The sequence below is a fragment of the Salmo salar genome, unplaced genomic scaffold (genome assembly GCF_965601325.2).
Source record: "Salmo salar unplaced genomic scaffold, fSalSal1 ptg001230l, whole genome shotgun sequence".
NCBI classification, from domain to species: Eukaryota; Metazoa; Chordata; class Actinopteri; order Salmoniformes; family Salmonidae; genus Salmo; species Salmo salar.
Genome location: NW_027675658.1, coordinates 172248 through 233655, shown reverse-complemented (window position 1 = coordinate 233655; position 61408 = coordinate 172248). Strand labels below are relative to the sequence as shown.

Genomic DNA, 61408 nt, shown 5'->3' with positions numbered 1-61408 from the left:
TAGGACTCCTCCCCCTAAACACCATGTTCCTATTGGTTAGGACTCCTCCCCCTAAACACCATGTTCCTATTGGTTAGGACTCCTCACCACACCATGTTCCTATTGGTTAGGACTCCTCCCCCTAAACACCATGTTCCTATTGGTTAGGACTCCTCACCACACCATGTTCCTATTGGTTAGGACTCCTCCCCCTAAACACCATGTTCCTATTGGTTAGGACTCCTCACCACACCATGTTCCTATTGGTTAGGACTCCTCCCCCTAAACACCATGTTTCTATTGGTTAGGACTCCTCCCCCTAAACACCATGTTCCTATTGGTTAGGACTCCTCCCCCTAAACACCATGTTCCTATTGGTTAGGACTCCTCCCCTAAACATCATGTTCCTATTGGTTAGGACTCCTCACCACACCATGTTCCTATTGGTTAGGACTCCTCACCACACCAAGTTCCTATTGGTTAGGACTCCTCCCCCTAAACACCATGTTCCTATTGGTTAGGACTCCTCCCCCTAAACACCATGTTCCTATTGGTTAGGACTCCTCCCCCTAAACACCATGTTCCTATTGGTTAGGACTCCTCACCACACCATGTTCCTATTGGTTAGGACTCCTCCCCCTAAACACCATGTTCCTATTGGTTAGGACTCCTCCCCCTAAACACCATGTTCCTATTGGTTAGGACTCCTCACCACACCATGTTCCTATTGGTTAGGACTCCTCCCCTAAACACCATGTTCCTATTGGTTAGGACTCCTCACCACACCATGTTCCTATTGGTTAGGACTCCTCCCCCTAAAAACCATGTTTCTATTGGTTAGGACTCCTCACCCTAAACACCATGTTCCTATTGGTTAGGACTCCTCCCCCTAAACACCATGTTCCTATTGGTTAGGACTCCTCCCCCTAAACACCATGTTCCTATTGGTTAGGACTCCTCCCCCTAAACACCATGTTCCTATTGGTTAGGACTCCTCCCCCTAAAACACCATGTTCCTATTGGTTAGGACTCCTCCCCTAAACACCATGTTCCTATTGGTTAGGACTCCTCCCCCTAAACACCATGTTCCTATTGGTTAGGACTCCTCACCACACCAAGTTCCTATTGGTTAGGACTCCTCCCCCTAAACACCATGTTCCTATTGGTTAGGACTCCTCCCCCTAAACACCATGTTCCTATTGGTTAGGACTCCTCCCCCTAAACACCATGTTCCTATTGGTTAGGACTCCTCCCCCTAAACACCATGTTTCTATTGGTTAGGACTCCTCCCCCTAAACACCATGTTCCTATTGGTTAGGACTCCTCACCACACCATGTTCCTATTGGTTAGGACTCCTCCCCCTAAACACCATGTTCCTATTGGTTAGGACTCCTCACCACACCATGTTTCTATTGGTTAGGACTCCTCCCCCTAAACACCATGTTCCTATTGGTTAGGACTCCTCCCTAAACACCATGTTCCTATTGGCTTAGGACTCCTCCCCCTAAACACCATGTTCCTATTGGTTAGGACTCCTCCCCCTAAACACCATGTTCCTATTGGTTAGGACTCCTCCCCCTAAACACCATGTTCCTATTGGTTAGGACTCCTCCCCCTAAACACCATGTTCCTATTGGTTAGGACTCCTCCCCCTAAACACCATGTTCCTATTGGTTAGGACTCCTCCCCCTAAACACCATGTTCCTATTGGTTAGGACTCCTCCCCCTAAACACCATGTTTCTATTGGTTAGGACTCCTCCCCCTAAACACCATGTTCCTATTGGTTAGGACTCCTCCCCCTAAACACCATGTTCCTATTGGTTAGGACTCCTCCCCCTAAACACCATGTTCCTATTGGTTAGGACTCCTCCCCCTAAACACCATGTTCCTATTGGTTAGGACTCCTCCCCCTAAACACCATGTTCCTATTGGTTAGGACTCCTCCCCCTAAACACCATGTTCCTATTGGTTAGGACTCCTCCCCCTAAACACCATGTTCCTATTGGTTAGGACTCCTCCCCCTAAACACCATGTTCCTATTGGTTAGGACTCCTCCCCCTAAACACCATGTTTCTATTGGTTAGGACTCCTCCCCCTAAACACCATGTTCCTATTGGTTAGGACTCCTCCCCCTAAACACCATGTTCCTATTGGTTAGGACTCCTCCCCCTAAACACCATGTTCCTATTGGTTAGGACTCCTCCCCCTAAACACCATGTTCCTATTGGTTAGGACTCCTCCCCCTAAACACCATGTTCCTATTGGTTAGGACTCCTCCCCCTAAACACCATGTTCCTATTGGTTAGGACTCCTCCCCCTCAACACCATGTTCCTATTGGTTAGGACTCCTCCCCCTAAACACCATGTTCCTATTGGTTAGGACTCCTCACCACACCAAGTTCCTATTGGTTAGGACTCCTCCCCCTAAACACCATGTTCCTATTGGTTAGGACTCCTCCCCCTAAACACCATGTTCCTATTGGTTAGGACTCCTCCCCCTACACACACCATGTTCCTATTGGTTAGGACTCCTCACCACATCATGTTCCTATTGGTTAGGACTCCTCCCCCTAAACACCATGTTCCTATTGGTTAGGACTCCTCACCACACCAAGTTCCTATTGGTTAGGACTCCTCCCCCTAAACACCATGTTCCTATTGGTTAGGACTCCTCCCCCTACACACACCATGTTCCTATTGGTTAGGACTCCTCACCCCATCATGTTCCTATTGGTTAGGACTCTTCCCCCTAAACACCATGTTCCTATTGGTTAGGACTCCTCCCCCTAAACACCATGTTCCTATTGGTTAGGACTCCTCACCACACCATGTTCCTATTGGTTAGGACTCCTCCCCCTAAACACCATGTTCCTATTGGTTAGGACTCCTCCCCCTAAACATCATGTTCCTATTGGTTAGGACTCCTCCCCCTAAACACCATGTTCCTATTGGTTAGGACTCCTCCCCCTAAACACCATGTTCCTATTGGTTAGGACTCCTCCCCCTAAACACCATGTTCCTATTGGTTAGGACTCCTCCCCCTAAACACCATGTTCCTATTGGTTAGGACTCCTCCCCCTAAACACCATGTTCCTATTGGTTAGGACTCCTCCCCCTAAACACCATGTTCCTATTGGTTAGGACTCCTCACCACACCATGTTCCTATTGGTTAGGACTCCTCCCCCTAAACACCATGTTCCTATTGGTTAGGACTCCTCCCCCTAAACATCATGTTCCTATTGGTTAGGACTCCTCACCACACCAAGTTCCTATTGGTTAGGACTCCTCCCCCTAAACACCATGTTCCTATTGGTTAGGACTCCTCCCCCTAAACACCATGTTCCTATTGGTTAGGACTCCTCACCACACCATGTTCCTATTGGTTAGGACTCCTCCCCCTAAACACCATGTTCCTATTGGTTAGGACTCCTCCCCCTACACACACCATGTTCCTATTGGTTAGGACTCCTCACCACATCATGTTCCTATTGGTTAGGACTCCTCCCCCTAAACACCATGTTCCTATTGGTTAGGACTCCTCACCACACCAAGTTCCTATTGGTTAGGACTCCTCCCCCTAAACACCATGTTCCTATTGGTTAGGACTCCTCCCCCTAAACACCATGTTCCTATTGGTTAGGACTCCTCCCCCTAAACACCATGTTCCTATTGGTTAGGACTCCTCCCCCTAAACACCATGTTCCTATTGGTTAGGACTCCTCCCCCTAAACACCATGTTTCTATTGGTTAGGACTCCTCACCACACCATGTTCCTATTGGTTAGGACTCCTCCCCCTAAACACCATGTTCCTATTGGTTAGGACTCCTCCCCCTAAACACCATGTTCCTATTGGTTAGGACTCCTCACCACACCATGTTTCTATTGGTTAGGACTCCTCCCCCTAAACACCATGTTCCTATTGGTTAGGACTCCTCCCCCTAAACACCATGTTCCTATTGGTTAGGACTCCTCCCCCTAAACACCATGTTCCTATTGGTTAGGACTCCTCCCCCTAAACACCATGTTCCTATTGGTTAGGACTCCTCCCCCTAAACACCATGTTCCTATTGGTTAGGACTCCTCCCCCTAAACACCATGTTCCTATTGGTTAGGACTCCTCCCCCTAAACACCATGTTCCTATTGGTTAGGACTCCTCCCCCTAAACACCATGTTCCTATTGGTTAGGACTCCTCCCCCTAAACACCATGTTTCTATTGGTTAGGACTCCTCCCCCTAAACACCATGTTCCTATTGGTTAGGACTCCTCCCCCTAAACACCATGTTCCTATTGGTTAGGACTCCTCCCCCTAAACACCATGTTCCTATTGGTTAGGACTCCTCCCCCTAAACACCATGTTCCTATTGGTTAGGACTCCTCCCCCTAAACACCATGTTCCTATTGGTTAGGACTCCTCCCCCTAAACACCATGTTCCTATTGGTTAGGACTCCTCCCCCTAAACACCATGTTCCTATTGGTTAGGACTCCTCCCCCTAAACACCATGTTCCTATTGGTTAGGACTCCTCCCCCTAAACACCATGTTTCTATTGGTTAGGACTCCTCCCCCTAAACACCATGTTCCTATTGGTTAGGACTCCTCCCCCTAAACACCATGTTCCTATTGGTTAGGACTCCTCCCCCTAAACACCATGTTCCTATTGGTTAGGACTCCTCCCCCTAAACACCATGTTCCTATTGGTTAGGACTCCTCCCCCTCAACACCATGTTCCTATTGGTTAGGACTCCTCCCCCTCAACACCATGTTCCTATTGGTTAGGACTCCTCCCCCTAAACACCATGTTCCTATTGGTTAGGACTCCTCACCACACCAAGTTCCTATTGGTTAGGACTCCTCCCCCTAAACACCATGTTCCTATTGGTTAGGACTCCTCCCCCTAAACACCATGTTCCTATTGGTTAGGACTCCTCCCCCTACACACACCATGTTCCTATTGGTTAGGACTCCTCACCACATCATGTTCCTATTGGTTAGGACTCCTCCCCCTAAACACCATGTTCCTATTGGTTAGGACTCCTCACCACACCAAGTTCCTATTGGTTAGGACTCCTCCCCCTAAACACCATGTTCCTATTGGTTAGGACTCCTCCCCCTACACACACCATGTTCCTATTGGTTAGGACTCCTCACCCCATCATGTTCCTATTGGTTAGGACTCTTCCCCCTAAACACCATGTTCCTATTGGTTAGGACTCCTCCCCCTAAACACCATGTTCCTATTGGTTAGGACTCCTCACCACACCATGTTCCTATTGGTTAGGACTCCTCCCCCTAAACACCATGTTCCTATTGGTTAGGACTCCTCCCCCTAAACATCATGTTCCTATTGGTTAGGACTCCTCCCCCTAAACACCATGTTCCTATTGGTTAGGACTCCTCCCCCTAAACACCATGTTCCTATTGGTTAGGACTCCTCCCCCTAAACACCATGTTCCTATTGGTTAGGACTCCTCCCCCTAAACACCATGTTCCTATTGGTTAGGACTCCTCCCCCTAAACACCATGTTCCTATTGGTTAGGACTCCTCCCCCTAAACACCATGTTCCTATTGGTTAGGACTCCTCACCACACCATGTTCCTATTGGTTAGGACTCCTCCCCCTAAACACCATGTTCCTATTGGTTAGGACTCCTCCCCCTAAACATCATGTTCCTATTGGTTAGGACTCCTCACCACACCAAGTTCCTATTGGTTAGGACTCCTCCCCCTAAACACCATGTTCCTATTGGTTAGGACTCCTCCCCCTAAACACCATGTTCCTATTGGTTAGGACTCCTCACCACACCATGTTCCTATTGGTTAGGACTCCTCCCCCTAAACACCATGTTCCTATTGGTTAGGACTCCTCCCCCTACACACACCATGTTCCTATTGGTTAGGACTCCTCACCACATCATGTTCCTATTGGTTAGGACTCCTCCCCCTAAACACCATGTTCCTATTGGTTAGGACTCCTCACCACACCAAGTTCCTATTGGTTAGGACTCCTCCCCCTAAACACCATGTTCCTATTGGTTAGGACTCCTCCCCCTAAACACCATGTTCCTATTGGTTAGGACTCCTCCCCCTAAACACCATGTTCCTATTGGTTAGGACTCCTCCCCCTAAACACCATGTTCCTATTGGTTAGGACTCCTCCCCCTAAACACCATGTTTCTATTGGTTAGGACTCCTCACCACACCATGTTCCTATTGGTTAGGACTCCTCCCCCTAAACACCATGTTCCTATTGGTTAGGACTCCTCCCCCTAAACACCATGTTTCTATTGGTTAGGACTCCTCACCACACCATGTTCCTATTGGTTAGGACTCCTCCCCCTAAACACCATGTTCCTATTGGTTAGGACTCCTCCCCCTAAACACCATGTTCCTATTGGTTAGGACTCCTCCCCCTAAACACCATGTTCCTATTGGTTAGGAGTCCTCACCACACCATGTTCCTATTGGTTAGGACTCCTCACCACACCATGTTCCTATTGGTTAGGACTCCTCCCCCTAAACACCATGTTCCTATTGGTTAGGACTCCTCCCCCTAAACACCATGTTTCTATTGGTTAGGACTCCTCCCCCTAAACACCATGTTCCTATTGGTTAGGACTCCTCCCCCTACACACACCATGTTCCTATTGGTTAGGATTCCTCCCCCTAAACACCATGTTCCTATTGGTTAGGACTCCTCCCCCTAAACACCATGTTCCTATTGGTTAGGACTCCTCCCCCTAAACACACCATGTTTCTATTGGTTAGGACTCCTCCCCCTACACACCATGTTTCTATTGGTTAGGACTCCTCCCCCTAAACACCATGTTTCTATTGGTTAGGACTCCTCCCCCTACACACCATGTTCCTATTGGTTAGGACTCCTCACCACACCATGTTCCTATTGGTTAGGGGTTGCTAAGAGAAAGTGGGCGTGTAGCAGCGTTACCTTGGGGTGACGGCAGGCATGGATCTGAGTGGCTCGATCCGTGGTCACATGACTCAGAATCTCTGGCATCTTCTTAAACATGTCCAGGTTGTTGACATGAATCTACAACACACCATGTGGCATTATTTCTCCTGCTTAACAAAGTGTGTGTTTAAAACTTCATCGGGATCGGTGTCCCATCCACGGGTCGGTTAAGCTAACGTAGGCTAATGGGATTAGCATGAGGTTGTAAGTAACAGGAACATTTCCCAGGACATAGACATATCTGATATTGGCAGAAAGCTTAAATTCTTGTTAATCTAACTGCACTGTCCAATGACCAGTAGCTATTACAGTGAAAGAATACCATGCTATTGTTTGAGGAGAGTGCACAGTTATGAACTTAAAGTTATTAATAAACCAATTGGGCAGTCTTGATACATTTTGAACAAAATGCAATGGTTCATTGGATCAGTCTAAAACGTTGTACTGCTGCCATCTAGTGGCCAAAAAAATCTAAATTGCACCTGGGCTGGAATAATACATTATGGCCTTTCTCTTGCATTTCAAAGATGACGGAACAAAAAAACGGTTCGTTTTATCATTTACCAGATCTAATGTGTTATATTCTCCTACATTCCTTTCACATTTCCACAAACTTCAAAGTGTTTCCTTTCAAATGGTACCAATAATATGCATATCCTCGCTTCAGGCAGTTAGATTTGGATTTGTCATTTTAGGCAGAAATGGAAAAAAAGGGTCCGATCCTTATTAAGTGTTGGTCACCGACCTGTGTGTGAAACTCGTTCGCCAGGTTAGTGAAGAGGTATTCATATCCATACGCAGCCTTACAGTTCAGCCACACTGTGTGGCGCACACTCCTACTGATCCAGTCCTGTACCAGGTCCTGGATAGCATGTAGACAGGTCTCCTACACACACACACACACACACACACACACACACACACACACACACACACACACACACACACACACACACACACACACACACACACACACACACACACCTAATGACTCAGTCCTGTACCAGGCCCTGGATAGCATGTAGACACGTCTCCTACACACACACTCTCTCTCTCTCTCTCTAGCTCTCTCTCCCCCCCCCTCTCTCTCTCTCTCTGTAGCTCTCTCTCAAGCTCTCCCCCCTCCCCCTCTCTCTCTCTAGCTCTCGCTCTGTCTCTCTGTAGCTCTCTCTCTCTCTCCCCCCCCTCTCCTCTCTCTCTCCCCCCCTCTCTCTCTCTGTAGCTCTCTCTCCTCCCCTCTCTCTAGCTCTCCCCCCTCTCTCTCTCTCTCGCTGTAGCTCTCTCTCCCCCCTCTCTCTCTCTCTCGCTGTAGCTCTCTCTCCCCCCTCTCTCTCTCTCTCTCTCTCTCTCTCTCTGTAGCTCTCTCAGAATCCCACACACTCACCCTGCTGGGGATCTGGTAGAAGCGAGGGTCGTAAAAGGTGGAGTCCAGATACACACTCTTGATGTCTTTCACCCTGAAACAACACAGCACAGGGTTACTATAGTGTTATTATAGGGTTACTATAGGGTTATTATAGGGTTACTATAGGGTTATTATAGGGTTACTATAGGGTTACTATAGGGGTTACTACAGGGTTACTACAGGGTTATTATAGGGTTACTATAGGGTTATTATAGGGTTACTACAGGGTTATTATAGGGTTACTATAGGGTTATTATAGGGTTACTATAGGGTTATTATAGGGTTACTACAGGGTTATTATAGGGTTACTATAGGGTTACTATAGGGTTACTACAGGGTTATTATAGGGTTACTATAGGGTTACTATAGGGGTTACTATAGGGTTACTATAGGGTTACTATAGGGTTACTATAGGGTTACTATAGGGGTTACTATAGGGGTTACTATAGGGTTACTATAGGGTTACTACAGGGTTACTATAGGGTTACTACAGGGTTATTATAGGGTTACTATAGGGTTACTATAGGGGTTACTATAGGGGTTACTATAGGGTTACTATAGGGTTACTATAGGGTTACTACAGGGTTACTATAGGGTTATTATAGGGTTACTATAGGGTTACTATAGGGGTTATTATAGGGTTACTATAGGGTTATTATAGGGTTATTATAGGGTTACTATAGGGTTACTATAGGGTTACTATAGGGTTACTATAGGGTTATTATAGGGTTACTATAGGGTTATTATAGGGTTACTATAGGGTTATTATAGGGTTACTATAGGGTTATTATAGGGGTTACTACAGGGTTATTATAGGGTTACTATGTTAGGTTAGGGTGACTGTATATTGTCCAGGTTTTACCTGGTGTGTGCTGGTTAGGGTGACTGTATATTGTCCAGGTTTTACCTGGTGTGTGCTGGTTAGGGTGACTGTATATTGTCCAGGTTTTACCTGGTGTGTTCTGGTTAGGGTGACTGTATATTGTCCAGGTTTTACCTGGTGTGTGCTGGTTAGGGTGACTGTATATTGTCCAGGTTTTACCTGGTGTGTGCTGGTTAGGGTGACTGTATATTGTCCAGGTTTTACCTGGTGTGTGCTGGTTAGGGTGACTGTATATTGTCCAGGTTTTACCTGGTGTGTTCTGGTTAGGGTGACTGTATATTGTCCAGGTTTTACCTGGTGTGTGCTGGTTAGGGTGACTGTATATTGTCCAGGTTTTACCTGGTGTGTGCTGGTTAGGGTGACTGTATATTGTCCAGGTTTTACCTGGTGTGTGCTGGTTAGGGTGACTGTATATTGTCCAGGTTTTACCAAGACAGTTTTTTAGGGTCGAGGAGGTTTAATGATGCTGATTCACAATATGGGCACAGAACATCACAGTGGATTATGGTCAACTTTTCTAAATGTAGATGCTCCAATCCCATCTGGGCCCGTACTGGGAATCTCCGGCCCGTACTGGGAATCTCCGGCCCGTACTGGGAACCTCCGGCCCGTACTGGGAACCTCCGGCCCGTACTGGGAACCTCCGGCCCGTACTGGGAATCTCCGGCCCGTACTGGGAACCTCCGGCCCGTACTGGGAACCTCCGGCCCGTACTGGGAATCTCCGGCCCGTACTGGGAACCTCCGGCCCGTACTAGGAATCTCCAGCATCATTAAACCATCTCGACCATAATACACTAAACTATTCAGAATCAAATACAAATTCACTATAATTGTAGTCTAAATCTGCATTTGTTTAATTTAGACTATTACCAGTTATGTACCAAAAACATCTTAAATCTGTTTGTTTTTCTGCCATGTGTAATATGTGGTTGGCTGTGTATTGTATAACAGCTCCATCATTAATGTTTTTCCTGGTTTGAGCTCCTACAGTGCGTTCAGAGTATTCAGACCCCTTGAATTTGACATTTTGTTTTGTTACAGCCTCATTCTAAAATTGAGGAAGTTGTTTTTTCCCCTCATCAGTCTACACACAATACCCCATAATGACATCACAATACCCCATAATGACATCACAATACCATCACAATACCCCATAATGACATCACAATACCCCATAATGACATCACAATACCCCATAATGACAAATCAAAAACATTTTTTACTTTTTAAAAATATGTTTACATAAGAATTCAGACCCTTTACTTAGTACTTTGTTGAAGCACCTTTGTCAGAGATTACAGCCTTGAGTCTTCTTAGATATGAGGCTAAAAGCTTGGCACACCTGTATTTGGGAAGGATCTCCCATTCTTCTCTGCAGATCCTCTCAAGCTCTGTCAGGGTGGATGGGGAGCGTTGCTGCACAGCTATTTTCAGGTCTCTCCAGAGATGTTCAATCGGGTTAAATTCCCGTGCTCTGCCTGGGCCGCTCGAGGACATCCAGAGACTTGTCCCGAAGCCACTCCTGGGTTGTCTTGGCTCTGTGCTTAGGGTCGTTGGCCTGTTGGAAGGTGAACCTTCGCCCCAGTCTGAGGTCCTGAGCGCTCTGGAGCAGGTTTTCATCAAGGATCTCTGTCTTTGCTCCGTTCATCTTTACCTTGATCCTGACTCCCTGCTACTGAAAAACATCCCCACAGCATGATGCTGCCACCACCATGCTTCACCGTAGGGATGGTGGCAGGTTTCCTCCAGACGTGACGCTGCCACCACCAAGCCTCACCGTAGGGATGGTGGCAGGTCTCCTCCAGACGTGACGCTGCCACCACCAAGCCTCACCGTAGGGATGGTGGCAGGTTTCCTCCAGACGTGACGCTGCCACCACCATGCCTCACCGTAGGGATGGTGGCAGGTTTCCTCCAGACGTGACGCTGCCACCACCATGCATCACCGTAGGGATGGTGGCAGGTCTCCTCCAGACGTGACGCTGCCACCACCATGCCTCACCGTAGGGATGGTGGCAGGTCTCCTCCAGACGTGACGCTGCCACCACCAAGCCTCACCGTAGGGATGGTGGCAGGTCTCCTCCAGACGTGACGCTGCCACCACCAAGCCTCACCGTAGGGATGGTGGCAGGTCTCCTCCAGACGTGACGCTGCCACCACCAAGCCTCACCGTAGGGATGGTGGCAGGTCTCCTCCAGACGTGACGCTGCCACCACCATGCCTCACCGTAGGGATGGTGGCAGGTCTCCTCCAGACGTGACGCTGCCACCACCATGCCTCACCGTAGGGATGGTGGCAGGTCTCCTCCAGACGTGACGCTGCCACCACCATGCCTCACCTCCAGACGTAACGCTACCACCACCATGCCTCACCGTAGGGATGGTGGCAGGTCTCCTCCAGACGTGACGCTGCCACCACCATGCCTCACCGTAGGGAAGGTGGCAGGTTTCCTCCAGACGTGACGCTGCCACCACCATGCCTCACCGTAGGGATGGTGGCAGGTCTCCTCCAGACGTGACGCTGCCACCACCATGCCTCACCGTAGGGATGGTGGCAGGTTTCCTCCAGACTTGACGCTGCCACCACCATGCCTCACCGTAGGGAAGGTGGCAGGTTTCCTCCAGACGTGACGCTGCCACCACCATGCCTCACCGTAGGGATGGTGGCAGGTCTCCTCCAGACGTGACGCTGCCACCACCATGCCTCACCGTAGGGATGGTGGCAGGTTTCCTCCAGACTTGACGCTGCCACCACCATGCCTCACCGTAGGGATGGTGACAGGTTTCCTCCAGACGTGACGCCGCCACCATGCTTCACCGTAGGGATGGTGGCAGGTTTCCTCCAGACGTAACGCTTGGCATTCAGGCCAAAGAGATCAATCTTGTTTCTCATGGTCTGAGAGTCCTTTAGGTAAACTCCAAGCGGGCTGTCATGTGCCTTTTACTGAGGAGTGGCTTCCGTCTGGCCACTCTACCATAAAGGCCTGATTGGTGGAGTGCTGCAGAGATGGTTGTCCTTCTGAAAGGTTCTCCCATCTCCACAGAGGAACTCTGGAGCTCTGTTAGAGTGACCATCGGGTTCTTGGTCACCTCTCTGACCAAGGCCCTTCTCCCCCGATTGCTCAGTTTGGCCGGGCGGCCAGCTCTAGGCAGAGACTTAGTGGTTCCAAACTTCTTCTATTGGAGAATGATTGAGACCACTGTGTTCTTGGGGATCTTCAATACTGCAGAAATGTTTTGGTACCCTTCCCCAGATCTGTGCCTTGACACAATCCTGTCTCGGAGCTCTACGGAGGATTCCTTCGACCTCATGGCTTGGTTTCTGCTCTACCTGTCAACTGTGGGACCTTATATAAACAGGTGTGTGCCTTTCCAAATCATGTCCTATCAATTGAATTTACCACCGGTGGACTCCAATCAAGTTGTATAAACATCAAGGATGATCAATGGAAACAGGATGCACCTGAGCTCTACAGTATTTTGAGTCTCAGAGCAAAGCGTCTGAATACTTACGTAAATAAGGTATTTCTTTACTTTTAATACATTTGCTATAATTAACAAAACTTTTCGCTTTGTCGTTACGGGGTATTGTGATGTCGTTACGGGGTATTGTGATGTCGTCATGGGGTATTGTGATGTCGTTACGGGGTATTGTGATGTCGTCACGGGGTATTGTTACGGGGTATTGTGATGTCGTTATGGGGTATTGTGATGTCGTCACGGGGTATTGTGATGTCGTCACGGGGTATTGTTACGGGGTATTGTGATGTCGTTATGGGGTATTGTGATGTCGTTATGGGGTATTGTGATGTCGTCACGGGGTATTGTGATGTCGTCATGGGGTATTGTTACGGGGTATTGTGATGTCGTTATGGGGTATTGTGATGTCGTTATGGGGTATTGTGATGTCGTCACGGGGTATTGTGATGTCGTCACGGGGTATTGTGATGTCGTCACGGGGTATTGTGATGTCGTCACGGGGTATTGTGTATCGATTAATGAGAGGAAAAATGTATCTAATCCATTTTAGAATAATGTAACAAAATGTGGAAAAAGTGAAGAGGTCTGAATACTTTCCTCAGGCACTGTGTTGGTCCATGCCAAGGTAGTAGTGAACAAGTCCTTTATTTAACCAGGTAGGCTAGTTGAGAACAAGTCCTTTATTTAACCAGGTTAGGCTAGTTGAGAACAAGTCCTTTATTTAACCAGGTAGGCTAGTTGAGAACAAGTCCTTTATTTAACCAGGTTAGGCTAGTTGAGAACAAGTCCTTTATTTAACCAGGTTAGGCTAGTTGAGAACAAGTCCTTTATTTAACCAGGTAGGCTAGTTGAGAACAAGTTCTCATTTACAACTGTGACCTGGCCAAGATAAAGCAAAGCAGTTCGACAACATACAACAACACAGAGTTACACATGGAATAAACAAACATACAGTCAATAACACAATAGAAAAAAAATCTATATACAGTGTGTGCAAATGAGGTAAGATTAGGGAGGTAAGGCAATAAATAGGCCATAGTGGCGAAGTAATTACAATTTAGCAATTAAACACTGGAGTGATAGATGTGCAAGTAGAGATACTGGGGGGCAAAGGAGCAAAATAAATAACAATATGGGGATGAGGTAGTTGGATGGGCTGTTTACAGATGGGCTATGTACAGGTGCAGTGATCTGTGAGCTGCTCTGACAGCTGGTGCTTAAAGCTAGTGAGGGAGATATGAGTCTCCAGCTTCAATGATTTTTGCAGTTCGTTCCAGTCATTGGCAGCAGAGAACTGGAAGGAAAGGAGGCCAAAGGAGGAATTGGCTTTGGGGGTGACCGGTGAGATATACCTGCTGGAGCGCGTGATACAGGTGGGTGTTGCTATGGTGACCAGTGAGCTGAGATAAGGCGGGGCTTTACCTAGCAGAGACTTATAGATGACCTGGAGCCAGTGGGTCTGGCGACGATTATGAAGCGAGGGCCAGCCAACGAGAGCGTACAGGTCGCAGTGGTGGGTAGTATATGGGGCTTTGGTGACAAAACGGATGGCACTGTGATAGACTGCATCCAGCTTGTTGAGTAGAGTGTTGGAGGCTATTTTGTAAATGACATCGCTGAAGTCAAGGATCAGTAGGATAGTCAGTTTTACGAGGGTATGTTTGGCAGCATGAGGGAAGGATGCTTGTTGTGAAATAGGAAGCCGATTCTAGATTTAATTTTGGATTGGAGATGTTTAATGTGAGTCTGGAAGGAGAGTTTACAGTCTAACCAGACACCCAGGTATTTGTAGTTGTCCACATATTCTAAGTCAGAACCGTCCAGAGAAGTGATGCTGGACAGGCGGGCAGGTGCGGGCAGCGATCGGTTGAAGAGCATGCATTTAGTTTTACTAGCGTTTAAGAGCAGTTGGAGGCCATGGAAGGAGTGTTGTATGGCATTGAAGCTTGTCTGGAGGGTTGTTAACACAGTGTCCAAAGAAGGGCCAGAAGTATACAGAATGGTGTTGTCTGCGTAGAGGTGGATCAGAGAATCACCAACAGCAAGAGCGACATCATTGATAAATACAGAGAAAAGATTCGGCCGAGAATTGAACCCTGTGGCACCCCCATAGAGACTGCCAGAGGTCCGGACAACAGGCCCTCCGATTTGACACACTGAACTCAGTCTGAGAAGTAGTTGGTGAACCAGGCGAGGCAATCATTAGAGAAACCAAGGCTGTTGAGTCTGCCGATAAGAATGCGGTGATTGACAGAGTCGAAAGCCTTGGCCAGGTCGATGAATACGGCTGCACAGTAATGTCTCTTATCGATGGCGGTTATGATGTTGTTTAGGACCTTGAGCGTGGCTGAGGTGCACCCATGACCAGCTCTGAAACCAGATTGCGTAGGGGAGAAGGTACGGTGGGATTCGAAATGGTCGGTGATCTGTTTGTTAACTTGGCTTTTCGAAGACCTTAGAAAGGCAGGGTAGGATGGATATAGGTATGTAACAGTTTGGGTCTAGTGTCTCCCCCTTTGAAGAGGGGGATGACAGCAGCTGCTTTCCAATCTTTGGGGATCTCAGACGATACGAGAGAGAGGTTGAACAGGCTAGTAATAGGGGTTGCAACAATTGCGGCGAATAATTTTAGAAAGTGAGGATCTAGATGATTTGTAGGGGTCCAGATTTTGCAACTCTTTCAGAACATCAGCTATCTGGATTTGGGTGAAGGAGAAATGGGGGAGGTTTGGGCAAGTTGCTGTGGGGGGGGTGCAGGGCTGTTGACCGGGGTCAGGGTAGCCAGGTGGAAAGCATGGCCAGCCGCAGATAAATGCTTCTAGAAATTCTCAATTATCGGTGGTGACAGTGTTTCCTAGCCTCAGAGCAGTGGGCAGCTGGGAGGAGGTGCTCTTATTCTCCATGGACTTTACAGTGTCCCAGAACTTTTTGGAGTTTGTGCTACAGGATGCAAATTTCTGTTTGAAAAAGCTAGCCTTAGCTTTCCTAACTGCCTGTTAATACTGGTTCCTAACTTCCCTGAAAAGTTGAATATCGTGTTGGCTATTTGATGCTATTCGACTTCAATAGCATGGCTGTAATGGCTTAATGCTCTACAAGACAATACAGCGCTAGGCTATACAACGTGACTTCAATAGCATGGCTGTAATGGCTTAATGCTCTACAATGTGACTTCAATAGCATGGCTGTAATGGCTTAATGCTCTACAAGACAATACAGCGCTAGGCTATACAACGTGACTTCAATAGCATGGCTGTTATGGCTTAATGCTATACAACGTGGCTTCAATAGCATGGCTGTAATGGCTTAATGCTCTACAACGTGGCTTCAATAGCATGGCTGTAATGGCTTAATGCTCTACAGCGTGACTTCAATAGCATGGCTGTAATGGCTTAATGCTCTACAACGTGGCTTCAATAGCATGGCTGTAATGGCTTAATGCTCTACAATGTGACTTCAATAGCATGGCTGTAATGGCTTAATGCTCTACAACGTGACTTCAATAGCATGGCTGTAATGGCTTAATGCTCTACAAGGCTAAACAGCAGCGCTAGGCTAAACAGCAGCGCTAGGCTAAACAGCGCTAGGCTAAACAGCGCTAGGCTAAAACAGCGCTAGGCTAAACAGCGTGACTAATTAAAGGGGAGCCTCACACAACTGAATGATCTTGAAATGTAAACTTCTAAACAGTTTGGAATGAAATATCCATATAAAGTACATCTATATAATTACAGGGTATATAAACAAAGTAGTGAGGGACATTATCCTATACAAACACAGGGCTAAATGTCAAAATAACATGACAGTGAAAACTGATCTAGCAAGCCCGCAGTAGCTAGCTCACGGTAGCTCACGCTAAACACTTCATTAGCAGAACCACAAAACATGACAATAAGGTAGGCAAGCGCATAAACACTTCCACATCAGCAAGGACGCACACTGGCCTTGGCTAACACAACGAGAGCTAACTGGAGGGGAAACACTGGCCTTGGCTAACACAACGAGAGCTAACTGGAGGGGAAACACTGGCCTTGGCTAACACAACGAGAGCTAACTGGAGGGGAAACACTGGCCTTGGCTAACACAACGAGAGCTAACTGGAGGGGAAACACTGGCCTTGGCTAACACAACGAGAGCTAACTGGAGGGGAAACACTGGCCTTGGCTAACACAACGAGAGCTAACTGGAGGGGAAACACTGGCCTTGGCTAACACAACGAGAGCTAACTGGAGGGGAAACACTGGCCTTGGCTAACACAACGAGAGCTAACTGGAGGGGAAACACTGGCCTTGGCTAACACAACGAGAGCTAACTGGAGGGGAAACACTGGCCTTGGCTAACACAACGAGAGCTAACTGGAGGGGAAACACTGGCCTTGGCTAACACAACGAGAGCTAACTGGAGGGGAAACACAGGATGGATGGAACTGTCACTAGACTCCTCTCAGCTGGAGATCCCCCAGCATGCTCTGCTTCACAGCTCTGATATGATCAACTTCTAGCTAGTATTTGGTAGTCATTCTGTCTGTATATACTGTGGGTAGTGTCTGTATATACTGTAGGTAGTGTGTGTGTGTGTGTGTGTGTGTGTGTGTACCTGCTCCCAGAGTGGAGGGTGTGTGTGTGTGTGTGTGTGTGTAGTGTGTGTGTGTGTGTACCTGCTCCCAGAGTGGAGGGGGTGTGTGTGTGTGTGTGTGTGTGTGTACCTGCTCCCAGAGTGGAGGGTGTGTGTGTGTGTGTGTGTGTGTGTGTGTGTGTGTGTGTGTTTACCTGCTCCCAGAGTTGAGGGTGTGTGTGTGTGTGTGTTTACCTGCTCCCAGAGTTGAGGGTGTGTGTGTGTGTGTGTGGTGTGTGTGTGTGTGTGTTTACCTGCTCCCAGAGTTGAGGGTGTGTGTGTGTGTGTGTGTGTGTGTGTGTGTGTGTGTGTTTACCTGCTCCCAGAGTTGAGGGTGTGTGTGTGTGTGTGTGTGTGTGTGTGTGTGTTTACCTGCTCCCAGAGTTGAGGGTGTGTGTGTGTGTGTGTGTGTGTGTTTACCTGCTCCCAGAGTTGAGGGTGTGTGTGTGTGTGTGTGTGTGTGTACCTGCTCCCAGAGTGGAGGGTGTGTGTGTGTGTGTGTGTGTGTACCTGCTCCCAGAGTGGAGGGTGTGTGTGTGTGTGTGTGTGTGTGTGTGTAGTGTGTGTACCTGCTCCCAGAGTGGAGGAGTTCTATCCTGGAGGCGTCTCCCTTCGCCAGTCGGAAGTCTCCTGTGTACAACACCGCACCCTGGGCCCCCTCTACCAAGAACCTACACACACACACACACACACACACACACACACACACACACACACACACACACACACACACACACACACACTAGGGTTGGGAGATATCCAGGTTTCCTTCATATCGTTCCTGTACCATAACGGGGTATACGGTATATATATATATCTTTCTCAGTCCCAGGAAAAAGTTTGGACACCGACTCATTCAAGGCTTTTTCTTTATTTTTACTATTTTCTACATTGTAGAATAATAGTGAAGACATCAAAACTATGAAATAACACATATGGAGTCATGTAGTAACCAAAAAAGTGTTACATTATATTTGAGATTCTTCAAAAAGTAGCCACCCTTTGCCTTGATGACAGCATTGCACACTCTTGGCATTCTCTCAACCAGCTTCATGAGGTAGTCACCTGGAATCCATTTCAATTAACAGGTGTGCCTTGTTGAAAGTGAATTAATGCATTTGAGCCAACCAGTTGTGTTGTGAAAAGGTAGGGGTGGTATACAGAAGATAGCCCTATTTGGTAAAAGATCAAGTCCATATTATGGCAAGGACATTTCAAATGAGCAAAGAGAAACGATCAACATTACTTTAAGACATGAAGGTCAGTCAATCCAAAAAAATGAAAAGAACTTTGAACATTTTTCAAGTGTAGTCGCAAAAACCCTCAAGCGCTATGATGAAACTGGCTCTCATGAGGACCGCCACAGGAAAGGAAGACCCAGAGTTACCTCTGCTGCAGAGAATAAGTTCATTGTAGTTAACTGCACCTCAGATTGCAGCCCAAATAAATGCTTCACAGAGTTCAAGTAACAGACATCTCAACATCAACTGTTCAGAGGAGACTGCAAGACTACGTGATTATTTTTCTTTTTTTTTCTCACTTTTATTTAACGAGGCAAGTCAGTTAAGAACAACTTATTTACAATGACGGCCTATCAGGGAACAGTGGGTTAACTTCCTTGTTCAGGGGGCAGAACGACAGATTTTTACCTTGTCAGCTCGGTGATTCGATCCACCAACCTTTCGGTTAATGGCCCAACACTCTAACCACTAGGCTACCTGCCGCCCCGAATCAGGCCTCCATGGTCGAATTGCTGCAAAGAAACCACTACTAAAGGACACCAATAATAAGAAGAGACTTGCTTGGGCCAAGAAACACGAGCAATGGACATTAGACAGGTGGAAATCTGTCCTTTGGGCTGATGAGTCCAAATGTTGTATTTTTGGTTCCAACCGTCGTGTCTTTGTGAGACGCAGAGTAGGTGAACGGATGATCTCTGCATGTGTGGTTCCCACCGTGAAGCATGGAGGAGGAGGTGTGATGGTGTGGGGGTGCTTTGCTGGTGACACTGTCTGTGATTTATTTAGAATTCAAGGCACACTTAACCAGCATGGCTACCACAGCATTCTGCAGTGATACGCCATCCCATCTGGTCTGCGCTTAGGGGAATATCATTTGTTTTTCAACAGGACAATGACCCAAAACACACCTCCAGGCTGTGTAAAGGCTATTTGATCAAGAAGGAGAGTGATGGAGTGCTGCATCAGATGACCTGGCCTCCACAATCACCAGACCTCAACCCAATAGAGATGGTTTGGGATGAGTTGGACTGCAGAGTGAAGCAAAAGCAGCCAACAAGTGCTCAGCATATGTGGGAACTCCTTCAAGACTGTTGGAGAAGCATTCCAGGTGAAGCTGGTTGAGAGAATGCCAAGAGTGTGCAAAGCTGTCAAAGGCAAAGGGTGGCTACTTTGAAGAATCTAAAATATATTTTGATTTGTTTAACACTTTGATTGTGTTATTTCATAGTTTTGATGGATAATGTATAAAATAGTAAAAATAAAGAAAAACCCTTGAATGAGTAGGTGTGTCCAAACTTTTGACTGGTACTAATATATATAAATATAAGTTCTTGATTCACCCGGGAAACTGTTGAGTGTGAAAAACCCAGCAACGTTGCAGTTCTTGATTCACCCGGGAAACTGTTGAGTGTGAAAAACCCAGCAACGTTGCAGTTCTTGATACACCCGGGAAACTGTTGAGTGTGAAAAACCCAGCAACGTTGCAGTTCTTGACGCAAACCAGTGCGCCTGTACACAAAACATTAAGAGCCCCTGATCTTTCCATGACAGACTGACCAGGTGAAAGATATGATCCCTTATTAATGTCACTTGTTAAATCCACTTCAATCAGTGTAGATGAAGGGGAGGAGACATGTTTTAAGTCTTGAGACAATTGAGACATGGATTGTGTGTGTGTGCCTTTCAGAGGGTGAACGGGCAAGACAAGAGATTTAAGTGCCTTTGAACGGCATATGGTAGTAGGTGCCAGGCACACCAGTTTGAGTCAAGAACTGCAACGTTGCTGGGTTTCTCACACTCAACAGTTTCCTTTGTGTAATCAAGAACGGTCCACCACCCAAAGGACATCCAGCCAACTTGACACAACTGTGGGAATCATTGGGCCAGCTTCCCTGTGGAAAGCTTTCGACATCTTGTAGTGTCCACGCCCCAACGAATGGGGGAGGCAACTCAATATTAGGAAGGTGTTCTTATTGTTTCTACACTCACCCCCCCCCCCCCCCTTATGCTTCTCACAGTTGTGCCAAGATGGCTGGATGTTGGCTGGATGTCCCAGCAGCACTGCAGTTCTTGACAAACCGGTTCGCATGGCACCTACTACCATAGCTTATTCAAAGGCACTTCAACATTTTGTCTTGCACATTCACCCTCTGAATGGCACACATACACAATCCATGTCTCATTAGTCTCAAGGCTTAAAAATCCTTCTTTAACATGTCTCCTGCCCTTCATCTACACTGATTGGAAGAGGATTTAACAAGTGACATCAATAAGGGATCATATCTTTCACCTGGATTCACCTGGTCAGTCTGTCATGGAAAGAGCAGGTGTTCTTAATGTTTTCGGTTGGAGTGCCAACAAATGCTTACAAATTACTAGCGAATTCCCATAGCGGACGCTAGCTAAATGCTAACAAGCGCACATAAACAAATTGCAAGGACAGACAACCCAGCTCATACAGTTATACAACTATCTCAACAGGCTACTCACAGTTTGCTGCTAGCAACAAAACAAATATTACACAGAATTGATTGTGTCTGCTGTAACCAGGAAGCTTGATGTTGCCATCTAACACTTAACTAACAAGTTAGCAAACCAGCTGGAGCCCTGGCTGGAGATCATTTACTCAGTACATCTTAGCTAACAAGTTAGCAAACCAGCTGGAGCCCTGGCTGGAGATCATTTACTCAGTACATCTTAGCTAGCAAGTTAGCAAACCAGCTGGAGATCATTTACTCAGTACATCTTAGCTAACAAGTTAGCAAACCAGCTGGAGATCATTTACTCAGTACATCTTAGCTAACAAGTTAGCAAACCAGCTGGAGATCATTTACTCAGTACATCTTAGCTAACAAGTTAGCAAACCAGCTGGAGATCATTTACTCAGTACATCTTAGCTAACAAGTTAGCAAACCAGCTGGAGCCCTGGCTGGAGATCATTTACTCAGTACATCTTAGCTAGCAAGTTAGCAAACCAGCTGGAGATCATTTACTCAGTACATCTTAGCTAACAAGTTAGCAAACCAGCTGGAGATCATTTACTCAGTACATCTTAGCTAACAAGTTAGCAAACCAGCTGGAGCCCTGGCTGGAGATCATTTACACAGTACATCTTAGCTAGCAAGTTAGCAAACCAGCTGGAGATCATTTACTCAGTACATCTTAGCTAACAAGTTAGCAAACCAGCTGGAGCCCAGGCTGGAGATCATTTACTCAGTACATCTTAGCTAACAAGTTAGCAAACCAGCTGGAGCCCTGGCTGGAGATCATTTACTCAGTACATCTTAGTTAGCAAGTTAGCAAACCAGCTGGAGATCATTTACTCAGTACATCTTAGCTAGCAAGTTAGCAAACCAGCTGGAGATCATTTACTCAGTACATCTTAGCTAGCAAGTTAGCAAACCAGCTGGAGATCATTTACTCAGTACATCTTAGCTAACAAGTTAGCAAACCAGCTGGAGATCATTTACTCAGTACATCTTAGCTAGCAAGTTAGCAAACCAGCTGGAGCCCTGGCTGGAGATCATTTACTCAGTACATCTTAGCTAACAAGTTAGCAAACCAGCTGGAGCCCTGGCTGGAGATCATTTACTCAGTACATCTTAGCTAACAAGTTAGCAAACCAGCTGGAGCCCTGGCTGGAGATCATTTACTCAGTACATCTTAGCTAGCAAGTTAGCAAACCAGCTGGAGCCCAGGCTGGAGATCATTTACTCAGTACATCTTAGCTAACAAGTTAGCAAACCAGCTGGAGCCCTGGCTGGAGATCATTTACTCAGTACATCTTAGTTAGCAAGTTAGCAAACCAGCTGGAGCCCTGGCTGGAGATCATTTACTCAGTACATCTTAGCTAGCAAGTTAGCAAACCAGCTGGAGATCATTTACTCAGTACATCTTAGCTAACAAGTTAGCAAACCAGCTGGAGATCATTTACTCAGTACATCTTAGCTAACAAGTTAGCAAACCAGCTGGAGATCATTTACTCAGTACATCTTAGCTAACAAGTTAGCAAACCAGCTGGAGCCCTGGCTGGAGATCATTTACTCAGTACATCTTAGCTAGCAAGTTAGCAAACCAGCTGGAGATCATTTACTCAGTACATCTTAGCTAACAAGTTAGCAAACCAGCTGGAGATCATTTACTCAGTACATCTTAGCTAACAAGTTAGCAAACCAGCTGGAGATCATTTACTCAGTACATCTTAGCTAACCAGTTAGCAAACCAGCTGGAGCCCTGGCTGGAGATCATTTACTCAGTACATCTTAGCTAGCAAGTTAGCAAACCAGCTGGAGATCATTTACTCAGTACATCTTAGCTAACAAGTTAGCAAACCAGCTGGAGATCATTTACTCAGTACATCTTAGCTAACAAGTTAGCAAACCAGCTGGAGCCCAGGCTGGAGATCATTTACTCAGTACATCTTAGCTAACAAGTTAGCAAACCAGCTGGAGCCCTGGCTGGAGATCATTTACTCAGTACATCTTAGTTAGCAAGTTAGCAAACCAGCTGGAGATCATTTACTCAGTACATCTTAGCTAGCAAGTTAGCAAACCAGCTGGAGATCATTTACTCAGTACATCTTAGCTAGCAAGTTAGCAAACCAGCTGGAGATCATTTACTCAGTACATCTTAGCTAACAAGTTAGCAAACCAGCTGGAGATCATTTACTCAGTACATCTTAGCTAGCAAGTTAGCAAACCAGCTGGAGCCCTGGCTGGAGATCATTTACTCAGTACATCTTAGCTAACAAGTTAGCAAACCAGCTGGAGCCCTGGCTGGAGATCATTTACTCAGTACATCTTAGCTAACAAGTTAGCAAACCAGCTGGAGCCCTGGCTGGAGATCATTTACTCAGTACATCTTAGCTAGCAAGTTAGCAAACCAGCTGGAGCCCAGGCTGGAGATCATTTACTCAGTACATCTTAGCTAACAAGTTAGCAAACCAGCTGGAGCCCTGGCTGGAGATCATTTACTCAGTACATCTTAGCTAACAAGTTAGCAAACCAGCTGGAGATCATTTACTCAGTACATCTTAGCTAACAAGTTAGCAAACCAGCTGGAGCCCTGGCTGGAGATCATTTACTCAGTACATCTTAGCTAGCAAGTTAGCAAACCAGCTGGAGCCCAGGCTGGAGATCATTTACTCAGTACATCTTAGCTAACAAGTTAGCAAACCAGCTGGAGCCCTGGCTGGAGATCATTTACTCAGTACATCTTAGTTAGCAAGTTAGCAAACCAGCTGGAGCCCTGGCTGGAGATCATTTACTCAGTACATCTTAGCTAGCAAGTTAGCAAACCAGCTGGAGATCATTTACTCAGTACATCTTAGCTAACAAGTTAGCAAACCAGCTGGAGCCCTGGCTGGAGATCATTTACTCAGTACATCTTAGCTAGCAAGTTAGCAAACCAGCTGGAGATCATTTACTCAGTACATCTTAGCTAGCAAGTTAGCAAACCAGCTGGAGATCATTTACTCAGTACATCTTAGCTAGCAAGTTAGCAAACCAGCTGGAGCCCTGGCTGGAGATCATTTACTCAGTACATCTTAGCCAGGGAAATGATAGTTATAAACGGTGGCGTAGCATGCACCCCTGCGAGGCTCAGAGCTTTAGAGGGCCCTCACCCCCAAAAAATATACAATTGTCGGTATTTGTAAATACCCCAGTACACAGTAGCTATATATGATATATCACACAAGTCTAACTAACACACACAAGCCAGGTGATACCACACACACACACTTACCACAAACACACACACACACACAAGCCAGGTGATATGTCATATTACCACATAAACACACACAAGCCAGGTGATATGTCATATACCACACACACACACACACACACACACAAGCTAGGTGATACCACAAACACACACAAGTCAGGTGATATGTCATATTACCACATAAACACACATACACACTCGCATGCACACACACACACACAGTACTCACATGACCGAGCCTGGACAGTGACCTGCAGGAAGCAGAGTCACCACAAGTTCTTCTCTCTGTGGACACACACACACACACACACACACACACACACACACACACACACACACACACACACACACAAACAAAATCAGTCATCAAAGAGTCCGTCATATAGCAAACTAACAGCGATCAGCCCTTATATGACCCTATATGTGTTGTAATGATGACCCAGTGTCGTACCTCTCCTGAAGCCTCATCTATTAAAGTGATTAGTGTGGGACTCTCCAGTTCCAAAGCAACCTAGACAAACGGAAAGCACATTAAATTACACAAAGCTTACCTAGCAATACGTCCATAACTAGTGTTCAGTATTCAGAATGATTTTTCACAATCAACTACTTACTATGTGATCTTCCCAGAAGGCATATTTTGGGTTGCTCAGCAACAGTTCCTTAGTTACAAATGAACAGTACAGTTTGACTGTCAGACTGGAACAAATGAACACAGACAGTAACGTTAAGAGCATCAGTTAGCTTGAAAACAGTTTCAATGAACTTTCAGACCATCAAAATAAAATAAAAAAAACGTTGTGAAATCACCTGAATTTCAACTTTCTTTTCAACAGAGGCCCCTTCAGTCCCTTCATGTGATCTGCAGAAAAAGACATGATGTCAGTAGCTAACGTTAGCTAGTTACATGTCTTACTGTGTAACAGTTTAACGTTAAGAGCACATCCTGGCTAGTTATCTTTAGCTTGCTAACTGCTGTTTGGTTCACTGTATCTCAGAGTTTCTTTACCTTTATGACAGTGAGATAAAAAATAAGCCCTTGCGTGTAGATTCTCCCTGTCGAAACGGTCCAGAGACATGTTGGGATACTCCTTCATACGACCAGCGAACGAACTCATTTTGATTGAAGATTAGCTCCAGTATTTTCTAAACGACCGACCCACTCGTTTTGACTGCTGCTAGGTGACATGTCGGCGCATTTTTAGTCGAGGATACTTGAATAGCTAACGTTAGCTAAGACACCTAGTGGATGGGAGCCAAAACTAAACGATACCACGGCCAGGATTGTATCTGCATTTTACCTGCTCACTATAACTACAACGTTGCTAGCAGTAGTCAGTTACAAAAACAACACCTTGTTGAAGAAGAAGGAAGGAGAGGAAGAAGAGGGAGGAAGGATGGAAGGAAGGAAGGGTGGAAGGAAGAAAGGAAGGTAGGAAGGAAGGAAGGAAGGTAGGAAGGAAGGAAGGATGGAAGGAAGGATGGAAGGATGGAAGGAAGGAAGGAAGGAAGGAAGGAAGGGTGGAAGGAAGAAAGGAAGAAAGGAAGGAAGGTAGGAAGGAAGGAAGGTAGGAAGGAAGGAAGGATGGAAGGATGGAAGGAAGGAAGGACGGAAGGAAGGTAGGTTTGGGTTGCTAGGTAACTAAAGACAATACTTCCTCATCACCAACTCTTGGGACTGTGAGTCTTGCCCCGTTCAGCTGTAAGTAATCAAATGCAGATAAAATGTATAGCTAGCTAGCCAGATTCAGTCTATTTTCAGAACTGTGACTTGTATATTATATCTACCGTAGCCTGAAGCTAGTGCTAGCAACTTTCATTCAAATATTAGCTAGCTAGCTAGCCAGATTCAGTCTATTTTCAGAACTGTGACTTGTATATTATATCTACCGTAGCCTGAAGCTAGTGCTAGCAACTTTCATTCAAATATTAGCTAGCTAGCTACTGTACGTTTGGCAACGTTAGTGTCAACTATGCAAATTACATTTGATTGGTTTCGGGCACGAATATTAAAACGGAAATCAGCTTAAGAAATATGTAGATAAAATGTTTACGGTAATAAGATGGTTAGTGTGTAAGAATTAAGAGAGCAGTATCTGCCTGCTCTCCTCTCTACAATGTCCTGTACCGAGACTGGCTATCTGACCAGTAACAGGCAGACCCACCTGCTGCACCCATCTACTCTCTACCCCCCAGGACAGGAGGACGGAGAGAAACAGGAAATCATCATCCCCCTACCCATATAGCCTACTATGTAATTGCCATTCTTTTTAAAACGGTGTTTTATTGTTTATTTACTTTTCCTATATGTATTTCCGTGTCCATGACTGTCATGTCAGTATATAGAGATTCTTGAACTTGTATAACTGAGCCCACTATTTGCTCCCCGTAGGTCGCCTGTGGACATCCTCTCCGCAGCACAATGTCTTGTGCTGTCTACTTAGATGGAAACGCCACGCCAAAGTCCATGAGCAGAGCCAAACGATGGACTGACGAGGTGGAGAACTTATACCGATTCCAACAGGCAGGCTACAGAGATGAACTGGAATACAAACAAGTAAAGCAAGTTGACTTGGTAAACAACTTTAAAAATGAATCCTTAATCACTGGCTAAAAAAAGCATTGACAGTTGGTTCACTACAAGATGAATGTGTCATTATGGCATTGCTTCTTTGTCTCAGATCGACAGGTGGCCTGAGACTGGCTTTGTAAAGAAGCTTCAGCGTCGAGACAACACATTCTATTACTACAACAGAAAAAGAGAATGTGAAGACAGGGAAGTCCATAAAGTGAAGGTCTATGCATATTAAGGTCAGGAAGTGTCCAGCGATCTCTCTTTTCCATTTCGAATATCTTTTTTGACATGGTTTTTTTAAGAAGACGTCTGTAGGAAGGAAGGCAACACCATCCCAGCTGTGGAATGTAGACCAGTTCACTGAATAAAGGCTGTGAGGCTGAAGCTGTCTGATGTGTGTGTGATCCTGTGAGGGAAGGGTATGTGTGTGTTATAAAGGGTCCTTTTGATGAATGTTTTGTTGTGGATCCAGATGAACTATTGAACTGTGTGAGAGGGGATTATGGACTGGGGCTATCACACCCTCATCATGTGATATTGTGACGTTAGTATGAGAACTGGGATCACCGTCAACAAAATGAAATACCTAGGATTCACATATACCAGTACACTAACTAGGATTCACATATACCAGTACACTAACTAGGATTCACATATACCAGTACACTAACTAGGATTCACATATACCAGTACTCCAACTAAAACATCGAGCTGCTGAGCACATATTCTGCTGCATGACATTCATGGTTATTCTATAAACACACATTTCTATATGAATGTTGTGTAAAGTTGCTTCCTCCTGGATACTGCTGTAGGGGAAATGTGGCCCAGTTAGAGTGGACTGAGAGCTGAACTGGTATGACCGTTAGCAGGTGGGTAAAACACTACAACTATTTGGCTTAAGTATTGGTCCTGATGTATATACTTACAAGTCTACAATGATGAATTCATATGATATGAAGATAACGACTGGACTTTCCAGTGGTGTAAAGTACTTCAGTAAAATTACTTGAAACTACTACTGAAGTAGTTTTTCTGGGTATCTGTACTTTACTATTTGTATTTTTCACAACTTTTACTTCACTACATTCCTAAAGAAAATATTGTACTTTTTATTCTATACATTTTCCCTGACAACCCAAAGCACTCTTTACATTTTGAATGCTTAGCAGAACAGGAAAATTGTGAAATTTACGCACTTATCAAGAGATCGCGTGGTCATCCCTACGGCATATGTTCTGGCGGACTCACTAAACACAAATGCATGTTTTGTAAATAAAAATAGTGTTGGAGTGTGGCCCCTGGCTAGCCATACATTTTCTAAACAAGAAAATGGTGCCGTCTGCTTTGCTTAGTATAAGGAATTTGAAATGATTTATACTTTTACTTTTGATATTTAAGTATATTTTAGCAATGAAATTTACTTTTGATACTTAAGTATATTTAAAATCAAATACTTTTAGACTTTTACTCAAGTAGTATTTTATTGGGTGAATTTTACTTAAGGTATTAAGGTATCTATACTTTTACTGAAGTATGACAATTTTTCCACCACTGGGATTTCCAAAAACATTTCTGCAGAATGGTGTCCCTAAAAAAAAAGGTTTGCATTAATCACCACTCATCAACTCAATTAAAACAGACCCATTAATAATACATGTGAAATATGTTGATTTAGTACACTGTATTGAATAATGGCAAATCTTTTTTTGCTGAAACGTGTATCTGCGTAATAACCCACGTTCCCTTTAAGAGTACTGTCACGTTCCCTTTAAGCCGCCAGGCTGTAATTTCTAGTTGACCCGATCAGAATTCATTTCGCTCCTGGAAGTTTTGAAGACACTGAATAATCTGACAAGTAGTTGACACATATTCATCTGAAACACAACTTTTTAATTATGCTCTGACACGTAAGTACATTGAAACAAAGTAGACGTTTGGTTGAACCTTTGAACTCGGTGTTTTCAGCCTGTTCTGGTAGTATTATTGTTAGCGGACATGCTATCAGTAACAACCAGCCGTTAAGGTTAGATAACCAGCAGCCTTACTAACTAGCTAGCTAGCTAGCCGTCTAAACATTAAGCTCCTAGATATATTCTGGGACCTTTTGATAAGTGTCTGAAATCAATGTTAAAATTAACATCTGTGAGGTCAGCGCCCAAGATAGCTAAGCTAGCTAGCAAGCCTAACGACGACCAGCTGTTACCGACTGTTTTGCTGTAGCTAGCCGGTTCCGGTATGTCGGGGCTCCCTGCCGCCGGTATGAATTATTTAACCTTCTTCTTTGATGAGGTTTAACGGCTATTGACATCCAATAAATGCTGTATTACTGCCACCAACTAGACTGGAGTATAACTCCATTATACTTTGCTTGGAAAAACCAAATTAAATAAACAAATAAAGTTACCCTACAATCAATTCAAATTGTATTTGTCACATGCGCCGATTTTTATTTTTTAAATGCAATAAAATAAAATAACGAGGCTATATACAGGGTATTACGGTACAGATTCAATGTGGAGGCTATATACAGGGTATTACGGTACAGAGTCAATGTGGAGGCTATATACAGGGGGTACCGGTACAGAGTCAATGTGGAGGCTATATACAGGGGGTACCGGTACAGAGTCAATGTGGAGGCTATATACAGGGGGTACCGGTACAGAGTCAATGTGGAGGCTATATACAGGGGGTACCGGTACAGAGTCAATGTGGAGGCTATATACAGGGGGTACCGGTACAGAGTCAATGTGGAGGCTATATACAGGGGGTACCGGTACAGAGTCAGTGTGGAGGCTATATACAGGGGGTACCGGTACAGAGTCAGTGTGTGGGGGTACAGGTTAGTCGAGGTAATGTGTACATGTAGGTAGGGGTAAAGTGACTATGCATAGATAATAAACAGCGAGTAGCAGCAATGTAAATAGTCTGCTGAACAATTAATCAAATGGCCAACCAGTCTTATGGCTTTGGGGGGGCGGGGAGCCCGGTGGTTGGGGGGGGGCGGGGAGCCCGGTGGTTGGGGGGGGCGGGGAGCCCGGTGGTTGGGGGGGGCGGGGAGCCCGGTGGTTGGGGGGGGGGCGGGGAGCCCGGTGGTTGGGGGGGGGGGCGGGGAGCCCGGTGGTTGGGGGGGGGGGCGGGGAGCCCGGTGGTTGGGGGGGGGCGGGGAGCCCGGTGGTTGGGGAGGCGGGGAGCCCGGTGGTTGGGGGGGCGGGGAGCCCGGTGGTTGGGGAGGCGGGGAGCCCGGCGGTTGGGGCTGACAAGGTAAAACATCTGTCGTTCTGCCCCTGAACAAGGCAGTTAACCCCACTGTTCCCCGGTGGGCCGTCATTGTAAATAAGAATTTGTTCTTAACTGACTTGCCTCGTTAAATAAAGGTTAAAATATAATAATAAAATGTTTGTAACTAGCAAGGCCATTTAGACTCCAGTTGGGTGATTGCTGTTGTTTTCAGTGTAGCTGTTCCCATGATCCCATGCAGCAGCAGCTAGTTCCCATGATCCCATGCAGCAGCAGCTAGTTCCCATGATCCCATGCAGCAGCAGCTCTTAGGGTTATGATGTGTTATGGAGCCCAGGCTGAAATGGAGCTGGAGGCTGGAGAGAAGCAGCTAGTTCCCATGATCCCATGCAGCAGCAGCTAGTTCCCATGATCCCATGCAGCAGCAGCTAGTTCCCATGATCCCATGCAGCAGCAGCTAGTTCCCATGATCCCATGCAGCAGCAGCTAGTTCCCATGATCCCATGCAGCAGCAGCTAGTTCCCATGATCCCATGCAGCAGCAGCTAGTTCCCATGATCCCATGCAGCAGCAGCTAGTTCCCATGATCCCATGCAGCAGCAGCTAGTTCCCAGGTCATAATGGACCTCTTGTTCCTGTGGCTTTGGAGCACAAAGCTGCCTCAGGAATTCTGCCTTTTCACCCAGAATGTTGTTGCAACAGAAAACAGTCTCTGCTCTCTGGCCTAGAATGGTCTTCTACACCGTGCAGTAACATACTGCTGGGCTAGAGCTGGGCTAGAGCTGGGCTAGAGCTGGGCTAGAACTGGGGCTGGGGCTAGAGCTGGGGCTAGAGCTGGGGCTGGGGCAGGGCTAGAGCTGGGCTAGAACTGGGGCTGGGGCAGGGCTAGAGCTGGGGCTAGAACTGGGGCTAGAACTGGGGCTGGGGCAGGGCTAGAGCTGGGCTAGAGCTGGGGCTAGAGCTGGGGCTAGAGCTGGGCTAGAGCTGGGGCTAGAGCTGGGGCTAGAGCTGGGGCTAGAACTGGGGCTAGAGCTGGGGCTAGAGCTGGGGCTAGAACTGGGGCTGGGGCTAGAGCTGGGGCTAGAGCTGGGGCTGGGGCAGGGCTAGAGCTGGGGCTAGAGCTGGGGCTAGAACTGGGGCTAGAGCTGGGGCTAGAACTGGGGCTAGAACTGGGGCTAGAGCTGGGGCTAGAACTGGGGCTAGAGCTGGGGCTAGAGCTGGGGCTAGATCTGGGGGTAGAGCTGGGGCTAGAGCTGGGGCTAGAGCTGGGGCTAGAGCTGGGGCTAGAGCTGGGGCTAGATCTGGGGGTAGAGCTGAGCTAGAGCAGGGCTAGAGCAGGGGCTAGAGCTGGGGTAGAGCAGAGCTGGGGTAGAGCAGAGCTGGGGTAGAGCTGGGGTAGAGCTGGGGCTAGAGCTGAGCTAGAGCAGGGGGTAGAGCTGGGCTAGAGCAGAGCTGGGCTAGAGCTGGGCGTAGAGCAGAGCTAGAGCTGGGGCTAGAGCTGGGCTAGAGCTGGGGTAGAGCAGAGCTAGGCTAGAGCTGGGGCTAGAGCTGGGGTAGAGCAGAGCTGGGCTAGAGCTGGGCTGGGGTAGAGCTAGAGCTGGGGTAGAGCTAGAGCTGGGGCTAGAGCAGGGCTAGAGCTGGGGTAGAGCTGGGGCTAGAGCAGGGCTAGAGCTGGGGGTAGAGCTAGGGCTGGGCTAGAGCAGGGCTAGAGCTGGGGTAGAGCTGGGGCTAGGGCTGGGCTAGAGCTGGGGTAGAGCTGGGGTAGAGCTGGGGCTAGAGCAGGGCTAGAGCTGGGGTAGAGCAGGGGGTAGAGCAGGGGGTAGAGCTGGGGGTAGAGCTAGGGCTGGGCTAGAGCAGGGCTAGAGCTGGGGTAGAGCAGGGGGTAGAGCAGGGGGTAGAGCAGGGGGTAGAGCAGGGGGTAGAGCTGGGGTAGGGAGGAGAAGGATGCAGGAGGAGAAAGGAGGAGGAGGAGAGGGATGAAGGGGGGAAAGGAGGAGAAGGATGCAGGAGGAGAGGGATACAGGATGAGAAAGGAGGAGGAGAGGGATGAAGGGGGGGAGGGAGGAGAAGGATGCAGGAGGAGAGGGATACAGGATGAGAAAGGAGGAGGAGGAGGAGAGGGATACAGGAGGAGAAAGGAGGAGGAGGAGGAGAGGGATACAGGAGGAGAAAGGAGGAGGAGGAGGAGAGGGATACAGGAGGAGAAAGGAGGAGGAGGAGGAGAGGGATACAGGAGGAGAAAGGAGGAGGAGAGGGATACAGGAGGAGAAAGGAGGAGGAGGAGGAGAGGGATACAGGAGGAGAAAGGAGGAGGAGAGGGATACAGGAGGAGAAAGGAGGAGGAGGAGGAGAGGGATACAGGAGGAGAAAGGAGGAGGAGAGGGATACAGGAGGAGAAAGGAGGAGGAGGAGGAGGGGAGGCCCAGGTGGACCTCTAGTACTACACACTATGGACTTGTGGAGTTCTGAGATCTTTTCACAGGTGGAAGCAGTTTGACATTAGTTCAAACTCTCCTCTGATAGGCTGGGTGGAAGTAGTTAGAACTATTGAACTTTCCTCTGATAGGCTGGGTGGAAGTAGTTAGAACTATTGAACTCTCCTCTGATAGGCTGGGTGGAAGTAGTTAGAACTATTGAACTCTCCTCTGATAGGCTGGGTGGAAGTAGTTAGAACTATTGAACTCTCCTCTGATAGGCTGGGTGGAAGTAGTTAGAACTATTGAACTCTCCTCTGATAGGCTAGGTGGAAGTAGTTAGAACTATTGAACTTTCCTCTGATAGGCTGGGTGGAAGTAGTTAGAACTATTGAACTCTCCTCTGATAGGCTGGGTGGAAGTAGTTAGAACTATTGAACTCTCCTCTGATAGGCTGGGTGGAAGTAGTTAGAACTATTGAACTCTCCTCTGATAGGCTGGGTGGAAGTAGTTAGAACTATTGAACTAGGAGATGGAATAGGGGGAATCAGAAAGGGAAGTAGGAGATGGAATAGGGGGAATCAGAAAGGGAAGTAGGAGATGGAATAGGGGGAATCAGAAAGGGAAGTAGGAGATGGAATAGGGGGAATCAGAAAGGGAAGTAGGAGATGGAATAGGGGGAATCAGAAAGGGAAGTAGGAGATGGAATAGGGGGAATCAGAAAGGGAAGTAGATGAGGGAGTGTTTTAGCCAGTCCCCTTTATGGGGTAATGAACAGGCTATTAACTTCCCTCTCCTCTTCCTCCCACCCTTCAGGTCAGGCATCTGGTTGGCTGGCCCTGCTTCCTGTCCGGTAAGGCCTGCCCCTGTGGAGGTACTAGCATGCAGTTCCTCTGTGTGTCCATGGGGTGGAGCTGCTGAGCCATGGATGACTTCACTCCCAATGATTTCACCTCCAGAACATATGGCACCAGCGGGCATGACAACAGACTGCTGTTTGGAGAAACCTCTGCACGGGTGTGTGTGTGTGTGTGTGTGTGTGTGTGTGTGTGTGTGTGTGTAACCACTGACCCTCCCTCTAACCACTGATCAATAACAGTATATAACCCTAATGTCTCTCTAAACACTGATCAATAACAGTATATAACCCTAATGTCTCTCTGATCAATAACAGTATATAACCCTAATGTCTCTCTGATCAATAACAGTATATAACCCTAATGTCTCTCTAATCAATAACAGTATATAACCCTAATGTCTCTCTAATCAATAACAGTATATAACCCTAATGTCTCTCTAATCAATAACAGTATATAACCCTAATGTCTCTCTAATCAATAACAGTATATAACCCTAATGTCTCTCTAATCAATAACAGTATATAACCCTAATGTCCCTCTAACCTCTAATCAATAACAGTATATAACCCTAATGTCTCTCTAATCAATAACAGTATATAACCCTAATGTCCCTCTAATCAATAACAGTATATAACCCTAATGTCCCTCTAATCAATAACAGTATATAACCCTAATGTCCCTCTAACCACTGATCAATAACAGTATATAACCCTAATGTCTCTCTAATCAATAACAGTATATAACCCTAATGTCTCTCTGATCAATAACAGTATATAACCCTAATGTCCCTCTAATCAATAACAGTATATAACCCTAATGTCTCTCTGATCAATAACAGTATATAACCCTAATGTCCCTCTAACCACTGATCAATAACAGTATATAACCCTAATGTCTCTCTAATCAATAACAGTATATAACCCTAATGTCCCTCTAATCAATAACAGTATATAACCCTAATGTCCCTCTAACCACTGATCAATAACAGTATATAACCCTAATGTCTCTCTGATCAATAACAGTATATAACCCTAATGTCTCTCTGATCAATAACAGTATATAACCCTAATGTCTCTCTAATCAATAACAGTATATAACCCTAATGTCTCTCTAATCAATAACAGTATATAACCCTAATGTCCCTCTAATCAATAACAGTATATAACCCTAATGTCCCTCTGATCAATAACAGTATATAACCCTAATGTCTCTCTAATCAATAACAGTATATAACCCTAATGTCTCTCTGATCAATAACAGTATATAACCCTAATGTCCCACTGATCAATAACAGTATATAACCCTAATGTCTCTCTAATCAATAACAGTATATAACCCTAATGTCCCACTGATCAATAACAGTATATAACCCTAATGTCTCTCTGATCAATAACAGTATATAACCCTAATGTCTCTCTAATCAATAACAGTATATAACCCTAATGTCTCTCTGATCAATAACAGTATATAACTCTAATGTCCCTCTAACCACTGATCAATAACAGTATATAACCCTAATGTCTCTCTAATCAATAACAGTATATAACCCTAATGTCCCTCTAATCAATAACAGTATATAACCCTAATGTCTCTCTGATCAATAACAGTATATAACCCTAATGTCTCTCTAATCAATAACAGTATATAACCCTAATGTCCCTCTAATCAATAACAGTATATAACCCTAATGTCTCTCTAATCAATAACAGTATATAACCCTAATGTCCCTCTAATCAATAACAGTATATAACCCTAATGTCTCTCTAATCAATAACAGTATATAACCCTAATGTCCCACTGATCAATAACAGTATATAACCCTAATGTCTCTCTAATCAATAACAGTATATAACCCTAATGTCCCACTGATCAATAACAGTATATAACCCTAATGTCTCTCTGATCAATAACAGTATATAACCCTAATGTCTCTCTAATCAATAACAGTATATAACCCTAATGTCTCTCTGATCAATAACAGTATATAACCCTAATGTCTCTCTAACCACTGATCAATAACAGTATATAACCCTAATGTCTCTCTGATCAATAACAGTATATAACCCTAATGTCTCTCTAATCAATAACAGTATATAACCCTAATGTCTCTCTAATCAATAACAGTATATAACCCTAATGTCTCTCTAATCAATAACAGTATATAACCCTAATGTCCCTCTAATCAATAACAGTATATAACCCTCATGTCTCTCTAATCAATAACAGTATATAACCCTAATGTCTCTCTAATCAATAACAGTATATAACCCTAATGTCTCTCTAATCAATAACAGTATATAACCCTAATGTCCCTCTAATCAATAACAGTATATAACCCTAATGTCTCTCTAATCAATAACAGTATATAACCCTAATGTCTCTCTAATCAATAACAGTATATAACCCTAATGTCTCTCTGATCAATAACAGTATATAACCCTAATGTCTCTCTAACCTCTAATCAATAACAGTATATAACCCTAATGTCTCTCTAACCTCTAATCAATAACAGTATATAACCCTAATGTCTCTCTAACCACTGATCAATAACAGTATATAACCCTAATGTCTTTCTAATCAATAACAGTATATAACCCTAATGTCTCTCTAATCAATAACAGTATATAACCCTAATGTCTCTCTAATCAATAACAGTATATAACCCTAATGTCTCTCTAATCAATAACAGTATATAACCCTAATGTCTCTCTAATCAATAACAGTATATAACCCTAATGTCTCTCTAATCAATAACAGTATATAACCCTAATGTCTCTCTAATCAATAACAGTATATAACCCTAATGTCCCTCTAATCAATAACAGTATATAACCCTAATGTCTCTCTAACCACTGATCAATAACAGTATATAACCCTAATGTCTCTCTAATCAATAACAGTATATAACCCTAATGTCTCTCTGATCAATAACAGTATATAACCCTAATGTCTCTCTGATCAATAACAGTATATAACCCTAATGTCTCTAACCTCTAATCAATAACAGTATATAACCCTAATGTCTCTCTAACCACTGATCAATAACAGTATATAACCCTAATGTCTTTCTAATCAATAACAGTATATAACCCTAATGTCTCTCTAATCAATAACAGTATATAACCCTAATGTCTCTCTAATCAATAACAGTATATAACCCTAATGTCTCTCTAATCAATAACAGTATATAACCCTAATGTCTCTCTAATCAATAACAGTATATAACCCTAATGTCTCTCTAATCAATAACAGTATATAACCCTAATGTCTCTCTAATCAATAACAGTATATAACCCTAATGTCCCTCTAATCAATAACAGTATATAACCCTAATGTCTCTAACCACTGATCAATAACAGTATATAACCCTAATGTCTCTCTGATCAATAACAGTATATAACCCTAATGTCTCTCTGATCAATAACAGTATATAACCCTAATGTCTCTCTAATCAATAACAGTATATAACCCTAATGTCTCTCTAATCAATAACAGTATATAACCCTAATGTCTCTCTGATCAATAACAGTATATAACCCTAATGTCCCTCTAACCACTGATCAATAACAGTATATAACCCTAATGTCTCTCTAATCAATAACAGTATATAACCCTAATGTCCCACTGATCAATAACAGTATATAACCCTAATGTCTCTCTAACCTCTAATCAATAACAGTATATAACCCTAATGTCTCTCTGATCAATAACAGTATATAACCCTAATGTCTCTCTAATCAATAACAGTATATAACCCTAATGTCTCTCTAATCAATAACAGTATATAACCCTAATGTCTCTCTAATCAATAACAGTATATAACCCTAATGTCCCTCTAATCAATAACAGTATATAACCCTAATGTCTCTCTAATCAATAACAGTATATAACCCTAATGTCTCTCTAATCAATAACAGTATATAACCCTAATGTCCCTCTAACCAATAACAGTATATAACCCTAATGTCTCTCTGATCAATAACAGTATATAACCCTAATGTCTCTCTAATCAATAACAGTATATAACCCTAATGTCCCTCTAATCAATAACAGTATATAACCCTAATGTCCCTCTAATCAATAACAGTATATAACCCTAATGTCCCTCTAATCAATAACAGTATATAACCCTAATGTCCCTCTAACCACTGATCAATAACAGTATATAACCCTAATGTCTCTCTAATCAATAACAGTATATAACCCTAATGTCTCTCTGATCAATAACAGTATATAACCCTAATGTCCCTCTAATCAATAACAGTATATAACCCTAATGTCTCTCTAACCACTGATCAATAACAGTATATAACCCTAATGTCTCTCTAACCTCTAATCAATAACAGTATATAACCCTAATGTCCCTCTAATCAATAACAGTATATAACCCTAATGTCTCTCTGATCAATAACAGTATATAACCCTAATGTCCCTCTAACCACTGATCAATAACAGTATATAACCCTAATGTCTCTCTAATCAATAACAGTATATAACCCTAATGTCCCTCTAATCAATAACAGTATATAACCCTAATGTCCCTCTAACCACTGATCAATAACAGTATATAACCCTAATGTCTCTCTGATCAATAACAGTATATAACCCTAATGTCTCTCTGATCAATAACAGTATATAACCCTAATGTCTCTCTAATCAATAACAGTATATAACCCTAATGTCTCTCTAATCAATAACAGTATATAACCCTAATGTCCCTCTAATCAATAACAGTATATAACCCTAATGTCCCTCTGATCAATAACAGTATATAACCCTAATGTCTCTCTAATCAATAACAGTATATAACCCTAATGTCTCTCTGATCAATAACAGTATATAACCCTAATGTCCCACTGATCAATAACAGTATATAACCCTAATGTCTCTCTAATCAATAACAGTATATAACCCTAATGTCCCACTGATCAATAACAGTATATAACCCTAATGTCTCTCTGATCAATAACAGTATATAACCCTAATGTCTCTCTAATCAATAACAGTATATAACCCTAATGTCTCTCTGATCAATAACAGTATATAACCCTAATGTCCCTCTAACCACTGATCAATAACAGTATATAACCCTAATGTCTCTCTAATCAATAACAGTATATAACCCTAATGTCCCTCTAATCAATAACAGTATATAACCCTAATGTCTCTCTGATCAATAACAGTATATAACCCTAATGTCTCTCTAATCAATAACAGTATATAACCCTAATGTCCCTCTAATCAATAACAGTATATAACCCTAATGTCTCTCTAATCAATAACAGTATATAACCCTAATGTCCCTCTAATCAATAACAGTATATAACCCTAATGTCTCTCTAATCAATAACAGTATATAACCCTAATGTCCCACTGATCAATAACAGTATATAACCCTAATGTCTCTCTAATCAATAACAGTATATAACCCTAATGTCCCACTGATCAATAACAGTATATAACCCTAATGTCTCTCTGATCAATAACAGTATATAACCCTAATGTCTCTCTAATCAATAACAGTATATAACCCTAATGTCTCTCTGATCAATAACAGTATATAACCCTAATGTCTCTCTAACCACTGATCAATAACAGTATATAACCCTAATGTCTCTCTGATCAATAACAGTATATAACCCTAATGTCTCTCTAATCAATAACAGTATATAACCCTAATGTCTCTCTAATCAATAACAGTATATAACCCTAATGTCTCTCTAATCAATAACAGTATATAACCCTAATGTCCCTCTAATCAATAACAGTATATAACCCTAATGTCTCTCTAATCAATAACAGTATATAACCCTAATGTCTCTCTAATCAATAACAGTATATAACCCTAATGTCTCTCTGATCAATAACAGTATATAACCCTAATGTCTCTCTAACCTCTAATCAATAACAGTATATAACCCTAATGTCTCTCTAACCTCTAATCAATAACAGTATATAACCCTAATGTCTCTCTAACCACTGATCAATAACAGTATATAACCCTAATGTCTTTCTAATCAATAACAGTATATAACCCTAATGTCTCTCTAATCAATAACAGTATATAACCCTAATGTCTCTCTAATCAATAACAGTATATAACCCTAATGTCTCTCTAATCAATAACAGTATATAACCCTAATGTCTCTCTAATCAATAACAGTATATAACCCTAATGTCTCTCTAATCAATAACAGTATATAACCCTAATGTCTCTCTAATCAATAACAGTATATAACCCTAATGTCCCTCTAATCAATAACAGTATATAACCCTAATGTCTCTCTAACCACTGATCAATAACAGTATATAACCCTAATGTCTCTCTAATCAATAACAGTATATAACCCTAATGTCTCTCTGATCAATAACAGTATATAACCCTAATTTCTCTCTAACCTCTAATCAATAACAGTATATAACCCTAATGTCTCTCTAACCTCTAATCAATAACAGTATATAACCCTAATGTCTCTCTAACCACTGATCAATAACAGTATATAACCCTAATGTCTTTCTAATCAATAACAGTATATAACCCTAATGTCTCTCTAATCAATAACAGTATATAACCCTAATGTCTCTCTAATCAATAACAGTATATAACCCTAATGTCTCTCTAATCAATAACAGTATATAACCCTAATGTCTCTCTAATCAATAACAGTATATAACCCTAATGTCTCTCTAATCAATAACAGTATATAACCCTAATGTCTCTCTAATCAATAACAGTATATAACCCTAATGTCCCTCTAATCAATAACAGTATATAACCCTAATGTCTCTAACCACTGATCAATAACAGTATATAACCCTAATGTCTCTCTGATCAATAACAGTATATAACCCTAATGTCTCTCTGATCAATAACAGTATATAACCCTAATGTCTCTCTAATCAATAACAGTATATAACCCTAATGTCTCTCTAATCAATAACAGTATATAACCCTAATGTCTCTCTGATCAATAACAGTATATAACCCTAATGTCCCTCTAACCACTGATCAATAACAGTATATAACCCTAATGTCTCTCTAATCAATAACAGTATATAACCCTAATGTCCCACTGATCAATAACAGTATATAACCCTAATGTCTCTCTAACCTCTAATCAATAACAGTATATAACCCTAATGTCTCTCTGATCAATAACAGTATATAACCCTAATGTCTCTCTAATCAATAACAGTATATAACCCTAATGTCTCTCTAATCAATAACAGTATATAACCCTAATGTCCCTCTAATCAATAACAGTATATAACCCTAATGTCTCTCTAATCAATAACAGTATATAACCCTAATGTCCCTCTAACCAATAACAGTATATAACCCTAATGTCTCTCTGATCAATAACAGTATATAACCCTAATGTCTCTCTAATCAATAACAGTATATAACCCTAATGTCCCTCTAATCAATAACAGTATATAACCCTAATGTCCCTCTAATCAATAACAGTATATAACCCTAATGTCCCTCTAATCAATAACAGTATATAACCCTAATGTCCCTCTGATCAATAACAGTATATAACCCTAATGTCTCTCTAACCACTAATCAATAACAGTATATAACCCTAATGTCTCTCTAATCAATAACAGTATATAACCCTAATGTCCCTCTAATCAATAACAGTATATAACCCTAATGTCTCTCTGATCAATAACAGTATATAACCCTAATGTCTCTCTGATCAATAACAGTATATAACCCTAATGTCTCTCTAATCAATAACAGTATATAACCCTAATGTCCCTCTAACCACTGATCAATAACAGTATATAACCCTAATGTCTCTCTAATCAATAACAGTATATAACCCTAATGTCTCTCTGATCAATAACAGTATATAACCCTAATGTCTCTCTAATCAATAACAATATATAACCCTAATGTCTCTCTAACCACTAATCAATAACAGTATATAACCCTAATGTCCCTCTAATCAATAACAGTATATAACCCTAATGTCTCTCTAATCAATAACAGTATATAACCCTAATGTCTCTCTAATCAATAACAGTATATAACCCTAATGTCCCTCTAATCAATAACAGTATATAACCCTAATGTCTCTCTGATCAATAACAGTATATAACCCTAATGTCTCTCTAATCAATAACAGTATATAACCCTAATGTCTCTCTGATCAATAACAGTATATAACCCTAATGTCCCACTGATCAATAACAGTATATAACCCTAATGTCTCTCTAACCTCTAATCAATAACAGTATATAACCCTAATGTCTCTCTGATCAATAACAGTATATAACCCTAATGTCTCTCTGATCAATAACAGTATATAACCCTAATGTCCCTCTAACCTCTAATCAATAACAGTATATAACCCTAATGTCTCTCTAACCTCTAATCAATAACAGTATATAACCCTAATGTCTCTCTAACCTCTAATCAATAACAGTGTATAACCCTAATGTCTCTCTAATCAATAACAGTATATAACCCTAATGTCCCTCTAACCAATAACAGTATATAACCCTAATGTCTCTCTGATCAATAACAGTATATAACCCTAATGTCTCTCTAATCAATAACAGTATATAACCCTAATGTCCCTCTAATCAATAACAGTATATAACCCTAATGTCCCTCTAATCAATAACAGTATATAACCCTAATGTCCCTCTAATCAATAACAGTATATAACCCTAATGTCTCTCTGATCAATAATAGTATATAACCCTAATGTCTCTCTAACCTCTAATCAATAACAGTATATAACCCTAATGTCCCTCTAATCAATAACAGTATATAACCCTAATGTCCCACTAATCAATAACAGTATATAACCCTAATGTCCCTCTAATCAATAACAGTATATAACCCTAATGTCTCTCTGATCAATAACAGTATATAACCCTAATGTCTCTCTAACCTCTGATCAATAACAGTATATAACCCTAATGTCTCTCTAATCAATAACAGTATATAACCCTAATGTCTCTCTAATCAATAACAGTATATAACCCTAATGTCCCACTAATCAATAACAGTATATAACCCTAATGTCTCTCTAATCAATAACAGTATATAACCCTAATGTCCCACTAATCAATAACAGTATATAACCCTAATGTCTCTCTGATCAATAACAGTATATAACCCTAATGTCCCACTGATCAATAACAGTATATAACCCTAATGTCCCTCTAACCACTGATCAATAACAGTATATAACCCTAATGTCTCTCTAATCAATAACAGTATATAACCCTAATGTCCCACTGATCAATAACAGTATATAACCCTAATGTCTCTCTAACCTCTAATCAATAACAGTATATAACCCTAATGTCTCTCTGATCAATAACAGTATATAACCCTAATGTCTCTCTAATCAATAACAGTATATAACCCTAATGTCTCTCTAATCAATAACAGTATATAACCCTAATGTCCCTCTAATCAATAACAGTATATAACCCTAATGTCTCTCTAATCAATAACAGTATATAACCCTAATGTCCCTCTAACCAATAACAGTATATAACCCTAATGTCTCTCTGATCAATAACAGTATATAACCCTAATGTCTCTCTAATCAATAACAGTATATAACCCTAATGTCCCTCTAATCAATAACAGTATATAACCCTAATGTCCCTCTAATCAATAACAGTATATAACCCTAATGTCCCTCTAATCAATAACAGTATATAACCCTAATGTCCCTCTGATCAATAACAGTATATAACCCTAATGTCTCTCTAACCACTAATCAATAACAGTATATAACCCTAATGTCTCTCTAATCAATAACAGTATATAACCCTAATGTCCCTCTAATCAATAACAGTATATAACCCTAATGTCTCTCTGATCAATAACAGTATATAACCCTAATGTCTCTCTGATCAATAACAGTATATAACCCTAATGTCTCTCTAATCAATAACAGTATATAACCCTAATGTCCCTCTAACCACTGATCAATAACAGTATATAACCCTAATGTCTCTCTAATCAATAACAGTATATAACCCTAATGTCTCTCTGATCAATAACAGTATATAACCCTAATGTCTCTCTAATCAATAACAATATATAACCCTAATGTCCCTCTAATCAATAACAGTATATAACCCTAATGTCTCTCTAATCAATAACAGTATATAACCCTAATGTCCCTCTAATCAATAACAGTATATAACCCTAATGTCTCTCTGATCAATAACAGTATATAACCCTAATGTCTCTCTAATCAATAACAGTATATAACCCTAATGTCTCTCTGATCAATAACAGTATATAACCCTAATGTCCCACTGATCAATAACAGTATATAACCCTAATGTCTCTCTAACCTCTAATCAATAACAGTATATAACCCTAATGTCTCTCTGATCAATAACAGTATATAACCCTAATGTCTCTCTGATCAATAACAGTATATAACCCTAATGTCCCTCTAACCTCTAATCAATAACAGTATATAACCCTAATGTCTCTCTAACCTCTAATCAATAACAGTATATAACCCTAATGTCTCTCTAACCTCTAATCAATAACAGTGTATAACCCTAATGTCTCTCTAATCAATAACAGTATATAACCCTAATGTCCCTCTAACCAATAACAGTATATAACCCTAATGTCTCTCTGATCAATAACAGTATATAACCCTAATGTCTCTCTAATCAATAACAGTATATAACCCTAATGTCCCTCTAATCAATAACAGTATATAACCCTAATGTCCCTCTAATCAATAACAGTATATAACCCTAATGTCCCTCTAATCAATAACAGTATATAACCCTAATGTCTCTCTGATCAATAATAGTATATAACCCTAATGTCTCTCTAACCTCTAATCAATAACAGTATATAACCCTAATGTCCCTCTAATCAATAACAGTATATAACCCTAATGTCCCACTAATCAATAACAGTATATAACCCTAATGTCCCTCTAATCAATAACAGTATATAACCCTAATGTCTCTCTGATCAATAACAGTATATAACCCTAATGTCTCTCTAACCTCTGATCAATAACAGTATATAACCCTAATGTCTCTCTAATCAATAACAGTATATAACCCTAATGTCTCTCTAATCAATAACAGTATATAACCCTAATGTCCCACTAATCAATAACAGTATATAACCCTAATGTCTCTCTAATCAATAACAGTATATAACCCTAATGTCCCACTAATCAATAACAGTATATAACCCTAATGTCCCACTGATCAATAACAGTATATAACCCTAATGTCCCTCTAACCAATAACAGTATATAACCCTAATGTCTCTCTAATCAATAACAGTATATAACCCTAATGTCTCTCTGATCAATAACAGTATATAACCCTAATGTCTCTCTGATCAATAACAGTATATAACCCTAATGTCTCTCTAATCAATAACAGTATATAACCCTAATGTCTCTCTAATCAATAACAGTATATAACCCTAATGTCTCTCTGATCAATAACAGTATATAACCCTAATGTCTCTCTAATCAATAACAGTATATAACCCTAATGTCCCACTGATCAATAACAGTATATAACCCTAATGTCCCTCTAATCAATAACAGTATATAACCCTAATGTCCCTCTAATCAATAACAGTATATAACCCTAATGTCCCTCTAACCTCTAATCAATAACAGTATATAACCCTAATGTCTCTCTGATCAATAACAGTATATAACCCTAATGTCCCTCTAATCAATAACAGTATATAACCCTAATGTCTCTCTAATCAATAACAGTATATAACCCTAATGTCTCTCTAATCAATAACAGTATATAACCCTAATGTCCCTCTAATCAATAACAGTATATAACCCTAATGTCTCTCTAATCAATAACAGTATATAACCCTAATGTCCCTCTAATCAATAACAGTATATAACCCTAATGTCTCTCTAATCAATAACAGTATATAACCCTAATGTCTCTCTAATCAATAACAGTATATAACCCTAATGTCCCTCTAATCAATAACAGTATATAACCCTAATGTCCCTCTAACCTCTAATCAATAACAGTATATAACCCTAATGTCTCTCTGATCAATAACAGTATATAACCCTAATGTCCCTCTAATCAATAACAGTATATAACCCTAATGTCCCTCTAATCAATAACAGTATATAACCCTGTCTCTCTAATCAATAACAGTATATAACCCTAATGTCCCTCTAACCACTGATCAATAACAGTATATAACCCTAATGTCCCTCTAACCACTGATCAATAACAGTATATAACCCTAATGTCTCTCTAATCAATAACAGTATATAACCCTAATGTCCCTCTAATCAATAACAGTATATAACCCTAATGTCTCTCTGATCAATAACAGTATATAACCCTAATGTCTCTCTGATCAATAACAGTATATAACCCTAATGTCTCTCTAATCAATAACAGTATATATAAAAGGATTTGATCCCTGCTGATTTTGTACGTTTGTCCACTGATAAAGAAAGGATCAGTCTATAATGTTTATTTGAACAGTGAGAGACAGAATAACAACAACAAAAATCCAGAAAAACATGTCAAAAATGTTATAAATTTATTTGCATTTTAATGATGGAAATAAGTATTTGACCCCCCCCCCCTCTCAATCAGAAAGATTTCTGGCTCCCAGGGGTCTTTTATACAGGTAACGAGCTGAGATTAGGAGCACATTCTTAAAGGGAGTCTGATAAACGAACCAGTCTACAGTCTATATCATAACCAGATAATACAGTATCTAGTCTGATACATGAACCAGTCTACAGTCTATATCATAACCAGATAACATACAGTATCTAGTCTGATAAATTAACCAGTCTACAGTCTATATCATAACCAGATAATACAGTATCTAGTCTGATAAATGAACCAGTCTACAGTCAATATCATAACCAGATAATACAGTATCTAGTCTGATAAATGAACCAGTCTATATCATAACCAGATAACATACAGTATCTAGTCTGATAAATGAACCAGTCTACAGTCTATATCATAACCAGATAATACAGTATCTAGTCTGATAAATGAACCAGTCTACAGTCTATATCATAACCAGATAATACAGTATCTAGTCTGATAAATGAACCAAGTCTATATCATAACCAGATAATACAGTATCTAGTCTGATAAATGAACCAGTCTATATCATAACCAGATAATACAGTATCTAGTCTGATAAATGAACCAGTCTACAGTCTATATCATAACCAGATAATACAGTATCTAGTCTGATAAATGAACCAGTCTACAGTCTATATCATAACCAGATAATACAGTATCTAGTCTGATAAATGAACCAGTCCTATATCATAACCAGATAATACAGTATCTAGTCTGATAAATGAACCAGTCTACAGTCTATATCATAACCAGATAATACAGTATCTAGTCTGATAAATGAACCAGTCTACAGTCTATATCATAACCAGATAATACAGTATCTAGTCTGATAAATGAACCAGTCTACAGTCTATATCATAACCAGATAACATACAGTATCTAGTCTGATAAATGAACCAGTCTACAGTCTATATCATAACCAGATAATACAGTATCTAGTCTGATAAATGAACCAGTCTACAGTCTATATCATAACCAGATAATACAGTATCTAGTCTGATAAATGAACCAGTCTACAGTCTATATCATAACCAGATAATACAGTATCTAGTCTGATAAATGAACCAGTCTATATCATAACCAGATAATACAGTATCTAGTCTGATAAATGAACCAGTCTATATCATAACCAGATAATACAGTATCTAGTCTGATAAATGAACCAGTCTACAGTCTATATCATAACCAGATAATACAGTATCTAGTCTGATAAATGAACCAGTCTACAGTCTATATCATAACCAGATAACATACAGTATCTAGTCTGATAAATGAACCAGTCTACAGTCTATATCATAACCAGATAACATACAGTATCTAGTCTGATAAATGAACCAGTCTATATCATAACCAGATAATACAGTATCTAGTCTGATAAATGAACCAGTCTACAGTCTATATCATAACCAGATAATACAGTATCTAGTCTGATAAATGAACCAGTCTATATCATAACCAGATAATACAGTATCTAGTCTGATAAATGAACCAGTCTATATCATAACCAGATAACATACAGTATCTAGTCTGATAAATGGAACCAGTCTATATCATAACCAGATAATACAGTATCTAGTCTGATAAATGAACCAGTCTATATCATAACCAGATAACATACAGTATCTAGTCTGATAAATGAACCAGTCTATATCATAACCAGATAATACAGTATCTAGTCTGATAAATGAACCAGTCTATATCATAACCAGATAATACAGTATCTAGTCTGATAAATGAACCAGTCTACAGTCTATATCATAACCAGATAATACAGTATCTAGTCTGATAAATGAACCAGTCTATATCATAACCAGATAATACAGTATCTAGTCTGATAAATGAACCAGTCTATATCATAACCAGATAACATACAGTATCTAGTCTGATAAATGAACCAGTCTACAGTCTATATCATAACCAGATAACATACAGTATCTAGTCTGATAAACGAACTAGTCTACAGTCTATATCATAACCAGATAACATACAGTATCTAGTCTGATAAATGAACCAGTCTATATCATAGCCAGATAACATACAGTATCTAGTCTGATAAATGAACCAGTCTATATCATAACCAGATAACATACAGTATCTAGTCTGATAAATGAACCAGTCTACAGTCTATATCATAGCCAGATAACATACAGTATCTAGTCTGATAAATGAACCAGTCTATATCATAACCAGATAACATACAGTATCTAGTCTGATAAATGAACCAGTCTACAGTCTATATCATAACCAGATAATACAGTATCTAGTCTGATAAATGAACCAGTCTATATCATAGCCAGATAACATACAGTATCTAGTCTGATAAATGAACCAGTCTACAGTCTATATCATAACCAGATAATACAGTATCTAGTCTGATAAATGAACCAGTCTACAGTCTATATCATAACCAGATAACATACAGTATCTAGTCTGATAAATGAACCAGTCTATATCATAACCAGATAATACAGTATCTAGTCTGATAAATGAACCAGTCTACAGTCTATATCATAACCAGATAATACAGTATCTAGTCTGATAAATGAACCAGTCTACAGTCTATATCATAACCAGATAATACAGTATCTAGTCTGATAAATGAACCAGTCTACAGTCTATATCATAACCAGATAATACAGTATCTAGTCTGATAAATTAACCAGTCTATGTCTGATAAATGAACCAGTCTATATCATAGCCAGATAACATACAGTATCTAGTCTGATAAATGAACCAGTCTACAGTCTATATCATAACCAGATAACATACAGTATCTAGTCTGATAAATGAACCAGTCTATATCATAACCAGATAATACAGTATCTAGTCTGATAAATGAACCAGTCTACAGTCTATATCATAACCAGATAACATACAGTATCTAGTATCTAAATACATTTTTCTTCATCATGTTTCTTTTAACCCAAAACCAATAATGTTTATTAAATATATTCTAGACTTTTCTAAATGTAGATGCTCCAATCAGCTGCTTGTATGTGTGGAGGCCTGGAGATGCTAAACGGGTTGATTACCGGTCAGTTACCGTGAGACCGGCTGCCTTGACCCCCACCGCCCCATCTGGGCCCATACTGGGAATCTCCGGCCCGTACTGGGAACCTCCGGCCCGTACTGGGAACCTCCGGCCCGTACTGGGAACCTCCGGCCCGTACTGGGAACCTCCGGCCCGTACTGGGAACCTCCGGCCCGTACTGGGAACCTCCGGCCCGTACTGGGAACCTCCGGCCCGTACTGGGAACCTCCGGCCCGTACTGGGAATCTCCGGCCCGTACTGGGAACCTCCGGCCCGTACTGGGCACCTCCGGCCCGTACTGGGCACCTCCGGCCCGTACTGGGAACCTCCGGCCCGTACTGTCCAGCAGTCTTGACCCCCACAGCATCTGTGTTATTGGCTTGTCTCATGTAATGTCCTCTTGTCCTCGCAGGACAGAGCCATCAACCTGGCGTTTGGAGGACTGACATCCCTGCTGGTTGTCGTAAGTACCTGCCCCCCCCCCCCTAACCACTAGACTACCTGCCCCCCCTAACCACTAGACTACCTGCCCCCCCCCCCCCCTCTAACCACTAGACTACCTGCCCCCCCCCAACCACTAGACCCCTGGACTGTTTCCTACCTGCCCCCCCTCTAACCACTAGACCCCTGGACTGGTTAGAGGGGGGGGGGGGGGCAGGTAGTCTAGTGGTTAGAGGGGGGGGAGCAGGTAGTCTAGTGGTTGGGGGGGGGGGGGGGGCAGGTAGTCTAGTGGTTAGAGGGGGGGGGGGCAGGTAGTCTAGTGGTTAGAGGGGGGGGGGCAGGTAGTCTAGTGGTTAGAGGGGGGGGGGCAGGTAGTCTAGTGGTTAGAGGGGGGGGGGGCAGGTAGTCTAGTGGTTAGAGGGGGGGGGCAGGTAGTCTAGTGGTTGGGGGGGGGGGCAGGTAGTCTAGTGGTTAGAGGGGGGGGGCAGGTAGTCTAGTGGTTGGGGGGGGGGGGGCAGGTAGTCTAGTGGTTAGAGGGGGGGGGCAGGTAGTCTAGTGGTTAGAGGGGGGGGGGCAGGTAGTCTAGTGGTTAGAGGGGGGGGGGGGGGGGCAGGTAGTCTAGTGGTTAGAGGGGGGGGGCAGGTAGTCTAGTGGTTAGAGGGGGGGGGGGCAGGTAGTCTAGTGGTTAGAGGGGGGGGGGCAGGTAGTCTAGTGGTTAGAGGGGGGGGGCAGGTAGTCTAGTGGTTAGAGGGGGGGGGCAGGTAGTCTAGTGGTTAGAGGGGGGGGGCAGGTAGTCTAGTGGTTAGAGGGGGGGGGGGCAGGTAGTCTAGTGGTTAGAGGGGGGGGGGGGGCAGGTAGTCTAGTGGTTAGAGGGGGGGGGGCAGGTAGTCTAGTGGTTAGAGGGGGGGGGGCAGGTAGTCTAGTGGTTAGAGGGGGGGGGGCAGGTAGTCTAGTGGTTAGAGGGGGGGGGGCAGGTAGTCTAGTGGTTAGAGGGGGGGGGGGGGGCAGGTAGTCTAGTGGTTAGAGGGGGGGGGGCAGGTAGTCTAGTGGTTAGAGGGGGGGGGGCAGGTAGTCTAGTGGTTAGAGGGGGGGGGGGCAGGTAGTCTAGTGGTTAGAGGGGGGGGGCAGGTAGTCTAGTGGTTAGAGGGGGGGGGCAGGTAGTCTAGTGGTTAGAGGGGGGGGGCAGGTAGTCTAGTGGTTAGAGGGGGGGGGCAGGTAGTCTAGTGGTTGGGGGGGGGGGCAGGTAGTCTAGTGGTTGGGGGGGGGGCAGGTAGTCTAGTGGTTGGGGGGGGGGGGCAGGTAGTCTAGTGGTTAGAGGGGGGGGGCAAGTAGTCTAGTGGTTAGAGGAGGGGGGGCAGGTAGTCTAGTGGTTAGAGGGGGGGGGGGGGCAGGTAGTCTAGTGGTTAGAGGGGGGGGGCAGGTAGTCTAGTGGTTAGAGGGGGGGGCAGGTAGTCTAGTGGTTAGAGGGGGGGGCAGGTAGTCTAGTGGTTAGAGGGGGGGGGGCAGGTAGTCTAGTGGTTAGAGGGGGGGGGCAGGTAGTCTAGTGGTTAGAGGGGGGGGGCAGGTAGTCTAGTGGTTAGAGGGGGGGGGCAGGTAGTCTAGTGGTTAGAGGGGGGGGGCAGGTAGTCTAGTGGTTAGAGGGGGGGGCAGGTAGTCTAGTGGTTAGAGGGGGGGGGGCAGGTAGTCTAGTGGTTAGGGGGGGGGGCAGGTAGTCTAGTGGTTAGAGGGGGGGGGCAGGTAGTCTAGTGGTTAGAGGGGGGGGGCAGGTAGTCTAGTGGTTAGAGGGGGGGGGGGCAGGTAGTCTAGTGGTTAGAGGGGGGGGGCAGGTAGTCTAGTGGTTAGAGGGGGGGGGGCAGGTAGTCTAGTGGTTAGAGGGGGGGGGGCAGGTAGTCTAGTGGTTAGAGGGGGGGGGGGGGCAGGTAGTCTAGTGGTTAGAGGGGGGGGGGGGGGGCAGGTAGTCTAGTGGTTAGAGGGGGGGGGGCAGGTAGTCTAGTGGTTAGAGGGGGGGGGGGCAGGTAGTCTAGTGGTTAGAGGGGGGGGGCAGGTAGTCTAGTGGTTGGGGGGGGGGCAGGTAGTCTAGTGGTTGGGGGGGGGGGCAGGTAGTCTAGTGGTTAGAGGGGGGGGGCAGGTAGTCTAGTGGTTAGAGGGGGGGGGGCAGGTAGTCTAGTGGTTAGAGGGGGGGGGGGGCAGGTAGTCTAGTGCTTAGGGGGGGGGCAGGTAGTCTAGTGGTTAGGGGGGGGGGGCAGGTAGTCTAGTGGTTAGAGGGGGGGGGCAGGTAGTCTAGTGGTTAGAGGGGGGGGGGCAGGTAGTCTAGTGGTTAGAGGGGGGGGGGGCAGGTAGTCTAGTGGTTAGAGGGGGGGGAGCAGGTAGTCTAGTGGTTAGAGGGGGGGGGGCAGGTAGTCTAGTGGTTAGGGGGGGGGGGCAGGTAGTCTAGTGGTTAGAGGGGGGGGGGGCAGGTAGTCTAGTGGTTAGAGGGGGGGGGGGCAGGTAGTCTAGTGGTTAGAGGGGGGGGGGGGCAGGTAGTCTAGTGGTTAGAGGGGGGGGGGGGCAGGTAGTCTAGTGGTTAGAGGGGGGGGGGGCAGGTAGTCTAGTGGTTAGAGGGGGGGGGGCAGGTAGTCTAGTGGTTAGAGGGGGGGGGGGGCAGGTAGTCTAGTGGTTAGAGGGGGGGGGCAGGTAGTCTAGTGGTTAGAGGGGGGGGGGCAGGTAGTCTAGTGGTTAGAGGGGGGGGGGCAGGTAGTCTAGTGGTTAGAGGGGGGGGCAGGTAGTCTAGTGGTTAGGGGGTGGGGGCAGGTAGTCTAGTGGTTAGAGGGGGGGGGGGGCAGGTAGTCTAGTGGTTAGAGGGGGGGGGGCAGGTAGTCTAGTGGTTAGAGGGGGGGGAGAGCAGGTAGTCTAGTGGTTAGAGGGGGGGGGGGCAGGTAGTCTAGTGGTTAGAGGGGGGGGGGCAGGTAGTCTAGTGGTTAGAGGGGGGGGGGCAGGTAGTCTAGTGGTTAGAGGGGGGGGGGCAGGTAGTCTAGTGGTTAGAGGGGGGGGGCAGGTAGTCTAGTGGTTAGAGGGGGGGTCAGGTAGTCTAGTGGTTAGAGGGGGGGTCAGGTAGTCTAGTGGTTAGAGGGGGGGGCAGGTAGTCTAGTGGTTAGAGGGGGGGGGCAGGTAGTCTAGTGGTTAGAGGGGGGGGGGGGGGCAGGTAGTCTAGTGGTTAGAGGGGGGGGCAGGTAGTCTAGTGGTTAGAGGGGGGGGGCAGGTAGTCTAGTGGTTAGAGGGGGGGGGCAGGTAGTCTAGTGGTTAGAGGGGGGGGGGGGCAGGTAGTCTAGTGGTTAGAGGGGGGGGGCAGGTAGTCTAGTGGTTAGAGGGGGGAGAGCAGGTAGTCTAGTGGTTAGGGGGGGGGGGGCAGGTAGTCTAGTGGTTAGAGGGGGGGGCAGGTAGTCTAGTGGTTAGAGGGGGGGGGGGGGCCGGTAGTCTAGTGGTTAGAGGGGGGGGGGCAGGTAGTCTAGTGGTTAGAGGGGGGGGGCAGGTAGTCTAGTGGTTAGAGGGGGGGGGGGGCAGGTAGTCTAGTGGTTAGAGGGGGGGGGGGGGGCAGGTAGTCTAGTGGTTAGAGGGGGGGGGGGGGCAGGTAGTCTAGTGGTTAGAGGGGGGGGGGCAGGTAGTCTAGTGGTTAGAGGGGGGGGGGGCAGGTAGTCTAGTGGTTAGAGGGGGGGGGGGCAGGTAGTCTAGTGGTTAGAGGGGGGGGCAGGTAGTCTAGTGGTTAGGGGGGGGGGGCAGGTAGTCTAGTGGTTAGGGGGGGGGGGCAGGTAGTCTAGTGGTTAGAGGGGGGGGGGCAGGTAGTCTAGTGGTTAGAGGGGGGGGGGGGGCAGGTAGTCTAGTGGTTAGAGGGGGGGGGGCAGGTAGTCTAGTGGTTAGAGGGGGGGGCAGGTAGTCTAGTGGTTAGAGGGGGGGGGGGGCAGGTAGTCTAGTGGTTAGAGGGGGGGGGGCAGGTAGTCTAGTGGTTAGAGGGGGGGGGCAGGTAGTCTAGTGGTTAGAGGGGGGGGGGGCAGGTAGTCTAGTGGTTAGAGGGGGGGGCAGGTAGTCTAGTGGTTAGAGGGGGGGGCAGGTAGTCTAGTGGTTAGAGGGGGGGGGCAGGTAGTCTAGTGGTTAGAGGGGGGGGCAGGTAGTCTAGTGGTTAGAGGGGGGGGCAGGTAGTCTAGTGGTTAGAGGAGGGGGGCAGGTAGTCTAGTGGTTAGAGGGGGGGGGGCAGGTAGTCTAGTGGTTAGAGGGGGGGGGCAGGTAGTCTAGTGGTTAGAGGGGGGGGGCAGGTAGTCTAGTGGTTAGAGGGGGGGGGCAGGTAGTCTAGAGCATTGTGGGGGATCTGTCTGCAGGGGATCTGTGATCAGTTAGGTGGTGATTGTGTTCCCTAGGTAACGGTGATCAGTTCATTCGTGTTCCCCTCGTTGCCTCCCTGGCCACTCAACATCTTCTTGGCTTTCTGTATCCTGCTGACCTGCGGCTCGGCCATGGTGCTGGTGAGTACACACTGCTACCGCCAGGGGGACGTGGGGCTGGGTACCGACAGGGGGACTTGGGGCTGGGTACCGCCAGGGGGACTTGGGGGTGGGTACCGCCAGGGGGACTTGGGGGTGGGTACCGCCAGGGGGACTTGGGGGTGGGTACCGGCAGGGGGACGTGGGGTTGGGTACCGGCAGGGGGACGTGGGGGTGGGTACCGGCAGGGGGACGTGGGGTGGGGTACCGGCAGGGGGACTTGGGGTGGGATTGGGTACCAGCAGGGGGATGTGGGGTGGGGTACCTGCAGGGGGTTAAGCTGAATCTCTCGGTCTTCCTCCTGTAGATTGTCTGGTACCGGCAGGGGGACTTGGATCCCAAGTTCAGGAAGTTAATCTACTACATGCTGGCCTCCATCATGCTGCTGTGTCTCTGTGCTAACCTGTACTTCCACGATGTGGGCAGAGGGACGTGAGACTGGACATGCCTTACTCACCCTTACTGCCACACACGGTCACTGACTGGACTAGTGGGACCAGGTGGACCAGGAGGAGGACGGACCTGCCCAGTACCAGTTCGGATTCCACAACAGGACAGACAGTTTCCAGACAAGTGACTGTCCACCAATCATAGTCAAATGACTGTTTCTACTCCACCAATCAATGGCGCTGCACAGATCATCTGACTACTCAGCAATCACTTTAGGATTGTTTGTTGCTTTTTTTTATTTAGTATTTTATGCAATAAATAATCATATCCTGTGAGTTGTTGTCCTGCACCTCTGTTGATAGCTGGCGTCTTCTCGGCCACATTCTGATTGGCCCACATTTTCAGAAAAGAGCGTCTACACATGGTATTAAAATGTCTCTTATCCACTGTCTACTCGTTGTGACCAGAGTTTCCCTGATCCCTCCTTGTGTGCAAGTTATGACGGATTATTTATTTTACTTCGGCTGCGTTTAGTCAGCCTAATTCTGATGTCTCACCCTGTTATTGGTTAAAAGATGAGAATTGTGCGTCTGCCTGTGCGTCTGCCTACCTCCAGAGGTGATCAGGAAAACCATCAGTAGCTACACTTCCAGTAACTTGTCCAGTGATCTGACCATCAGTAGCTACACTTCCAGTAACTTGTCCAGTGATCTGACCATCAGTAGCTACACTTCCAGTAACTTGTCCAGTGATCTGACCATCAGATTACAGTAGCTACACTTCCAGTAACTTGTCCAGTGATCTGACCATCAGTAGCTACACTTCCAGTAACTTGTCCAGTGATCTGACCATCAGATTACAGTAGCTACACTTCCAGTAACTTGTCCAGTGATCTGACCATCAGTAGCTACACTTCCAGTAACTTGTCCAGTGATCTGACCATCAGTAGCTACACTTCCAGTAACTTGTCCAGTGATCTGACCATCAGTAGCTACACTTCCAGTAACTTGTCCAGTGATCTGACCATCAGTAGCTACACTTCCAGTAACTTGTCCAGTGATCTGACCATCAGTAGCTACACTTCCAGTAACTTGTCCAGTGATCTGACCATCAGTAGCTACACTTCCAGTAACTTGTCCAGTGATCTGACCATCAGATTACAGTAGCTACACTTCCAGTAACTTGTCCAGTGATCTGACCATCAGTAGCTACACTTCCAGTAACTTGTCCAGTGATCTGACCATCAGTAGCTACACTTCCAGTAACTTGTCCAGTGATCTGACCATCAGTAGCTACACTTCCAGTAACTTGTCCAGTGATCTGACCATCAGTAGCTACTCTTCCAGTAACTTGTCCAGTGATCTGACCATCAGATTACAGTAGCTACACTTCCAGTAACTTGTCCAGTGATCTGACCATCAGATTACAGTAGCTACACTTCCAGTAACTTGTCCAGTGATCTGACCATCAGTAGCTACACTTCCAGTAACTTGTCCAGTGATCTGACCATCAGTAGCTACACTTCCAGTAACTTGTCCAGTGATCTGACCATCAGTAGCTACACTTCCAGTAACTTGTCCAGTGATCTGACCATCAGTAGCTACACTTCCAGTAACTTGTCCAGTGATCTGACCATCAGTAGCTACACTTCCAGTAACTTGTCCAGTGATCTGACCATCAGTAGCTACACTTCCAGTAACTTGTCCAGTGATCTGACCATCAGTAGCTACACTTCCAGTAACTTGTCCAGTGATCTGACCATCAGTAGCTACACTTCCAGTAACTTGTCCAGTGATCTAACCATCAGTAGCTACACTTCCAGTAACTTGTCCAGTGATCTGACCATCAGTAGCTACACTTCCAGTAACTTGTCCAGTGATCTGACCATCAGATTACAGTAGCTACACTTCCAGTAACTTGTCCAGTGATCTGACCATCAGATTACAGTAGCCTCACTTCCAGTAACTTGTCCAGTGATCTGACCATCAGTAGCTATATTTCCAGTAACTTGTCCAGTGATCTGACCATCAGTAGCTACACTTCCAGTAACTTGTCCAGTGATCTGACCATCAGATTACAGTAGCTACACTTCCAGTAACTTGTCCAGTGATCTGACCATCAGATTACAGTAGCTACACTTCCAGTAACTTGTCCAGTGATCTGACCATCAGTAGCTACACTTCCAGTAACTTGTCCAGTGATCTGACCATCAGTAGCTACACTTCCAGTAACTTGTCCAGTGATCTGACCATCAGATTACAGTAGCTACACTTCCAGTAACTTGTCCAGTGATCTGACCATCAGTAGCTACACTTCCAGTAACTTATTTTGTGGGGGGTTGATATTTACATAGAAAACAGATGGAACAATTACCTGCTGTGGTGCATGTCGATTTAAAAACAGCTGGAAGTCACACAATTATTTTAGTTTTTAAATCAGAAAAACCCAGGGCTCGATCCAATCAGATCCTGTTTAGTTGACATAGTGTTGCTCCACCATGGGGCCCATACCATAACCCCACACCTCCACCATGGGGCCCATACCATAACCCCATCTCCACCATGGGGCCCATACCACAAACACCATAACCCCACATCTCCACCATGGGGCCCATACCATAACCCCACCTCCACCATGGGGCCCATACCACAAACCCCACATCTCCACCATGGGGCCCATACCATATCCCCACATCTCCACCATGGGGCCCATACCATAACCCCATCTCCACCATGGGGCCCATACCATAACCCCACACCTCCACCATGGGGCCCATACCACAAACCCCACATCTCCACCATGGGGCCCATACCATAACCCCACATCTCCACCATGGGGCCCATACCATAACCCCACCTCCACCATGGGGCCCATACCACAAACCCCACATCTCCACCATGGGGCCCATACCATATCCCCACATCTCCACCATGGGGCCCATACCATAACCCCACCTCCACCATGGGGCCCATACCATAACCCCACCTCCACCATGGGGCCCATACCATAAACCCCACCTCCACCATGGGGCCCATACCACACCCTAACCCCACTGCCACCATGGGGCCCATACCATAACCCCACCTCCACCATGGGGCCCATACCATAACCCCACCTCCACCATCGGGCCCATACCATAAACCCACCTCCACCATGGGGCCCATACCATAAACCCCACCTCCACCATGGGGCCCATACCATAAACCCCACCTCCACCATGGGGCCCATACCATAAACCCCACCTCCACCATGGGGCCCATACCATAACCCCACATCTCCACCATGGGGCCCATACCATAACCCCACATCTCCACCATGGGGCCCATACCATAACCCCACATCTCCACCATGGGGCCCATACCATAACCCCACATCTCCACCATGGGGCCCATACCATAACCCCACATCTCCACCATGGGGCCCATACCATAACCCCACATCTCCACCATGGGGCCCATACCATAACCCCACATCTCCACCATGGGGCCCATACCATATCCCCACCTCCACCATGGTGCCCATACCATAAACCCCACCTCCACCATCGGGCCCATACCATAAACCCACCTCCACCATGGGGCCCATACCATAAACCCCACCTCCACCATGGGGCCCATACCATAAACCCCACCTCCACCATGGGGCCCATACCATAAACCCCACCTCCACCATGGGGCCCATACCATAACCCCACATCTCCACCATGGGGCCCATACCATAACCCCACATCTCCACCATGGGGCCCATACCATAACCCCACATCTCCACCATGGGGCCCATACCATATCCCCACATCTCCACCATGGGGCCCATACCATATCCCCACCTCCACCATGGGGCCCATACCATAACCCCACTGCCACCATGGGGCCCATACCATAACCCCACCTCCACCATGGGGCCCATACCATAAACCCCACCTCCACCATGGGGCCCATACCACACCCTAACCCCACCATGGGGCCCATACCATAACCCCACCTCCACCATGAGGTCCATACCACACCCTAACCCCACTGCCACCATGGGGCCCATACCATAACCCCACCTCCACCATGGGGCCCATACCATAACCCCAACTCCACCATGGGGCCTATACCATAACCCCACATCTCCACCATGGGGCCCATACCATAACCCCACCTCCACCACCATGGGGCCCATACCCCACCTCCACCACCATGGGGCCCATACCATAACCCCACCTCCACCACCATGGGGCCCATACCCCACCTCCACCATGGGGCCCATACCATAACCACATCTCCACCATGGGGCCCATACCATAACCCCACCTCCACCATGGGGCCCATACCATAACCCCACTGCCACCATGGGGCCCATACCCCACCTCCACCATGGGGCCCATACCATAACCCCACCTCCACCATGGGGCCCATACCATAACCCCACCGCCACCATGGGGCCCATACCATAACCCCACCTCCACCATGGGGCCCATACCATAACCCCACATCTCCACCACCATGGGGCCCATACCATAACCCCACCTCCACCACCATGGGGCCCATACCATAACCCCACACCTCCACCATGGGGCCCATACCATAACCCCACACCTCCACCATGGGGCGCTCTGTTCACAACATTGACATCAGCAAACCAAATGGATGTACTGCCACATTCTCTAAAATGGCTTATGGTAGAGAAAGTAACATTACATTTTCTGGCAACAGCTTTGGTGGACATTTTTGCCGTCAGCATGCCAATTGTACGCTTCCTCAACTTGAGACCTCTGTGGCATCGAGTTGTGACAAAACTGCACACTTTAGAGTTGCCTTTTATTGTCCCCAGCACAAGGTGCACCTGTGTAGTGATCATGCTGTTTAATCAGCTTCATGACATGCCACACCTGTCAGGTGGATGGATTATCTTTAAAAAATATATTATTAACCCATTCACCACCCCCCTCTTCAGAGGACAAATACATTGTGTTTTCACAGCTTTTCTGCTACATTTTACACACACATTTAGCAAACATGGTACCTTTATATAAAGCATTTACATAATAATTCATTACCAAACATCAACTCCGTAATCCCACCCCTCAGCCACTCTCAGCCCATCCCACCCCTCAGCCCATCCCACCCCTCAGCCACTCAGCCCATCCCACCCCTCAGTCCCTCTCAGCCCATCCCACCCCTCAGCCACTCTCCCCCATCCCGCCCCTCTCAGCCCATCCCGCCCCTCTCAGCCCATCCCGCCTCTCAGCCCATCCCACCCCTCAGCCCATCCCGCCCCTCAGCCACTCAGCCCATCCCACCCCTCAGCCACTCTCCCCCATTCCCCCTCTCAGCCCATCCCACCCCTCAGCCCATCCCGCCCCTCAGCCACTCAGCCCATCCCACCCCTCAGCCACTCAGCCCATCCCACCCCTCAGTCCCTCTCAGCCCATCCCACCCCTCAGTCCCCCCCAATTCCCCAGTGGAAGCTGCACCCCATGCTATTTCAGAATATGGGACATGTCCACCCCCATGCTATTTCAGAATATGGGACATGTCCACCCCCATGCTATTTCAGAATATGGGACATGTCCACCCCCCATGCTATTTCAGAATATGGGACATGTCCACCCCCATGCTATTTCAGAATATGGGACATGTCCACCCCGATGCTATTTCAGAATATGGGACATGTCCACCCCCCATGCTATTTCAGAATATGGGACATGTCCCCCCCATGCTATTTCAGAATATGGGACATGTCCACCCCCATGCTATTTCAGAATATGGGACATGTCCCCCCCATCCCCCAGTGGAAGCTGCACCCCATGCTATTTCAGAATATGGGACATGTCCCCCCCCATGCTATTTCAGAATATGGGACATGTCCACCCCCATGCTATTTCAGAATATGGGACATGTCCACCCCCATGCTATTTCAGAATATGGGACATGTCCACCCCCATGCTATTTCAGAATATGGGACATGTCCACCCCCATGCTATTTCAGAATATGGGACATGTCCCCCCCCATGCTATTTCAGAATATGGGACATGTCCCCCCCCATGCTATTTCAGAATATGGGACATGTCCACCCCCCATGCTATTTCAGAATATGGGACATGTCCACCCCCATGCTATTTCAGAATATGGGACATGTCCACCCCCATGCTATTTCAGAATATGGGACATGTCCACCCCCATGCTATTTCAGAATATGGGACATGTCCCCCCCCATGCTATTTCAGAATATGGGACATGTCCCCCCCCATGCTATTTCAGAATATGGGACATGTCCCCCCCCATGCTATTTCAGAATATGGGACATGTCCACCCCCATGCTATTTCAGAATATGGGACATGTCCACCCCCATGCTATTTCAGAATATGGGACATGTCCACCCCCATGCTATTTCAGAATATGGGACATGTCCACCCCCATGCTATTTCAGAATATGGGACATGTCCACCCCCATGCTATTTCAGAATATGGGACATGTCCCCCCCCATGCTATTTCAGAATATGGGACATGTCCCCCCCCCATGCTATTTCAGAATATGGGACATGTCCCCCCCCCATGCTATTTCAGAATATGGGACATGTCCCCCCCCATGCTATTTCAGAATATGGGACATGTCCCCCCCCATGCTATTTCAGAATATGGGACACATTAAATCAGAATGTGGGACAGATCAGGACAAAGGAGCAGGTATAACCGGGGATAAAGTGTCGGACGATCGACAGACGGTACTGAAACACACCGGATTAGCAACTGTGGAAGTTTTTAATTACACATAAATAAAAGTAAATGCAGATATAATTCACAGTGTCAGATGAATCTGTCCTGTTGTTCGTGTGGTCAGCAGGCCGACGGTTACAACAGAAAACACCGGGACCTAGAAACTGTAGGGTGCTGTTCTGAGGCGGAGCGGCCAGAGAATCTACCACACTGAGTGGACAAAACATTAAGAACACCTGCTCTATCCATGACGGACTGACCAGGTGAATCCAGGTGAAAGATATGATCCCTTATTGATGTCACTTGTT

At 45.0% G+C, this 61408-nt stretch overlaps 4 protein-coding genes across 7 annotated transcripts in view; 2 read left to right on the top strand and 2 right to left on the bottom strand.

The window, feature by feature from the left end:
* Positions 1–1562: 1562 nt before the first annotated feature.
* dclre1c (DNA cross-link repair 1C, PSO2 homolog (S. cerevisiae)) lies at positions 1563–25754 on the bottom strand. Its single transcript, XM_082972753.1, has 9 exons — positions 25315–25754; positions 25116–25167; positions 24920–25004; positions 24757–24816; positions 24535–24590; positions 17907–18008; positions 8340–8412; positions 7701–7841; positions 1563–7033 (listed from the first exon to the last, which is right to left on the bottom strand). Exons 1-9 carry the CDS (start codon positions 25421–25423, stop codon positions 6884–6886), a joined length of 828 nt encoding a protein of 275 aa, XP_082828879.1. The 5' UTR covers positions 25424–25754; the 3' UTR covers positions 1563–6883.
* A 129-nt stretch (positions 25755–25883) lies between these two features.
* meig1 (meiosis/spermiogenesis associated 1) lies at positions 25884–27264 on the top strand. Of its 2 annotated transcripts, XM_014186605.3 has the most exons (4): positions 25909–26007; positions 26502–26559; positions 26698–26880; positions 26987–27264. In XM_014186605.3, the coding sequence occupies exons 3-4, from the start codon at positions 26728–26730 to the stop codon at positions 27113–27115; spliced, it is 282 nt and encodes a 93-aa protein (XP_014042080.1). In that variant the 5' UTR covers positions 25909–26007; positions 26502–26559; positions 26698–26727; the 3' UTR covers positions 27116–27264. The 2 variants fall into 2 exon arrangements, with proteins under 2 accessions (XP_014042079.1, XP_014042080.1); XM_014186604.3 differs by lacking the exon at positions 26502–26559 and having other exon boundaries at positions 25884–26007.
* Positions 27265–28625: 1361 nt separating this feature from the next.
* Positions 28626–54731, top strand: LOC145850221 (transmembrane protein 243). The gene is made up of 5 exons (XM_082972754.1): positions 28626–28790; positions 33350–33550; positions 49467–49517; positions 53884–53988; positions 54314–54731. Exons 2-5 carry the CDS (start codon positions 33458–33460, stop codon positions 54440–54442), a joined length of 378 nt encoding a protein of 125 aa, XP_082828880.1. The 5' UTR covers positions 28626–28790; positions 33350–33457; the 3' UTR covers positions 54443–54731.
* A 6395-nt stretch (positions 54732–61126) lies between these two features.
* dmtf1 (cyclin D binding myb-like transcription factor 1) overlaps positions 61127–61408 on the bottom strand; it is a 58603-nt gene continuing 58321 nt past the window's right edge. For all 3 annotated transcript variants that reach the window (XM_082972758.1, XM_082972757.1, XM_082972756.1), the window contains exon 15: positions 61127–61408. This exon is cut by the window's right edge and continues 449 nt beyond it. The gene's annotated coding sequence lies outside the window, so the exon portion shown is untranslated.

Bases quoted from the DNA above. Each gene is read 5' to 3' on its own strand.
- dclre1c (XM_082972753.1), bottom strand. From the start codon at position 25,423: ATGAGTTCGTTCGCTGGTCGTATGAAGGAGTATCCCAACATGTCTCTG. The intron at 25,168-25,314 runs GTAAAGAAACTC...CTTTTTCTGCAG, and splicing joins TTTATCTCACTGTCATAAAG to ATCACATGAAGGGACTGAAG. The intron at 24,591-24,756 runs GTACGACACTGG...GTGTGTCCACAG, and splicing joins TAGATGAGGCTTCAGGAGAG to AGAGAAGAACTTGTGGTGAC.
- meig1 (XM_014186604.3), top strand. From the start codon at position 26,728: ATGTCTTGTGCTGTCTACTTAGATGGAAACGCCACGCCAAAGTCCATG. The intron at 26,881-26,986 runs GTAAACAACTTT...TCTTTGTCTCAG, and splicing joins AAGTAAAGCAAGTTGACTTG to ATCGACAGGTGGCCTGAGAC.
- LOC145850221 (XM_082972754.1), top strand. From the start codon at position 33,458: ATGGATGACTTCACTCCCAATGATTTCACCTCCAGAACATATGGCACC. The intron at 33,551-49,466 runs GTGTGTGTGTGT...TTGTCCTCGCAG, and splicing joins TTGGAGAAACCTCTGCACGG to GACAGAGCCATCAACCTGGC. The intron at 53,989-54,313 runs GTGAGTACACAC...TTCCTCCTGTAG, and splicing joins GCGGCTCGGCCATGGTGCTG to ATTGTCTGGTACCGGCAGGG.